Source organism: Schistocerca nitens, chromosome 6 (assembly GCF_023898315.1).
Source record: "Schistocerca nitens isolate TAMUIC-IGC-003100 chromosome 6, iqSchNite1.1, whole genome shotgun sequence".
In the NCBI taxonomy this organism is placed as follows: Eukaryota; Metazoa; Arthropoda; class Insecta; order Orthoptera; family Acrididae; genus Schistocerca; species Schistocerca nitens.
In genome coordinates, this window is record NC_064619.1 from 324,036,930 (window position 1) to 324,109,018 (window position 72,089).

Genomic DNA, 72,089 nt, shown 5'->3' on the forward strand with positions numbered 1-72,089 from the left:
TACCAATCAATTCCTCGCCGACAATGGACAGCGTTCAGCGCGCACCCAGGTGTCTCCTGTGTTCCAGTGGCTAGACCAGCTAGTGTTCCTGTCCACGACGTTCATTATACGTACATGACTCCTCACAGAATCAATATACTGGGTAGCTCATTACATTCAACCGGTATTAACACTGAACCTATATCCATCCACGCAAATCCTCTGCGGATCATCGTGATAAGCATGGTGTAAGAGCTGACATAATTTCCGCTCGAGAAATTTGGGGTTCTGGACAGGTCTTTGGCATGTTCCTCGGTTTCTAGAAAGCGTACGATACAGTTTTTACCTTCACCTAACGAATAAAACGCCAGCGTACGAAATATCACACCAGTTTGGTGATTGCGAAATACTGTTACATAAAAATTTAAAACGCTTAAAAATTTTAGGGGAATTAAAGAAGGCCATCAGAAGATCCACGTTTGGTGCAGGGATATTGGTGGTTGGCCATCAAAATAAAGAAATGTAGTGTACTGTGCATAAAAAGACAGAAAGATTATTGTTGAAATATTATACTATTGCAGAAGAATCGTTGGGAACAGTCACATCCATAAAATATTTGGAAGAATGAGTACGGCCTTCCGTACTCATTCTTCCAAATATTTTATGGATGTGACTTTTTAAACTGATTCTTCTGCAATGGTATAATATTTCCACAATAATTTCAGTATTTGAACTGTCACACAAAATTAATAGCGCCTAATATAAATTCCACACTGATTCTTCATTGGAACAGTCTCAGAAAGTTTAGTCCATTCATTTGGGTAGTTGTTTAAATGTGTGTGAGTTCCTAAGGGACCAACCTGCTGAGGCCGTCGGTCCCTAGACTTACACACTACTTAAACTAACTTAAACTATTTCATGCTAAGAACAACACACACACACACACACACACACACACCAATTCCTGAGTGTGGACTCGAACCTCAGGTGGGAGGGGCTGCGCAATCCGTGACATGGCGCCTCAGACCACGCGGCCACTCCGAGCGGCTTTGGAAAGTTACTATATGTATGTGAGTGGTATCTGTTCCGTTGGATATGTCCTATGGAACAGACACCTTTTAGTAACACAGCAGAACTATATACAGCGTGCTAAAATAAAAGACGCTCTGTTTCATATAAACATCATACAGGCAATTCACTTGTTTATTGCAAAAGGAGAACACAGAGAAGTATATTATTATTTTTATAAAAATCAACGTATTGAACACTGAATACGGCAATAGTTTACAGGAGATGCTGAAAATGTTCAGCACGTCTCAACTTCTTTCTGAAAACTTTTACCAATTGATTTGGTGTGATTTTCGCAGTCGCATTAGGAATATTTGTGTTTCCAAATATTGAGTTGCATACGTGTTGTTACTACACTACTGGCCATTATAATTGCTACACCAAGAAGAAATGCAGATGATTATCGGGTATTCATTGGACAAATATATTATACTAGAACTGAGTTGTCATTACATTTTCACGCAATTTGGGTGCTTAGATCATGAGAGAGCACTACCCAGAACAACCACCTCTGGCCGTAATAGCGGCCTTGACAAGCCCGGACATTGAGTGACTGGCGTATTGTGACGAGCCAGTTGCTCGGCCACAATTGACCAGACGTTTTCAATTGCTGAGAGATCTGGAGAATGTGCTGGCCAGGGCAGCAGTCAAACATTTTCTGTATCCAGAAAGGCCCGTTCAGGACCTGCAACATGCGGTCGTGCATTATCCTGCTGAAATGTAGGGTTTCGCAGGGATCGAATGAAGGGTAGAGCCACGGATCGTAACACATCTGAAATGTAACGTCAACTGTTCAAAGTGCCGTCAATGCGGACAAGAGGTGACCGAAACATGTAACCAATGGCACCCCATACCATTACGCCAGATGATACGCCAGTATGGCGATGACGAATACACGCTTCCAATGTGCGTTCTTCGCGATGTCGCCAAACACGGATGCGACCATCATGATGCTGTAAACAGAACCTGGAATCATCCGAAAAAATGACGTTTTGCCATTCGTGCACCCAGATTGGTCGATGAGTACACCATCGCATTCGCTCCTGTCTGTGATGCAGCGTCCAGGGAAACCGCATCCATGGTCTCCGTGCTGATAGTCCATGCTGCTCCATACGTCGACGAACTGTTCGTGAATATGGTTGTTGTCTTGAAAACGTCCCCATCTGTTGACTCAGGGATGGAGACGTGGCTGCGAGATCCGTATCAGCCATGTGGATAAGATGCCTGTCATCTCGACTGCTTGTGATACGAGGCCGTTGGGATCCAGCACGTCGTTCCATATTACCATCCTGAACCCACCGATTCCATATTCTGCTAAGAGTTATTGGATTTCGACTAACGCGAGCAGCAATGTGGCGATACGTTAAACCGCAATCGCAATAGTCTACAATCTGACCTTTATCAAAGTCGGAAACGTGATGGTATGCATTTCTCCTCCTTACATTAGGCATCACAACAACGTTGCACCAGGCAACATCGGTCAACAGCTGTTTGTGTATGAGAAATAGGTTGGAAACTTTCTTCATGTCAGCACGTTGTGAATGCTCTGAAAAGTTAATCATTTGCATATCACAGCATCTTCTTCCTGTCGGTTAAATTTCGCTTCTGTAGCACGTCATCTTCGTGGTGTAGCAATTTTGACGGCCAGTAGTGTATATACTTTACCATTTAAATTCCTCCACAGTTAAAAATCACAGCTAGGCAGATCGGGCGATCTGGGAAGCCATAAACAAACGTAAATCGTGCGTTCTTCTCTGAAAGCTTCGTGGGCGAATGAGACAGAAAACCGTGAAGTATGCGCCGTAGCGCCATCTTAGTAGAAAAACGCGTACTCACGTTCTTTCTTCGTTAGCTCTTGCTATGAATGGATGCAACAGGTCCGTCACATATACTTCATATTTCACGGTATTGGCAAAGAAAAAGGCGGCTACAACCCATTGGCCTGAAACTGCACACAAAACGCCTACTTTCATGTCATGCGGAGGCACCTCAAAGTGTTTCCTGGGATTGTCTGTTGACAAACAGCGTGTATTTCGAAAGTTCACGTACACGCAAAGCTGAAACTATGTAACCGTGCGGTCTGCGGCATCTTGTCACGGTCCGCGCGACTCCTCCCGTCGGACGTTCGAGTCTTCCATCGGGCGTGGGTGCGTGTGTCGTCCTCAGCGTAAGTTAGTTTAAGTTAGATTAAGTAGCGTGTAGGCTTAGGGATCGATGATCTCAGCCGTTTGTTCTTACCACGAATTTCCGAAACCGTGAAAGTAGAGATTTGTCTCCAGATAACCATCAGCGATATACGTGAGTAATCATTCGCAATAAAGTTGTCGTCGTGTGTAAATCGTAGGGTTTAATGCTTCCATCACTCTTACTTTGTATACTCGCGTATGTAACAGCTCAAAGTGGTCTGGCATAACGATAGTTTGATGTTTAGTTGTGAGGATATACGTCTTGTTGATATCCGTGGACTGCTTATCATAGCCTCAATTGTTACGTTTGGCGTTAGCTACTAAACCTGTGGATCTAAGTGTAGAGATCAATTTCTGCAAGAGCGGCTATCTCAGGACATTTTATTGTAAACCTTTCATTTAAAGTTTTAAATGATTTACATCCACAGAGGGTTTCAACAGTAAACACTCTTTGTTCGACTGAATGAGACATTCTGCAGATCTTTATTCACAACAAGCTTCAAACTAACTATTAACAGCGCTGCATTCATCACTAAATCGCCGATCTATCGTTAAGAAATAACATTCAGATTGCTTCAGATATCACATTTAGTATAACATGTGGCATCATTTATCTTGGCATCCCCGTTTATGTCCGAGGTTTTTAAGAGACACTAACTCAGCCGCAGTTGGTCTTTGATTCAAATTGAACGGCGACAAGTGAAAATTTGTGCCGGACTGACACTGAAATCGTTAATCTCGCCTTACGTGAGAGGCTACCTTAACCGCCTTAGCCACCTGAACGCGATTTCTAGCCGACCGACACGCATCAAAAAAAGTTTTGCATCACCCCGGTTCCCTGAACTCCGAAGACAGACGTTGACTGTGGATATTGCATCAAAGAAACAGTCCTTTGGACTGTTCAGGTATGTCACTAAACCCGCCAAAAGATGTAACCAACCACGCATGAGCAGCGCCTATTAGACTGATGGGGTCCAACAGCCGATCAGTTCCACTCATTCCACCAGAAAGGAGGTACACAGTTTGTGATGTCTGTAGTTCAATAATGCCCAGAAACTTAATGCCGCGGTTAGAGGGCGTCCACATTGTTACTTTGTGCCAGGAAGGACTCTCAACAAGGGAAGTGTCCAAGCGTCTCGGAGTGAACCAAAGAGATGTTGATCGGACATAGAGGAGATACAGGTAGACAGGAAATGTCGATGACATGCCTCGCTCAGGCCGCCCAAGGGCTACTACTGCAGTGGATGACCGCTACCTACGGATTATGGCTCGGGGGAACCCTGACAGCAACCCCACCATGTTGAATAAAGCTTTTCATGTAGCCACAGGACGTCGTGTACGACTCAGACTGTTCAAAATGGGCTGCATGATGCGAAACTTCACTCCCGACATCCACGGCGAGGTCCATATTTGCAACTACGATATCGTTCAGCGCGGTACAAATGTGCCCAAACATGCCGCATGGACCGCTCAGGACTGGTATGACATTCTCTACACCGATGAGTGTCGCTTATGCATTCACCAGACAATCGTCGGAGACGTGTTTGGAGTCAACCCGGTGAGGCTGATCGCCATAGACGCACTGTCCAGTGTCTGCAGCAAGTTTTGGGGTGGTATTATGTTGGGCAGACGTACGCCGATGGTGGCCATGGAAGGCGCCGTAACGACTTTACGATACGTGAATGCTATCCTCAGACCGATAGTGCAACCATACCGGCAACATATTGGAGAGGCTTTCGTCTTCATGGACGACAAATCGCTCCCCTATCGTGTACATCTTGTGAATGAATTCCTTCAGGATAACATCGTTCGACTAGAGTGGCCAGCATGTTCTCCAGACATGAACCCTATCGACCATGCCAGGAATAGACTGAAAAGGGCTGTTTATGGACGAAGTGACCCACCATCCGCTCTGAAGGATCTACGCCGAATCACCTTTGAGGAGTGGGACCATCTAGATCAACAGTGCCTTGATGAACTTGTGGATAGTATGCCACGACGAATACAGGCATGCATCAATGCAAGAGGACGTGCTACTAGCTATTGGAGGTACCAATTTGTACAGCAGTCTGAACCATCACCTCTGGAGTTATCTCTGTATGGTGGTATAACATGCAATGTGTCGTTTTTATGAGCTATAAGAAGGTTGGAAATGATGTTCATTTTTAACTCTGTTCCATTTTTCTGTACAGGTTCCGGAACTCTCGGACCCGTGGTGATGCAAATTATTTTTGTGTACATTGTCAACTTGTCACACAATAGTAGCGTCAATTTTCCACATGTCCGACAGGCTAGACACCAGACACATATATTAATTCTCTGTATGTCCTTATTTCCAGGCATGGTTGCGGGACTCGGCCGTTCGATGTAGGATTTAAAAATCAAACTTCTTCCTGCCGCCTAGTTTCCGAACTTATTTCATTTAACTATCAGTTTCGCCAGTTTACAACGCCATCTTCAGGTCCCTAACCTTTCTGAAATCTTTAGCACGTCGGTCAGAGGCCAGAAGAGTCCGTAGTAAATCACTGAAACTGGTAGCCAAAAAAATTAAGTTCGGCAACTACACGGCTGAAAGGAAACTAATTTTTATACCACGTATATTAATGTCTATGAGCACTGATAGTTCACTGTAATTGCAGTGTGGATTCACACTAGTCCGAACTCTTGCGGCAGCCAGCCAAAAGCTACGAGAAAAGTAGTTACTGGACTGTGGACGTTACTAGCATATCACAAGTTGAGAATTCCGATGAGCTGGGAAGCATGTCCGGGTGGCCGAGGCAGTTTCCATGAAGGCGACACGAGTGTTATTCAGTTTTATACGTTCATACAATATCGCTTTATTTTTCCCATGCACCAACGTCATCAGTGTGCTATCTTTTTGGGTTATGCCTTATTCAAAATGGTTCAAATGGCTCTGAGCACTATGGGACTTAACTTCTGAGGTCATCTGTCCCCTAGAACTTAGAACTACTTAAACCTAACTAACCTAGGGACGTCACACACATCCATGCCTGAGCACGATTCGAACCTGAGACCGTAGCGGTCGCGCTGTTCCAGTCTGTAGTGCCTAGAACCGCTCGGCCGCTCCGGCCGGATAGTGCCTTATTCGATCGCCCCCCCCCCCACCGCCTCCACACCCCCTACAGCTTGGGTGTACCAGGTATGAGAAGGTGATTTCAATGTGAGTGTGTAATACCAGTACTCGCTCCAGTCCACCATCGAAACGAAATATTCTTCGCGAAGACGTGTCCGGAACACGCCTGACAGCCTTGGGATTTTAAGAGCATCTACCCACAAGTTGGTGGGCGCGGATGCCATTTTGTTTGTTCTGCCAGGAGGGTACTTTTATTTCCATTTGTATTTTGTCTGTTATCGATGCATCGTTATTTTCACCTGTAGGGCGTCCTATATGATGTAAATCCTTTATGATTTAAACAACAAGAAAAAGCGAAAAAGGGGGCATGATTTCTGCGTTGAAAAAAAGTGGTATTGAAAAAGTATACTTACTTACGTTTTCAAGATTTTTTTTTACTTTTTGCAGAATACCGTCTTTCATTTTCGAACAACAGAATTTTTTACTACCTGAAACATTTTACTCATGTAGTAGACGTTTAGGTTTTGTTCTCTACAAGGAAGATAGTATTTTAAAAATTGGCGTGTAAGAAAAACAACATTTCTGCGAGGCTCTGGAGAGGTTTGAGCTATTTACGTAAAAAATATTAATAAAACAAAAAAGATTGAGGCGGTTAAGGTGGCGGCTGTTGCAAAGTGGAAAATCTGTGTGCGAGTCTGAGTCTGCCACAAAATTTCATTCGAAACGTGTGAATTTATTTCAGTGCCCATTGCGGCCGACTTCTTCGTTTCTCTCAAAAATCTTGCATTAAGATAGTAGCCTAGGACCACTCGTTCGACCAATAATTGGATAGTTCACATTAGTTTGGGCTCTGTACGAGGTGGGATTGTTAGACGAAATACAGAAAATCCACTCAAGAACAGGATATAACAGATAAAGTTACTAAACGTAAAACCTTCACGGAGATGCTTTTAGAACTCCAGTTGCAGACGCTTAAGGACAGGCGCCGTACATTTAGGTGTGGTAAAAGTACTTAAAGAGTCAGCCGATATATTACTTCCTTCTACATACACTACTGGCCATTAAAATTTCTACACCAAGAAGAAATGCAGTTGATAAACGAGTATTCATTGGGCAAATATATTATACTAGAACTGACACGTGATTACATTTTCACGCAATTTGGGTGCATAGATCATGAGAAATAAGTACCCAGAACAACCACCTCTGGCCGTAATAACGGCATTGATACGCCTGGGCATTGAGTCAAACTGAGCTTGCATGGCGTGCACAGGTACAGTTGCCCATGCAGCTTCAACACGATACCACAGTTGAGCAAGAGTAGTGACTGTTGTATTGTGACGAGCCAGTTGCTCGGCCACAATTGACCAGACGTTATTAATTGGTGTGAGATCTGGAGAATGTGCTGGCCATGGCAGCAGTCGAACATTTTCTGCATCCAGAAAGGCCCGTACAGGACGTGTAACATGCGGTCGTACATTATCCTGCTGAAATGTAGGGTTTCGCAGGGATCGAATGAAGGGTAGAGCCACGGGTCGTAACACATCTGAAATGTGAAGTCCACTGTTCAAAGTGCCGTCAATGCGAACAAGAGATGACCGAGAAGTGTAACCGATGGCACCCCATACCATCACGCCGGGTGATACGCCAGTATGGCGATGACGAATACACGCTTCCAATGTGCGTTCACCACGATGTCGCCAAACACGGATGCGACCATCATGATGCTGTAAACAGAACCTGGATTCGTCCGAAAAAATGGCGTTTTAGTCATTCGTGCACCCAGGTTCGTCGTTGAGTACACCATCGCAGGCGCTCCTGTCTGTGATGCTGCGTCCAGGGTAACCGCAGCCATGGTCTCCGAGCTGATAGTCCATGCTGCTGCAAACGGCATCGAACCCATTCGTGCAGATAGTTGTTGTCTTGCAAACGTCCCCATCTGTTGACTAAGGGATCGAGACGTGGCTGCACGATCCGTTACAGCCATGTGGATCAGATGCCTGACATCTCGACTGCTAGTGATACAAGGGCGTTCCGTATCACCCTCCTGAACCCACCGATTCCATATTCTTCTAACAGTCATTGGATCTCGACCAACGCGAGCAGCAATGTCGCGATACGATAAACCGCAATCGCGACAGACTACAATTCGACCTTTATCAAAGTCGGAAACGTGATGGTACGCATTTCTCCTCCTTACACGAGGCATCACAACAACGTTTCACCAGGCAAAATCGGTCAACTGCTGTTTGTGTACGAGGAATCGGTTGGAAACTTTCCTCATGTCAGCCATTGTAGGTGACGCCACCGGCGCCAACCTTGTGTTAATGCTCTGAAAAGCTAATCATTTGCATATCACAGCATCATTCTCCTATCGGTTAAATTTCGCGTCTGTAGCACGTCATCTTCGTGGTGTAGCAATTTCAATGGCCAGTTGTGTATATATATCGTTGAAAGACCATTAAGGTAAAATTTGTTTCGAGGTCACACATAACCTTACCAAAAATCTTTCTTTCCGCCTACTATTTGCCACTAGAATTGGAAAGGAGTGCCAAGGTGGGGGAGGACCAACCGCTGGACACCAAAAGGTGGCTAGTTAGGTCTAATTGAAGTAGAAAACTCATTCTAGTGAAATTCCTGTTATCAATACTGTAACTATTTTCTTTTTGTGTCCTACGCACATTGAGATCAGTACGTTTAAAAACTGAATTCAAACATAATCTTTACAGATATCTGGTTCGATGTAAGAAAGTGTCTGAGATCCTGATTATGTGAATAAACTTGCAAATTATATAGAATAAGAAATAATATAAATTTTCTTAATTACATCGTGCTGGGTACAGTGGGATAGCAACTCATTTTTAGATTGTGATGCAAATAGAGACAGACAGAGTTGAAATTAAAATGAATATTTATTTAATCAGTGACTGGTTTCCGGCCTCGCCCATTCTCAAACCTACCACCTTTCACCAAGTAAAATGACAGCAAAAATACTAGCAAAAAGTTTGCGTGCGTATGGTTATGGTCCAATCACATACGTATGTACTTACTCCCTTTACTGCTATTTTCAAGGACATTTTACTTGGCAAACATTGGTTGGTTTTAGAATGGGTGCATCCCGAAACCAGTCACTGATTAAATAAACATTCATTTAGTTGCAACTCTGGCTACCTCATTTTGCATCACTATAAAATAAATAGTAATTCTTCTGAAACTGACAGAAGAGCTGTGCGAGTACGTAAGAACAGTAAATGAATTCAAATGTGCGATGTATAGTAGGATCATAGGTCCTCAGCATTGACGCGGATTTGAAGTACAATTTTGGAACATACACTGCGTCCGAACATTTTGAATTACTTCGATGAAAACTATCTGTTGACAGATACTTAGCACAGTTTCAGAAATCATGGATCTTCTATAACACTATTAGCTCTTTATACTCGTGAATTAATGGTGCTATCGACAAGACATCTCATATTTATTTGGCACTGAAAGATTTCCAGAAGGGTTCCGGTACCGCTTTTCACAAATGGCTTTTAATCAATTTCCATGCCTATGGAGTATGATGTCACTTCGCAGTAACTGATGGGGAGGCTACGAGTCAAACAAGAGAGATATCGGGCGTTCCCCAAGGAAGTGTTATGGGCCCTCTGCTGCTTCCGATTTGAATACAAATTTATGAGGCAGTCTGAGCATCCGTCTTAGATTGTTCACACGTGACGCCCTCATTTACCGTCTGTTAATTCATCAGAAGATAGAAACCCATTTCAAAACGATTTATACAAGATATCCGTAGGATATTCAAAAATGGTTGAAATGGCACTGAGCACTATGGGACTTAACTTCTGAGGTCATCATTCCCCTACAACTCAGAACTACTTAAAACTAACTAACCAATTCCTTCACACACATCCATGCCCGAGGCAGGATTCGAACCCGCGACCGTAGCGGTCTCGCGGTTCCAGACAGTAGTGCCTAGAGCCGCTCGGCCACTCCGGCCGGCTCCGTAGGGTGTGAAAAGTATCACTTGACCCCTAAATAATGAAAAGTGTGTGGTCATCGACAAGTGCAGGAAAAGGATTCTATTAAATATCGATTACACAGTAAGTCACACAGATCTACGGACTATCAATTGAATTAAATACCTACGGAATACAGTTACGAACAAGTTGAAATGGAACAATCACGTAGATTATGTAGCGCGGAAACTAAAGCAAAGACTGCGCTATATTGGCAGAACACTGCGACGATACAGCAAATCTAGTTTGGAGACTCCCAGCAATATACTTGTCCATCGTCTTCTGGAATATTGTTGTTACCAGATAAGATTGGCGGAGGACATGACCACCGTTGAAAGAAAGCTAGCTGGTCTTGTATAATCGCGAAATATGGGAGCGTCAGGGATGTTAACAACTCTTATGCAGTGAAGAACTGTATAGACTGCATACCATAATTTTATTTTAAGAAAAAGGTGACCGCTGTCAGTCACTGCATACGATAATTTCATTTTAATGAAATGTGACCGGTTTCGATAAGAGTTTGTTTATCTTCAGACCGTTAGTCCGTGCTGACTGCTGGAGACGCTGGCACAGAACATGAACCACTCTACGATGGCATAAACAACAATTGCTGTTGGGGTGGCAATAACTAAAACGAAGGCGTTTTTCGATGCTGCGATATCTTTTCACAAAATTTCAAATTCCAACTTCCTCCTATCAATGCAAAAATATTTCGCTGACGGGCACCTACAGAGATTTGAGTGTTCGTTTCTCTGCTGTGTGATTCTAGAGTGTAACAAAAATGAAATACTGCGAAATTAGTTCGCTGAACCCTCGGGCAGGCGTTTAAATGTGGATTTCTGAGTAATCATGCAGATATGCATGTATATGTAAATAATGGACTCTCATGAAACTTCCTGACAGATTAAAGCCATGTGCCGCTCAGTGATTCGAACTCGGGAACTTTGCCGTTCGCGATTAAGTGCTCTACCGACTGAACTACCGATGTACAACTCCGGACCCGTGGTCACAGCGTTGTTTCTGGCAGTACCTCGTCTCCTTCTTTCCAAACTTCACAGAAGCTCTCCTGCGTACCTTGCAGAATAAGCCCTCGTGGGAGAAAGGATATTGTGGAGGCATGAGTTAGCCACAACCTTGGGGATAATTCCAGAAAGAAATTTTCGCTGTGTAACTGACTGCGTGCTGATATGAAACGTCCTGCAATATTGAAACTGTGTGCCGCACTTAGACTCCACACAGCTTTCACAAGTTTCATATCAGCGCATACTCCACTGCAGAATGAAAATTTCATTCGGAATCATCCGCGATGCTGTGGTTAACCAGTATTCCTTCTTCCAGGAGTGCTACTTCTGCAAGTTTCGCAGGAGAGCTTCTGTGAAATTTGGGTAGTAGGAGATGAGGTGCTGGTGCCGTGCTTCGGTAATTCAGTCGATAGAGCACTAGCCCGCGGAAGGCAAAGGTCACGAGTAGGAGTCTTGGGGAAGCATACGGTTTAAATCTACCAGGAAGCTTCAAATCAGCGCACATTCCGCTGCACAGTGATAATTTCATTCTGAAGGATTGACAGTTTGACGCAGAAAGTGCAGTACGTATCTTTCTTTTTGTTCTTTTGCCGGCGGAAGGATGTCGCTTGTTTCTCACTACCCATAAAAAGGAAAGTAATTTACATGACTTTAGGTCAATAGCAGGTAAGTGCCAAAGAGTCATAGATCGGATCAGGGAACTATATTTATTCCAGTTGTGGTTCTCACTATGTACCTGATAATGATTGAAATCTAGAGGTCGTAAGGTCTGGACCAACACATAAGATCCAAAACTGAATAGAAATCGCTAACCGTCTGGAATGAAGACCAGTCACCAATGTTGGCGATACGAATGGGTTCGTTGTTCAGTACTTGTCACTGCGAAACAACATATCCCTTTGAGCTACTGGCATTTTTTTATCTGACGCAGGCAGCTATCTATCTGTCTCCGCTGAGGAATTCGCTTTAATTAAAGAAAAAATCGGAGTTCCAGTGTAATATCGTCGGAAGAGATGAATGAAGCCTTTCGTCTTTGAGTTTAATTACACGGATCTTTGACCGACGCGGAAATTACACAACACGTCGCGTCTGCTGTGCTCTTCTGCGAATCAAATCTCAAGAATAATTTGGTCGGTAAATCAGCACAAGCGTCCGAAAACATTTTGGAGCGGTCTGAGTGCTGTTTAAAGTCTTGAAGAGACGATCACATTAATTGGAACAGACCGAGCTGTATTTTACAAGTCCTTCTTAAAACTTGATGTTAATTTACTGTTATGAAAATGCCTGGACAGTGCCAATCGCAGCCAAATTGTGGTACAACGCTCATGTGAATGGAATGCAACATTTCATTTTACCGGATTATGTTGAGAACACGCGAAAGAGGAATTATTAGCGACAGCATATGCTCCTTGTAGAGAAAGTGTATGAGGATATTGAAAGGGTAATGCAGTATGTAAAGGGGGACGAAAATCTAATAGCCGTGGGCGACTGGAATGCAGTTGTAGGGGAAGGAGTAGAAGAAAAGGTTACAGGAGAATATGGGCTTGGGACGAGGAATGAAAGAGGAGAAAGACTAATAGAATTCTGTAACAAGTTTCAGCTAGTAATAGCGAATACCCTGTTCAGACAAAGATTCCCAAATCAGATACTGGATTGTAAGGCGTACCCAGGAGCAGATATAGACTCATATCACAATATAGTAGTGATGAAGAGTAGGCTGAAGTTCAAGACATTAGTCAGGAAGAATCAATACGCAAAGAAGTGGGATACGAAAGTACTAAGGAATGACGAAATACGTTTGAAGTTCTCTAACGCTATAGATACAGCAATAAGGAATAGCGCAGTAGGCAGTACAGTTGAAGAGGAATGGACATCTCTAAAAAGGGCCATCACAGAAGTTGGGAAGGAAAACATAGGTACAAAGAAGGAGCTGTGAAGAAACCATGGGTAACAGAAGAAATACTGCAGTTGATTGATGAAAGGAGGAAGTACAAACATGTTCCGGGAAAATCAGGAATACAGAAATTCAAGTCGCTGAGGAATGAAATAAATAGGAAGTGCAGGGAAGCTAAGACGAAATGGCTGCAGGAAAAATGAGAAGACATCGAAAAAGATATGATTGTCGGAAGGACAGACTCAGCATACAGGAAAGTCAAAACAACCTTTGGTGACATTAAAAGCAACGGTGGTTACATTAAGAGTGCAACGGGAATTCCACTGTTAAATGCAGAGGAGAGAGCAGATAGGTGGAAAGATTACATTGAAAGCCTCTATGAGGGTGAAGATTTCTCTGATGTGATAGAAGAAGAAACAGGAGTCGATTTAGAAGAGATAGGGGATCCAGTATTAGAATCGGAATTTAAAAGACCTTTGAAGGACTTACGGTCAAATAAGGCAGAAGGGATAGATAACATTCCATCAGAATTTCTAAAATCATTTGGGGAAGTGGCAACAAAACGACTATTCACGTTGGTGTGTAGAATATATGAGTCTGGCGACATACCATCTGACTTTCGGAAAAGCATCATCCACACAATTCCGAAGACGGCAAGAGCTGGCAAGTGCGAGAATTATCGCACAATCAGCTTAACAGCTCATGCATCGAAACTGCTTACAAGAATAATATACAGAAGAATGGAAAAGAAAATTGAGAATGCGCTAGGTGACAATCAGTTTGGCTTTAGGAAAAGTAAAGGGACGAGAGAGGCAATTCTGACGTTACGGCTAATAATGGAAGTAAGGCTAAACAAAAATCAGGACACTTTCATAGGATTTGTCGACCTGGAAAAAGCGTTCGACAATATAAAATGGTGCAAGCTGTTCGAGATTCTGAAAAAAGTAGGGGTAAGCTATAGGGAGAGACGGGTCATATACAATATGTGCAATAACCAAGAGGGAATAATAAGAGTGGACGATCAAGAACGAAGTGCTCGTATTAAGAAGAGTGTAAGAAAGGCTGTAGCCTTTCGCCCCTACTCTTCAATCTGTACATCGAGGAAGCAATGATGCAAATAAAAGAAAGGTTCAGGAGTGGAATTAAAATACAAGGTGAAAGGATATCAATGATATGATTCGCTGATGACATTGCTATCCTGAGTGAAAGTGAAGAAGAATTAAATGATCTGCTGAACGGAATGAACAGTCTAATGAGTACACAGTATGGTTTGAGAGTAAATCGGAGAAAGACGAAGGTAATGAGAAGTAGTGGAAATGCGAACAGCGAGAAACTTAACATCAGGATTGATGGTCACGAGGTCAATGGAGTTAAGGAATTCTGCTACCTAGGCAGTAAAATAACCAATGACGGACGGATACCGGCCTTAATTTGAGGAAGAAATTTCTGAGGGTGTACGTCTGGAGTACAGCATTGTATGGTAGTAAAACATGGACTGTGGGAAAACCGGAACAGAAGAGAATCGAAGCATTTGAGATGTGGTGCTATAGACAAATGTTGAAAATTAGGTAGACTGATAAGGTAAGGAATGAGGAGGTTCTACGCAGAATCGGAGAGGAAAGGAATACGTGAAAAACACTGATAAGGAGAAGGGACAGGATGGTAGGACATCTGCTAAGACATGAGGGAATGACTTCCATGGTACTAGAGGGAGCTGTAGAGGGCAAAAACTGTAGAGGAAGACAGAGATTGGAATACGTCAAGCAAATAATTGAGGACGTAGGTTGCAAGTGCTACTCTGAGATGAAAAGGTTAGCACAGGAAAGGAATTCGTGGCGGGCCGCATCAAACCAGTCAGTAGACTGATGACAAGAAAAACGCTCCCTGTATGTTCCAAAACCGCGCGTAAAAAGGGGGACTCCTCCGGGGTTTATAGCTATGGGTCTATTAGTGTTAGAAAAAGTATGAATATTACACACTTCCTCCTTCTTAGGAAAATGAAGCAGATTGTTTGGCTCTACTGCATTATATTGATGTGTTCTCAGTAGATGAACTTAATTGATTGAGAATCTCAATAATATCTTTCTTCCAGTTCAAGCTTTTTCAGTATGTACACCAATAATTTGGAGCTTTGATCCTACGACAGTATTTGTTGTACAGAATGGAATACAGTGCGTTTTTTTTTTTTAATTTTGGGAGAATTCATCTCAGGAGTATCACTTAATAATACTTTGAAGAACTTTATGAACAGTTTCTTCAGTTGTTTTCTATACAATGGGATTTACTGTAACATTAGCATTGTCTGCGTGAAGGGAAGCTCATTCACATATACGTTGTGTCCCAAAACAGCACCGATGAACTAAGGGACAGGTTCCTTCTCAAAAAAAAGAGAAAATTTTAAACTGGGGCTCTAAAATTCATATCTTAAGAACTATGAGCACTTGTTCAATAGACGTGGTCGCGAGGAGTGGCCGCGAGGTTTCAGGCGCCATGTTACGGATTGTGCGGCCGCTCCCGCTGGAGGTTCGAGTCCTCCCTCAGGCATTGGTGTGCGAGTGTCGTCCTTAGAGTAAGTTTAAGTAGTGTGTAAGTATAGGGACCGATGACCTTAACTGTTTGGTCGCTTCGAAATTCACACATTTGAACAATTTTTGAATAGACTGTATCCCACTAGCGAAGATGAACTCTTAATTTATACATTTTGGGCCCTATTTTTAATGGACATTTTGATCAGTACTTCCTCTTCTCAAAATGTGGAAATCGAAGACCTTGCAGCAGAAGAGATCTATCATGACATCAAAGATTTCACAATATCAAAGATGAACAGTCTCTCATACCTCTTAAGAGCCAATGTTTACTAGACTTTTTAGTTATTCCTGTACAGGGTACCTGTCCCAAACTTAGTGTATTTTCTTTTTTTGGGCTCCCTGTATAAGAAACAGGAGTGGACCCAAAATTGAACGCTGTGGGTCCCCCTCTCCCGTTTCCCCCAGTCACTAAGATTTTCTTGACGTCTAATATTGTTTGAATTATTTAGCTCAAATTTTCGCACTCTATTTGCTAAGTAAGATACAAACCAGTCGTATATAAAGCTATCAGTTCCATACAACTTGAGATTTTCTAAGAGTGTGACATGATTTACACAGTAAAATGCCTTTGAAAGTTCACAAAAAATATCAACTGGCGATATTTTATTATTTTAGGCTTTTAATAATTGGTGACTGAATGTATAATAGCTTTCACAGTTGACTAATCCTTCTGAATTCCAGACTGTGGTGTTTCTACTTAAATGAAAGACTCGTCTTCAGTACATTACTTCTCGAATACATTGGAAAAAGATTTCAGTAGGACATTGGTCGATATTTATATAAGGCTTTATTTTCACCTTTCATATAGAGGAGCTTACCAATATTGAATATTTTAACCTGAAAAAATTCCCAGCGCTAGTGATTCATCGTGTATATCACTATTGACATTCTTCATTAAGTTAGAACTACTTACCATAATTCTGTCTGAATTTCCGCCAAAATACTAGTTTCAGTTTCTTTATAATTTATATAATTCTTTTTATATCAGTGAAGGACGTTGGCGCTACTTCCATTTGTTTAAAGTTTTACGAGATGGTATTTTTAATGCACACAACTGAACGACTTCATTCTCATTTTGCTGCTACATTTATAAACTGAAATACTCGCAACTTGCTGTTTATCAGACACAACATTGTCATTTAGTTTAACTGTTATGGTATCTTGTACATTGACTGGCTGTCCTGTCTCTCGTTTGACAATATCCCATGTAATTTTATCCTTATTATCTTCACTATTAATTTATGTCAGGAGGTACATGCTTGATATTTTAATGTCTTTCTTTAAAATATTACATTGTCTTTTGTAATATGGAATTAATGTTTGATCTTGACTTATTCTGGCCTTTACATGAATTTTCCTCTTCCTGTAACAAGAGATTTTAATTGCCTTAGTTATTCATTGCCTACTGGTTCTTCAATGGATTTTCCGGACAAATTTTTCAGAAGATAAGTTTCAAATATTGACTCTTATTTACTGTTAAATAAATCGAATTTTACATTAGTATGTCATGCTGTCTACTGGGTGTGAGTAGTACGTGGACCACTACCGTCGAACAACTTGCAAGGAAGGCATCTCGTAGTAAATAAAGTTACGACTGAGTGAGCATTCATGATTTGCGCTAAACCCCGGTACTGGACAGCCGTTACCACAATTTCCCACACACGCAACACTCCCGCCAGAATTAGCCAGCCGGTAACATCACTGATGAAACTGTACCATTTGAGAGTGAATATGTCTTTGACGTCCTTACGTTCGAATCTCTGAAAGTATCCCTCGCATAGACTGAATCTGTCACTGTACTATTTACTGGTACTAACATTTTTTCGCATCTGTAGGATGTCACTAACTCCTTGCGTGCTTGTAAATAGGTACACATATACAGACAGACAAGTAACTCACATATATTTTTTTTCATAAGAATAAATAACAGTCAACCAGTTGCGAAAGATAAAGTAATCTTTACCTAGGTTTCAATAGTTATAAAACTATCTTCTTCAGAAGATGGCCTGGAGACAATGAACATCATTAGTATCTTAAAGGTATGAAACGTGAGTCAAGAATAAAATGTAACATATATTAGGAGAGTCTTGTATTATAACATGTGAGAAGAACTGCTGATACTTACAGTGTTAAATTGACATGGAGTATTATATCTTAGTCGTTTTTACAACCATCTACGTAACTCAGTTAATATATATAAAACATAGCCCTGAGTACAGGGTTAGTCAGACACACAAATAAGAACATAGTGGCTAAAGAGCGTACGGCCGACTGAGTAAAATCGGCCGGCGTAGTAGCACTGCAGCCAGGGCAGGTGTCGCTCAAGTCGCGAACTATGTGCCGAATGGCGTACTGAAATAACATGTAAAATATCAAATTAAATGCATCCTTAGATAGAGTATCAAAAATAATGGAAATCAATTACCACTCCCGTTATGACATTGTGGGAGTTATAGGAGCAATATCATAGAGACGATCATCAAAAAGACATGTGGCGCTTCCGCCGTGAATAACATGCAGTGGCCTGTACGGCCAGAATATAAAAGTTGTATTATCATAATAGTGAAGCGCATAAGTAGTATATAAGTCAGAAAAATTGTAAGAAAAACAGTGATGGCTCTTAAATTATAATTACGAAACCTGGGTGACAGTCCTGTTAATACACATTTAAGAAAAGAGAAAATTTACATGAGGGCCAATGTAGTGGCAACCATACTTCGTGAGATAGACACATTATATAACTGGTAGTGAGCTAGAGGAGTAGAAAGTGCATTATAGCTTCCTGAGGAAACAGACTACCGAGGTTACTAGTGATAATGTTATATATTAAACAGTACGGGTTTAAAGCCTTCAAAAAATTGTCTACAGGCGAGGTTCAACTGATCATTCAGTATATTGCCGTCTTTAAGCTCTAGATGTTTGAAAATAAATAACTCTTCCCACAGATCTAGTCTACGTCCTTTGGCTTGTCTGTGTAGGATAACCGTGTCTTCTAATTGTTTAGGCGTATGGCCGACGATCAAGAGGTGCTCAGCAAAAGTAGAGTTGCGAATATTCGTTCCTTTTTTACCTAATAAATGTTCTTTATATCGTGTTTTCACGGCTCTGCCTGTTTGACCAATGTAGTATGAGGGGCAGTTGTTACAGGTTAGTTTGTAAATACCTGAATTAGAAAACCAATCCCTGGCGATCTCTATTGACTGTACAAGATTTCTTTTTAAACTGTTACCTGTAGAGAAAGAGACGTTACAGTTATATTTTTTATTTAGAAGACGTTTGATCCTATAAGATATGTTACCTAAGAAGGGGATGGAAATAAATTTTTTAGTTTCTAAGACATCTGTGGGGAGGTTATTTCTCAAGGTCGAACAATTTTTGGAAATTTTCTTATTGAGCAGGTAATCGATCATATTCGGGTTGTACCCATTATTGACCGCAATAGTTTTAATGACATTCAATTCCTTTTTTTGGGCCTCAGGCGATAAAGGAGTGGTTACCATTCGATGAATGGCGGAATGAAAAAATGCCAGTTTATGAGCTTTTGGATGAGTTGAGTCAGCAGGAATGATATTATCTGAAAAAGTTTCTTTACGGAAGATATTGAAATGGAAGGTGTTATCTTGTATAAAAATTGTTAAATCTAGAAAATTTAGTTCGCGTTTATCATTTTGAACCTCTTTAGTGAAGGAAATTTTTTCATGAAAACCGTTGAAAGTGTTAAAGAGATGCTCTAGCTCAAGATCAGTGCCATCAAAAGCAATGAAAATGTCGTCAACATAACGTGCATAATAGCGGATTTTTTGGCGTAATTCTGAATTAGAATTGAAGAACGTTGTTTCAAGGGCGTTGATGAAAATTTCTGCTAGAATACCGGCAAGGGGGCTACCCATTGCTAGACCATCCGGTTGTATATACATTTTCCCATTAAATGTGAAATAATTGTATTTTAAAACGACCCTAAGCAAACTAATGAGTTCCGCAATCTGTGTTTCACTTAATTTTTTATGCTTTAGAAGATTCTCTTTTATAAGGTCTATGGTTTCATCCACCGGAACATTTGTGTAAAGACTGACGATGTCAAAGGACACCAGTCTAGTGTCAGATGTACAATGTACCGGCTGAATATTGTTAATTAATTCCTTACTGTTTTTTATAGAAAAATTATTTTCAAATATGAAAGCATCTTTAATTTTATAATGAAGGCGTCTTGCAAGTGTATGATGTGGACTGCCTATACCATTCACTATGGGGCGGATAGGGTGGTTTCGTTTATGCAGTTTAAACTGGCTTCTCAGTACGGGTGGTTTCGGGTTCATATTTATAAGCTCTTTCTTTTGAAACTTATTAAACAGGCTGACGGAATTAGTTAAAGTACGCCGGATTTCATCCTGCAGCTCAGCAGTAGGATCTACAGTAACCTCGGTGATATCGTTTTCCTCAAAAAACTTTACAGTCTTTTCTATGTATTCATTTTTATACGACACGACAGTAGTGTTCCCTTTGTCACTCTTAGTGATTAAGGCCTCGTGCTCTCTAAGTTTGTGATTAATGCTTTTTACAATACTATATTCATCTGATTGCACATTAGGGGATAATTTAATTTCTTTTTCTATTATGTTGTTACATTCGTAGGCACATTTGACTTGCTCTGTTTTCTCTAATTTCAGAGATTCTAAACCGATTTTTAGATCTACAATAAGATTACAAACAGTATGATGTTTATCGAGTTTAGTAGGCAAATTATATTTAAGGCCTTTACGCAACAAGTCATTTTCGGCCTGCGTAAAAGAAATATTGGTTTTATTTAATACTCTATCATAAAATAGGCGCTTAACACTATTGTCTGCTATATTAGCACTTTCACTTGTGGTCCTGTTACTAAATTTCAAATGCTTTTTTTCATGTCTAGCTTTGATTATTTCTTTACGATTAAAGATCCATTCATTAATACTATTCCATAAGTGATCAATTTGAAAGTTACAAAGATCTTTAAAAGCTTTAGTTAAAAACAGGTGTATACAGTATGCTTCACTATTAAGAACATCTTTTTTCTTATACAAATTTATTGTGCTCTCCGAAATAGTTAAATGCACTAGCTTCTTTTTAATAGAAGGAACTCTGTTACACTGTTTAAAGTTTACGTACGCCTTCACATAATCAGGAATAATGTCTTTCTCTAGGCACTGGTGATTAAAGTCAATAGCCATACTTGCTTTTACAATTTTTAATTTGATGTTCATATACCTGGATGCAGCTTTTGATACCTTGGCAGGCAGGAATTTCAGTATTTTAAACATAGCTGCGCTACAGCAACAGTTCCACGTCATAAGAATAAATAACAGCCAACCAGTTGCGAAAGATAAAGTAATCTTTACCTAGGTTTCAATAGTTATAAAACTATCTTCTTCAGAAGATGGCAGTGTTAAATTGACATGGAATATTATATCTTAGTCGTTTTTACAACCATCTACGTAACTCAGTTAATATATATAAAACATAGCCCTGAGTACAGGGTTAGTCAGACACACAAATAAGAACATAGTGGCTAAAGAGCGTACGGCCGACTGAGTAAAATCGGCCGGCGTAGTAGCACTGCAGCCAGGGCAGGTGTCGCTCAAGTCGCGACTGCCCTGGCTGCAGTGCTACTACGCCGGCCGATTTTACTCAGTCGGCCGTACGCTCTTTAGCCACTATGTTCTTATTTGTGTGTCTGACTAACCCTGTACTCAGGGCTATGTTTTATATATATTAACTGAGTTACGTAGATGGTTGTAAAAACGACTAAGATATAATACTCCATGTCAATTTAACACTGCCATCTTCTGAAGAAGATAGTTTTATAACTATTGAAACCTAGGTAAAGATTACTTTATCTTTCGCAACTGGTTGGCTGTTATTTATTCTTATGACGTGGAACTGTTGCTGTAGCGCAGCTATGTTTAAAATACTGAAATTCCTGCCTGCCAAGGTATCAAAAGCTGCATCCAGGTATATGAACATCAAATTAAAAATTGTAAAAGCAAGTATGGCTATTGACTTTAATCACCAGTGCCTAGAGAAAGACATTATTCCTGATTATGTGAAGGCGTACGTAAACTTTAAACAGTGTAACAGAGTTCCTTCTATTAAAAAGAAGCTAGTGCATTTAACTATTTCGGAGAGCACAATAAATTTGTATAAGAAAAAAGATGTTCTTAATAGTGAAGCATACTGTATACACCTGTTTTTAACTAAAGCTTTTAAAGATCTTTGTAACTTTCAAATTGATCACTTATGGAATAGTATTAATGAATGGCTCTTTAATCGTAAAGAAATAATCAAAGCTAGACATGAAAAAAAGCTTTTGAAATTTAGTAACAGGACCACAAGTGAAAGTGCTAATATAGCAGACAATAGTGTTAAGCGCCTATTTTATGATAGAGTATTAAATAAAACCAATATTTCTTTTACGCAGGCCGAAAATGACTTGTTGCGTAAAGGCCTTAAATATAATTTGCCTACTAAACTCGATAAACATCATACTGTTTGTAATCTTATTGTAGATCTAAAAATCGGTTTAGAATCTCTGAAATTAGAGAAAACAGAGCAAGTCAAATGTGCCTACGAATGTAACAACATAATAGAAAAAGAAATTAAATTATCCCCTAATGTGCAATCAGATGAATATAGTATTGTAAAAAGCATTAATCACAAACTTAGAGAGCACGAGGCCTTAATCACTAAGAGTGACAAAGGGAACACTACTGTCGTGTCGTATAAAAATGAATACATAGAAAAGACTGTAAAGTTTTTTGAGGAAAACGATATCACCGAGGTTACTGTAGATCCTACTGCTGAGCTGCAGGATGAAATCCGGCGTACTTTAACTAATTCCGTCAGCCTGTTTAATAAGTTTCAAAAGAAAGAGCTTATAAATATGAACCCGAAACCACCCGTACTGAGAAGCCAGTTTAAACTGCATAAACGAAACCACCCTATCCGCCCCATAGTGAATGGTATAGGCAGTCCACATCATACACTTGCAAGACGCCTTCATTATAAAATTAAAGATGCTTTCATATTTGAAAATAATTTTTCTATAAAAAACAGTAAGGAATTAATTAACAATATTCAGCCGGTACATTGTACATCTGACACTAGACTGGTGTCCTTTGACATCGTCAGTCTTTACACAAATGTTCCGGTGGATGAAACCATAGACCTTATAAAAGAGAATCTTCTAAAGCATAAAAAATTAAGTGAAACACAGATTGCGGAACTCATTAGTTTGCTTAGGGTCGTTTTAAAATACAATTATTTCACATTTAATGGGAAAATGTATATACAACCGGATGGTCTAGCAATGGGTAGCCCCCTTGCCGGTATTCTAGCAGAAATTTTCATCAACGCCCTTGAAACAACGTTCTTCAATTCTAATTCAGAATTACGCCAAAAAATCCGCTATTATGCACGTTATGTTGACGACATTTTCATTGCTTTTGATGGCACTGATCTTGAGCTAGAGCATCTCTTTAACACTTTCAACGGTTTTCATGAAAAAATTTCCTTCACTAAAGAGGTTCAAAATGATAAACGCGAACTAAATTTTCTAGATTTAACAATTTTTATACAAGATAACACCTTCCATTTCAATATCTTCCGTAAAGAAACTTTTTCAGATAATATCATTCCTGCTGACTCAACTCATCCAAAAGCTCATAAACTGGCATTTTTTCATTCCGCCATTCATCGAATGGTAACCACTCCTTTATCGCCTGAGGCCCAAAAAAAGGAATTGAATGTCATTAAAACTATTGCGGTCAATAATGGGTACAACCCGAATATGATCGATTACCTGCTCAATAAGAAAATTTCCAAAAATTGTTCGACCTTGAGAAATAACCTCCCCACAGATGTCTTAGAAACTAAAAAATTTATTTCCATCCCCTTCTTAGGTAACATATCTTATAGGATCAAACGTCTTCTAAATAAAAAATATAACTGTAACGTCTCTTTCTCTACAGGTAACAGTTTAAAAAGAAATCTTGTACAGTCAATAGAGATCGCCAGGGATTGGTTTTCTAATTCAGGTATTTACAAACTAACCTGTAACAACTGCCCCTCATACTACATTGGTCAAACAGGCAGAGCCGTGAAAACACGATATAAAGAACATTTATTAGGTAAAAAAGGAACGAATATTCGCAACTCTACTTTTGCTGAGCACCTCTTGATCGTCGGCCATACGCCTAAACAATTAGAAGACACGGTTATCCTACACAGACAAGCCAAAGGACGTACACTAGATCTGTGGGAAGAGTTATTTATTTTCAAACATCTAGAGCTTAAAGACGGCAATATACTGAATGATCAGTTGAACCTCGCCTGTAGACAATTTTTTGAAGGCTTTAAACCCGTACTGTTTAATATATAACATTATCACTAGTAACCTCGGTAGTCTGTTTCCTCAGGAAGCTATAATGCACTTTCTACTCCTCTAGCTCACTACCAGTTATATAATGTGTCTATCTCACGATGTATGGTTGCCACTACATTGGCCCTCATGTAAATTTTCTCTTTTCTTAAATGTGTATTAACAGGACTGTCACCCAGGTTTCGTAATTATAATTTAAGAGCCATCACTGTTTTTCTTACAATTTTTCTGACTTATATACTACTTATGCGCTTCACTATTATGATAATACAACTTTTATATTCTGGCCGTACAGGCCACTGCATGTTATTCACGGCGGAAGCGCCACATGTCTTTTTGATGATCGTCTCTATGATATTGCTCCTATAACTCCCACAATGTCATAATGGGAGTGGTAATTGATTTCCATTATTTTTGATACTCTATCTAAGGATGCATTTAATTTGATATTTTACATGTTATTTCAGTACGCCATTCGGCACATAGTTCGCGACTTGAGCGACACCTGCCCTGGCTGCAGTGCTACTACGCCGGCCGATTTTACTCAGTCGGCCGTACGCTCTTTAGCCACTATGTTCTTATTTGTGTGTCTGACTAACCCTGTACTCAGGGCTATGTTTTATATATATTAACTGAGTTACGTAGATGGTTGTAAAAACGACTAAGATATAATACTCCATGTCAATTTAACACTGTAAGTATCAGCAGTTCTTCTCACATGTTATAATACAAGACTCTCCTAATATATGTTACATTTTATTCTTGACTCACGTTTCATACCTTTAAGATACTAATGATGTTCATTGTCTCCAGGCCATCTTCTGAAGAAGATAGTTTTATAACTATTGAAACCTAGGTAAAGATTACTTTATCTTTCGCAACTGGTTGGCTGTTATTTATTCTTATGACGTGGAACTGTTGCCGTAGCGCAGCTATGTTTAAAATACTCACATATATTTCAAACATATGTTTATTATCACATACATTTGATATCTCTCACACATATTTTTACCAGTATTTCATCCGTATTTCTTGCAACTTTCCCTCCACATTTTCACCCGAATTCTGAGGATACCTGTAGTTCTGCCAACAACTGATCGACCTTTCATCATACAACGATTGTCACTGTCAACTGTCTGACCCTCCGTTGTTTTACACCATGTGACTCTGTAGAGATAGTGTGCAGCGTAGCATGATATTTCGCCCCGAAACACGACATGGTACATGCACTGAACAACGCAAATCAGACACAAAGTGTGTTTCATGCTTTTAAAGTATTCTGAGGCAACTAATTACATGAAAGAAATTCCAGCGTTATTTTCCGACGTTTCCGCATGTCAACCTTTTTCTTTGTCACCCCCACAGATAAAGTGCATCTGGATATCCTATTCCCACGTTATTGTTATCCATGGATATTTCACATTTGATTAAAATTGCTTCAGGGCTCCCTGTGTCATTTTGTTACGTCACGCATTTTCACCGCAAACGCTCAGTCCTATCGGTGCCACAGCTGTCTCAGTAAACTTTTGCAGACAGCAAGTGATTCGTGTAGCAATTTTGGTGGGAATTCTCTCAGGTGTTAGAGGACTATGCTAATATGTGACACGTTTGGCACGTCCGCAGCGGTGGTGTTGGTTGATGTATCTTACCTCCAGAAAATTTTTATATAAATAATCATACAAATAATGAGTCGCGTAAATATAACAATATAAATTTCTCCTGGAGATCCTGAGTTAAGTGCCCATGTCATCCCCTTTTCTTCCCCACCTTTATCGGTATGGGTAGGTCTTACCTCAAAGTAACATTCACGGGCATAGACGCACCTCACCAGAGTGCACCGTAATCGGATGAACGGTACAGGAAAGCAAAGTAGATGAACCAGTGAATATTCATTTTGATGTGACAGATGACAATCTCTTCAGATTTTACGAGTTGTTCACACACTACTTACATAAAGGCGAGCAGGAAATTTGGCTATTTGCTCAGGTGCTATGTGAAAATCATTGATGACTCTACGTCCTCTTTCTGCCATATCAACATTTTGGCAATGCGGCTGTAAGTGGTACAGCTCTGTTTCAGCAAGTGCGGTGCTGTATCTCAGATATCGCTTGTTCCTGGTGTTACATCAAATAAATGCTACTCATAGTTAATAGATCAAGTTTAACGAGGCTATAGGGTATTTTTAGTGGTGTACGATGTTTCCACGCCTCGAAATTGGCTGTAGTTGTACCTAAGAGGCGAGAATGCAATCTCGCTTACTCCTTGGATTTATTCCTGTAAATTTCCTGAACATGTTACGCTCTCTGCAGCGGTCAGTGTACGTGAAAGATTGACCGACTTCAATTAGTTCAATACAGTTTTAAATTGTAGGTCGTGTGGAACGTAGAGTGTAAGTAGCCAGTTGAGAGGAAATCAACGACATTTTGATCACAAAATGTGTATTTACATTACGTAATTAAGAGGGAAGGGCGTCTACTTGAGGCATTACTATCTGTGACAGATATTAGACTGTTACATGTGTGTGTGTCTTTCTTGTTTAGTTAGCAGAAGAATCCATCCTCCGAAGCAAATTAGCTGCTAATATTGTTTAACAATTCTCATCTTCAGTACCTTATATGAAAAACACTTTTATAACTACAGTTTCAACCAGCTTTACTTCTGTAAAGTCGTTTTCGCGGTGTTTAAGCAGACCAGGTAAAGTACTTTTTATCTCCGCGGGTTTTGCTCGGCGGCGCCAACTTCTCCGCCGTTTTACCCTCTCCTTTGCTCGCGGGTCAGTCAAAGCCACGCTATCTCTGCTCAGTACAAGTTTTTGCTAAAACTTCCGGGTGAATGGACGCTCACCTCGAAGAAGAGTCCTGTAAACAGGAGGTAGTCACGTACTCTCTTCTTTGGTCATAGACCCTAAGGTTTGTTTGATGTAGTTCTATATTCATATCACGTCTCAACTTTTTTTCATTACTTCATAACAGCTGCTTCTTCCCATATAATCACATATCCACCGTTTGTAGACCTTCTCTTGTCTGGTATTGCCTGTGCGATTTTTTCCTGTCTCTATTCACTGAACGACAGTAAAGACTTGCGCCCAAACATTCTATCCCCTCGATTCATTATATTCTTTTATACAGAGATTTCCCCATTCAGTCACTGTAGAACGTCTTTCTTACTCGATCTGTCCATCTGATTTTCAACAGTATCCATTTTTCAATGGTTTTTAATCATTTACTTTGTTTCTTCAACAACGTTCTCGTCTTCCAGTCATGCAGAAGTGTACTCCAAACAAAACAAGTTCTTATTCTTTTCTAGTCCCAAAGTTTACACTTTTTTTTTTACAACTGTATTGTTTTTCTTCTGTCAAGTGCATGATTTTTTACAGTAGAGCTGGTGTCGACCACACTCTATCACTTTCATATCTATGTAGGTGCTTAAGCAACTAGTCGTGTTTATACCGGAACTACACATTACAATACTGTAGCTCCGGTACAGACACGACAGGGTACTTCCTCAACTAAAGCTACATGAAGATGATCGAGTGTACTCGAAATTAGAAATAGTGTTAACAATTTGAAACTCACTCAGATAAACTAAAGATGTAAAAATTGTTACAAATATCAGCGTAGTTGCTGAATTCCGTCACGACGAAAATGTTGGCTATAGTTTATACTTCATTTGCTAGAGACTGTTGCTTTTTACAGCCAGCTCTTTTAATTGGTCGAGTTCTTGCAACTATTTCTTACCTCCATCATTTTTCGCTGTCCATAAGTATGTTAGCACTTAAAAATGCACTAATTCGTGGAATATGTAGGTGCAGATGTAAAAGTTGACACAGATGTCTGAAATGACGTGGGGTTTTATTGAAAACAAAAGCGATTCCAAAAACTAGCCAACAGATGGCGCTGGATAGCAATAAGGGCAGTGATGGCGCATGAGAATCGGTATAACCTGGCCGATCAACACCGGCTGGAGGGTTCGACTTCTACGCTGGATGGCGCTCAACTCGATATTGCTACGTGTGCTTAAGATCGCTTTCGCATATCATTTGGTGAGGATCGCGTATTAAGGCACCAAGTCCGTCGTGGTTGTCCTCGAAGGTCCCCAGACCTCAATTGTGTGATTATTCGTTGAGGGGTTACCTGAAATCGCAAGTCAAACTCATTCGTCTGACGTTATTAGGTTCAAAAAATGGTTCAAATGGCTCTGAGCACTATGGGACTCAACTGCTGTGGTCATAAGTCCCCTAGAACTTAGAACTACTTAAACCTAACTAACTTAAGGACATCACAAACATCCATGCCCGAGGCAGGATTCGAACCTGCGACCGTAGCGGTCGCACGTTTCCGGACTGCGCGCCTAGAACCGTGAGACCACCGCGGCCGGCGTCGTTATTAGGTGTGCTAAATGACGGCAATTTCTCAACATACCTGCTGATATCCTGTACAGTGCTGTCCACAACACGGTCTCTCGACTGTAGGTATTCTTGATGAATGACGGCATTAAGTATATGTTATCCTCGACTCTGCTACAAATCGACTGTGATACTAATTATTGATTTTGTGTCATATGAAGTGTCATCTGTTGCTCATTTTGTGCACTTGTTCTTGTTTCAATAAACACCACGTCAGCATCTGTGTACTTTTTTACCTCTCTACCTACATATTCCGTGAAGTATTGAGTTTTGAAATGTTAACAGACTTTTGGGTCATTTTGTACTTTCAAGATGCGGCGGAAGGGTTGTTTCAGTGGATATGCGAAGGGCGAAAGGTATTGCTATCTTATGATACGTCTGTACCTCTATTTTCTTGTTTTTCAAATTTTAGTGCCTCCGTACAATACCGATGTCGGGACAAAGGGTTTAGCACAAAATGTACAACTGTGCAGTACGAACAGTGTGAAATGCGTGGCTGAGATGATTTCCTTGCACCATATACGAATGTTACTTCCTTTTTCTTTTACGGACTGGCTATTGGAGGTATCACTGCATGTATTACTTCTAAATCTTATTTTTCTACTTTAATCTTCGTGTTTTTTACGGGATAGGGACCTGGGGAACTGAAGCAAATATTTTCAATTTCTGCCCGGCAAAGTAATGTTTGAAGGTTTCTAAGCAGAGGCTCTCGAAGAGTACAGGGTATTTTTTTTTTGTATACTCGCCGGTTATGATTCTTTTTGTATTTCTAAGCCATTCTCTTACCAGTTGAACAATCGCGCTATCTCTGTATATGGCTGATGTCCTCTGTTAGTTTGTACTGACATAGTCGCCATAAGTCAGCAGTAATCAAGTATTGGCCACACAAGTGTTTCACACACAATCTCTTACGTAGACGAACTATAGTTTCCCAGCGACCTACCAAATAAGGAAACATGCCAACAGTTATTCCTACAAATGAGAACATGACGTTTCAACTTTATGTTACTACAAATATCTATCTGAAAATGTTTGTGCAAATTGACTGAATATATTTGTGTCCCATTGTATTGTTGACTTCCATCCAGTCACTCGCTGATCAGTCTGGTGTAGAAAAAGAAGAAAGCAATAGAAAAGCTGAAGTATTACATTTCGCGATTAAGAAATCGTTCACGCAGGAGAATAGTACAAACATAACGTCTTTTGACCATCGCACAGACTCCCATATGGAGGACACAGTAACAAGCATCCCTGGCGTATAGAAGCAAGTAAAGGAGTTGATAACAAGGAAATCAACATGTCCTGATGGAATCCCAGCACAGTTTCAGAAAGTGTACTCTACGGCATTGGTCTAATACTTAGCTTGTCCCGTGCAATGTTCCTGGTGACTGGAAGAAATCGAAGGTTATTTTTGAATATAAGAAGTGTAAAACAACGGACTAGCAAAATTACCGACCAATATACTCAACATCGGTTTGCTACAGAATTCTAGACTTATTCTCAGTCAGAATATAATAAGCATCGTTGAGACGAAAAAGCTATAGTCCACAAATCAGCATGATTTTAGAAGGCGTCGCTCAAATTTAACTCAGGTTGCCCCTTTTCTCACATGATGTCCTAGGAACTATGGATGATGGGAAATAGGCAGAATCCATATTCCTAGATTTCCGAATACATTCCTCTGCACTGAGAGCAATTCGTTTGTCTTTTCATTGTGCTGGTACTTTCTGTATCTATTACTGAAACTTTTGCGAGACAGAATCATCTCACAGATGAAATCATATTTCTAAGACGACAGAGTGCGACTGCTAACCTTGTACAACTCCCAAATAATGGCCACCATTTCTTCCGATACATCAATGACGGCTCCAGATTTTTACCACGACCAGCTGTTATCTTATAAAGGAATGACATAAGCAATGTAGTAACCACGGAAAATTCCTGTGGTAGTTGGTGTTAGAGCTGCGCAATCAGCTGATAGTTATACCTGCTTAGAGGAAGTCTCTCTAACAACAGAATCACCTTCAGAGGAGGTTAGGTATCCAAGCAGAGAAGGAATTAGCCTATTTCATCAAAATATGTAAAGTTACTGAATTGCTTATAGGTATTGACTCTCACATTATTGGTATATCGGAGCTTCACTTAAATAATTTGACAACTCAGAGTCTTTACCAGAGTACAGATTAGCTGGCTGTTTTTCAAGGAGTTCATTGCGGGTTGGAGGAGTGGCCATGTACATAAAAATAAGTATTCCATTTGAGTCCATAGACGTATCACAGCACTGTACTGAACAAATACTCGAATGTTATGCAGGGGCAGTTGAATTTAGTGAAACTAAACGTCTAATTGTTGTTGTTTGTAGATCCCCTAACTCTGACTTCAGAACATTTCTGCACAAGCAAGAGAGGTTTCTTGATTCGATTTATAGGAAGTACCAGAAATTATATGCGATGACTTCAATATTAATTTTGTATATAATGGTGCAAGAAAAGGCATGTTGGTAGATCTCCTAAATTCATATGATCTGATGCAGAGTGTCTTCTCTTTTTCATCTGGGGTGCAGGGAACAGTAGCACAGTCATAAACAATATTTTTATTCATTCTTCATTACTAGATGGGCATTCTGTTAGCAAAAGCGTGAATGGCCTTTCATCATGATGCACAAATTTTAAAACTAAAAGGCTTTTGTACTCAAACGAACGTCACATATGATTACCAATTATGCAAGAAAGTTAATCCACCAGCCATATACAGTTTTTTAAATTTCCACAAGGAACAAGAGTGGCAGGACGTTTATAAAGCCGATAACATAGATGATAAATATAATGCTTTCTTTATCACATTTCTCATGCTCTTTGAGAGTTGCTTTACATTAGAACGTTCTAATCGGGATACTAGCAGGAAAAGGCAGCCCTGGTGGCTGACTAGTGCGCTAAGGATATCATGTAGAACAAAGCGGGAATTATATGAAAAAGTTAGAAGTAGTCACAATCAAGCTACAGTAGCCCATTACAAACAGTGCTGTAAGTGTTTGAAAATGTCATTAGGAAGGCAAAGAGTATTTGGTGTGCAAATAGAATAGCTATTTCACAGGATACAATTAAAATCATATGGTCAGTTGTGAAGACGTTTCTGGACAGCAGTACTAGGTCGACAATATAAAGTCAGTTCGCAGTAAAAATTTTCTGTTACTGATAAATCAGTTATATGTACAGTATTTAACAATCATTATCTGAGCATTGCTAGTGAATTAAATAAAAAATTAGTTTCTATAGGGAAACATATAGCACTCTGGGCAAATGCTTTTCCGAGACTGATGTCTGAAATACTCCTCTGTGATACAGACAAGGGGGAGTTGAGTCAATAATTAAATCACTGAAGACTTTTCTTTTGGTCATCAGTTTTCTGACTAATTTGATGCGGACCGCCACGAATCCTCTCCTGTGCTAACCTCTTCATCTCAGAGTAGCACTTGCAACCTACGTCCCCAATTATTTTCTGGATGAATTCCAAACTCTGTCTTCGTCTACAGTTTTTGCCCTCTATAGCTCCCTCTAGTTCCATGGAAGTCATTCCATCATGTCTTTACAGATTCCTATAATACTATCCCTTCTCCTTATCAGTGTTTTCCACATATTCCTTTCCTCTCAGATTTGCGTAGAACCTCCTCATTCCTTACCTTAACAGTCCACCTAATTTTCAACCTTCGTTTGTAAGACCACATCTCAAAAGTTTCGATTCTCTTCTGTTCTAGTTTTCGCACAGTCCATGTTTTACTACCATACAATTCTGTACTCCAGACGTACATTCTCAGAAATTTCTTCCTCAACTTAAGGCCGATATTTGATATTAGTAAACTTCTCTTGGCGAGGAATGCATTTTTTGCCATTGCTAGTCTGCTTTTGATGTCCTCCTTGCTCCGTCGGTCATTGGTTATTATACTACCTAAGTAGAAGAATTCCTCAACTTCATCGACTTCGTGACCATCAATCCTGATACGTTTCTCGCTGTTCTCATTTCTACCACTTCTCTTTACCTTCGCCTTTCTTAGATTTACTCTCAACTCACACACAGTGTTTATTAGGCTGTTCATTCCGCTCAGCAGATCATGTCATTATTCTTCACTTTCACTCAGGGTGTCACAGATATCCTTCCATTTCAATTTTAATTCTACTCCTGAACCTTTCTTTCATCTCCATCATAGCTTCCTCGATGTAGAGATTGAACAATACGGGCGAACGTCGGCATCCTTGCCTTACACCCTTTTCAATACGAGCACTTCGTTCTTGGTCGTCCACTCTTGTTATTCCCTCTTGGCTGTTACACAAATTGTATATGATCCGTCTCTCCCTATAGCTCACCCTCACCTTTTTATAAATTTCGAACATCTTGCACCATTTTACATTGTCGAACGCATTACCCAGGACGAGCGTGTCTTGATTTTTCTATAGTCTTGCTTCTATTATTAACCGTAACGTAGAACTGCCTCTCTCGTACCTTTACCTTTCCTAAAGCCAAACTGATTGTCATCTAGCGCAACCTCAATTTTTCTTTTCCTTTATTCTGTATATTATTCTTGTAAGCAGCTTGGATGCATGAGCTATTGACCTGATTGTGCGATAATTCTCGCACTTGTCATCTCTTGCCGTCTTAGGAATTGTATGGATGATGCTTTTACGAAAGTCAGATGGTATGTCGCTAGACTCATATATTCTACACACCAACGTGAATAGTCCTTTTGATGCCACTTCTCCCAATGATTTTAGAAATTCCGATGGAATGTCATCTATCCATTCTGCCTTATTTTACCTAAAGTTCTCCAAAGCTTTTTTTAATTCTAATTTTAATACTGGATCCCCTATGTCTCCTAAACGATACCTGTTTCGTCTTCTACAACATCAGAGAAATCTTCCCCCTTTCAGTATATTCTTTCAACCTATCCGCTCTCTCCTCTGCAAATAAAAGTGGAATTACAGTTGCACTCTTAATATTACCACCCTTGCTTTTAATGTCACCGACGGTTGTCTTGACTTTCCTGTATACTGAGTCTGTCCTTCTAACAATCATTTCTTTTTCGATGTCTTCGCATTTTTTCTGCAGCCATTTGTTCTTAACTTCCCTGCACTTCCTATTTATTTCATTCTTCAGCGACTTGTGTTTCTGTACTCCTGAGTTTCCCGGAATATTTTGTACTTCCTTCTTTCATCAATCAGCTGAAATATTTCCTCTGGTACCCATGGTTTCTTCGCAGTTACCTTCTTTGTACATATGTTTTCCTTCAGAACTTCTGTGATGGACCTTTTTAAAGACGTCCATTCCCCTGCAACTTTACTGCCTACTGAGCTATTCCTTATTGCCGTATCTATAGCCTCAGAGAACTTCAAACTTAACTCGTTATTTCTTAGCATTTCCGTAGCTCACTTCTTTGCGTATCGATTCTTCCTGACAAATATGTTAATCTTCAGCCTACTCTTCATCACTACTATATTGTGATCTGGGTCCATACCTGCTCCTGGGTACGCCTTACAATCCACTATCTGATTTCGGAATCTCTGTCCGATCATGATGTAATATAACTGGAATCTTCACGTATCTGCCGGCCTTTTCCAAGTATACATTCTCCTCTTGTGATTCTCGAACAGAGTATTCGCTATTACTAGCGGAAACTTGTTACAGAACTCAATTAGTCTTTCTAGTCTCTCATTTGTTGTTCCAAGCCCATATTCTCCTGTAACCTTTTGTTCTGTTCCTTCCTCTACAACTGTATTCCAGTCCCCCACGACTATTAGATTTTCATCTGCCTTTACATACCGTATTACCTTTCCAATATCCTCATACACTTTCTCTATCTCTTCATATTCAGCTTGCGACGTCACCATGTATACCTCAACCATTGTTGACGGTGTTGATTTGCTGTCATTTCTGATAAGAACAGCCCTGTCATTGAACTGTTCACAGTAACACACTCTCTGTCCTACTTTCCTATTCATATCGAATCCTACTCGTATTATACCACTTTCTGCGGCTGTTGATATTACCCTGTACTTATCTGACCAGAAACCCTTGTCTTGTTTCCACTTTACTTCACCGACCCTATGCATTACCTTTTTCAGAATTTCCGTTTTTCCTACCACTTTCAAGCTTCTGACATTCCATGCCCCGACTCGTAGAACGTTATCCTTTCGTTGATTATTCAATCTTTTCCTCATGATAACCTCCCCCTTGGCAGTGCCCTACCGGAGGTCCGAATGGGGGACTATTCCGGACTCTTTTGTGAATGGAGAGATCACCATTACAGTTCTTCAACTACAGGCCACATGTCCTGTGGATACAGGTTAAGGGTCCTTAATGCAGTGGGACCCATCACCTTCTGCATCCTCATGCCGTTGGTCACTGCTCATTCTTCCGCCTTTCGGGGCAGTTTCCCACCCCTAGGACAAGAGAGTGCCCTGAACCTCTCCGCTCCTCAGCCCTCTTTGAAAAGGCCTTTGGAGGAATGAGGGTAACGGGGTTATTCCGGAATTCTTCGGCGACCAATGCTGTTTAGTAATCATAATTTAAGCAGCAGCGGGATTCGAACCCGGCACCTAAAACGTTACGCTTATGAATCAAAGACGATACCTCGTTGTTTCTTTTTTTGTTGATCTCATTTTGTTCTATATCGTTCGTTAAATTTGTTCGTGGCGGATGTCGGATGACACTCGTTCAGGTTGTTCGTTGATCCATTCACTCAGTTTTTTATTACAGAGGGTAGCTAAACTCTGACAGAACACGCTGAGCTACCGCACCGGCGTCCCATAGACCACGGGTGCGTAAACCAATCGAAGATTAAGGTCACTCATGGTTATGATGGAGTGCCTAGCAGAATATTAAAGTGCTGTGCTGCACATGTCAGCCCCGTATTTAGCCATATTTTTAATTTTTCCTTTACAAATGGTCAGTTCCATCAACGATTAAGGTATTCAGTAGTAAAGCCGCTTTATAAAAAGGGAAAAAGGCATAATGTGGACAATTTTAGACCTACACTCCTGGAAATTTAAATAAGAACACCGTGAATTCATTGTCCCAGGAAGGGGAAACTTTATTGACACATTCCTGGGGTCAGATACATCACATGATCACACTGACAGAACCACAGGCACATAGACACAGGCAACAGAGCATGCACAATGTCGGCACTAGTACAGTGTATATCCACCTTTCGCAGCAATGCAGGCTGCTATTCTCCCATGGAGACGATCGTAGAGATGCTGGATGTAGTCCTGTGGAACGGCTTGCCATGCCATTTCCACCTGGCGCCTCAGTTGGACCAGCGTTCGTGCTGGACGTGCAGACCGCGTGAGACGACGCTTCATCCAGTCCCAAAATGCTCAATGGGGGACAGATCCGGAGATCTTGCTAGCCAGGGTAGTTGACTTACACCTTCTAGAGCACGTTGGGTGGCACGGGATACATGCGGACGTGCATTGTCCTGTTGGAACAGCAAGTTCCCTTGCCGGTCTAGGAATGGTAGAACGATGGGTTCGATGACGGTTTGGATGTACCGTGCACTATTCAGTGTCCCCTCGACGATCACCAGTGGTGTACGGCCAGTGTAGGAGATCGCTCCCCACACCATGATGCCGGGTGTTGGCCCTGTGTGCCTCGGTCGTATGCAGTCCTGATTGTGGCGCTCACCTGCACGGCGCCAAACACGCATACGACCATCACTGGCACCAAGGCAGAAGCGACTCTCATCGCTGAAGACGACACGTCTCCATTCGTGCCTCCATTCACGCATGTCGCGACACCACTGGAGGCGGGCTGCACGATGTTGGGGCGTGAGCGGAAGACGGCCTAACGGTGTGCGGGACCGTAGCCCAGCTTCATGGAGACGGTTGCGAATGGTCCTCGCCGATACCCCAGGAGCAACAGTGTCCCTAATTTGCTGGGAAGTGGCGGTGCGGTCCCCTACGGCACTGCGTAGGATCCTACGGTCTTGGCATGCATCCGTGCGTCGCTGCGGTCCGGTCCTAGGTCGACGGGCACGTGCACCTTCCGCCGACCACTGGCGACAACACCGATGTATTGTGGAGACCTCACGCCCCACGTGTTGAGCAATTCGGCGGTACGTCCACCCGGCCTCCCGCATGCCCACTATACGCCCTCGCTCAAAGTCCGTCAACTGCACATACGGTTCACGTCCACGCTGTCGCGGCATGCTACCAGTGTTAAAGACTGCGATGGAGCTCCGTATGCCACGGCAAACTGGCTGACACTGACGGCGGCGGTGCACAAATGCTGCGCAGCTAGCGCCATTCGACGGCCAACACCGCGGTTCCTGGTGTGTCCGCTGTGCCGTGCGTGTGATCATTGCTTGTACAGCCCTCTCGCAGTGTCCGGAGCAAGTATGGTGGGTCTGACACACCGGTGTCAATGTGTTCTTTTTTCCATTTCCAGGAGTGTATTTCTATGCCGTCAGTGTTTGCTAAAGTTATTGAAAAGGCTGTATATGTAAGGATAATTCATCATTTTATATCACACAATTTGTTATCAAGTGTACAGTTCGGCTTTAGAAGTCGTTTAACAACTGAAAATCTTATATTCTTATTTTTCTGTGAGGTACTGAATGGGTTAAACAAAAGGTTTCACACGATAGGCATATTTTTTGATTTGATCACAAAATTTAGCTCCAGAAGTTGGATCATTATGGGATACGGGGAGTAGCTTACAATTGGTTCACTTTTTACTTCACCAACAGACAGCAAAAGGTCATTATTCACAGCGTTGAGAATGGCTCTGATATGGGATCTGAGTGGGGTATAGTTAAGCGGAAAGGAATTAATGATACTTAACTGACAATAGGCATTGATATACGTCAACAGGGAAGTTAAAGATTTGTGCCGCTCCAGCAGTTGAACCTGAATCTTCTGCTCTGTAGGCAGATGCTCTGACCACTAAGGAGAGGCTATCCAATGATCCCTTCAATGCAGATGCACATCACCCTCGAACTCTTGTGGAAACCTGCGAAGCGCCGAGAGTAATAAGGACAATGGGAAAGGACTCTTACGTTGGCAGTGCATGTGAATAAGATGAGAATTTAGGCCTGACGGGATGCGTGCTAGTGTAATCCGTGCACTTGCGATGCCCTGTACGGATGGTTTAGTGGTCAGAGCATCAGCCTAATGAGTAGGAGACCCGGATTCGATTCCCAGTTCGAGTACAAACTTACAACTTTGCCCATTGACGCGTATCAGTTACTATTAGCAGCTAAATGTCATTAATTCCTTTGTGTCTTGATATGGTTTTCTGTCTGTACCTTTCTTAATACCTTTCTTAACACTAGATCTTTCATAATCTTCCCCTACGTTTTAGGAAAACAACTGTGGTACGCATTACCTTATAACCTGTGTCATATCCAGTATCACTCTACATCACGAGGAGATTAAAGCTTCATGTGTTATAATTAGTTTTGCCTACCTCTCGCGTTGTTCCTTCCGTTCAAAAATGAATAAGCACCTCTGTCACACTGTTAATGTTATCCTTGCCCCTCTCACTGCTGTCTATCTCTATACCTTCACCTCACCTGCTAATTTGACTCTATTTCTCCTTTCTCATCCTCTGATTAGTCACTTTCTTCTTCACATTTGATTCCTTATGTAATGCTGCCGTGCATTTGACAAGAGTACAACGAGGGAATTATTTAATAATATTTTAATAAGAATGACATTTCTTAATTTCCACACAATTATTACTCTACCTATTATTACTGTTACTGCTATTAGTGTTATTTTCATTATGTAGTTCTCCTGTACTACTCATATTGTGGTCTAGACTGCTACACGACTGTTTTCCCAAACTGTCCCATAACGTCTGTAATACCCATAAGAAAGAGTCAAACCAAATCGGAATTAATTAATGACTACTGGATAATGCCAAAAAATACTTAACCACTTCGATTACAATTTCTTGTATATAATGGAGTGCTCAACTAAATGAAAAGTCACTGTGGAACCAACTCGGACTCCGCAGAGAACGAAGGAAGCGCAGGTGGACGATATACACAGCAGAGTCTCAGCCTGCAGCCTACCCCCCCCCCCCCCCCCCCCCCACACCAATCCACGCAATTCACTGAGTAATCACTCACCCCGTGACAAGGGACCCACCAGGCTGGTATCAGAGTCAGGCTAAGGTATTTTTCCGAATGAGGCTGCCAGGGAACCACATGTCCAAAGTCATACCATACAGACTACACTTCCAGTATGTGCAGGGACAACAGAGAGTGTTTTCAGTGCGCTGTATAATCACGGGGTGTGTGCCGATTAATGGCAGACTCCCAGAAGAACTACCAGTGTGAAGAGACACAGCGGGCTGTCAAAATTCGCAGGAAAACACGAACTGTGAATCTAATATCTTAGAAAGTTTAATGGGAACAGTAAGTTTAGGGCGTCTTTGAAGATCGTGGGATGCCAAATCCTCGCCCAGGTGCCGCAAAACCAAATAGTTGAAGCAATGTAAAAGCGGCTACCATTGGCTTGCGTATATACTTTAAAAGTGGGAGTAAGGAGTTCGACTGTACTTAAAGAGTTCCTTCCAGATTTGCCACTGCATAAAAGTAGTCAGAGGGAGGGAGAAAGTCAGACAAGTTTTGTTGCACAAAGACAAATGTGTTCCATAACTGGTTAACCATCTGAAACTCGAGTAGGGGAGGGAGACCAGCATCTTGTAAGACAACTTCTTACTGGTCAGCATTAACAAGATGTTATTCACACATTCATAAATTAGACGGTGCCGAAAAATGGAGAGCACACGGTTTTCCTTAACAGAAGTGCGCTGCAGAAAGTTACTTTTCCTTAGTCTGGAGACATCAGGGGCAGAACAACAGGGGCAGACATCTTCCCAGGAGTGCATGTTGATGGACAGACTTAACTTCTGGACGATTTATCCAAGTTCGTTTAGGATGAGAGGCTCTCATTCAGCTTTCGCGAACTTAAATGAACAAAATAAGGTGTTGTTGGTTCAGAGTCAGTGATTTAGCAGCAACGACAGCTTCCATTTGCAACTTGCGAGCATCCAGCCACAATAGTGATGTGAACTGTACGAAAGACGAATCACTTGTAACGACATTCAGAAATTCCAGGCTTCAGCCTAAAGCCTTGTTTGCAGGTAGAGATTCAACCTTTCGTTGTTGTTGTTGTTGTTGTTGTCTTCAGTCCTGAGACTGGTTTGATGCAGCTCTCCATGCTACTCTATCCTGTGCAAGCTTCTTCATCTCCCAGTACTTACTGCAACATACATCCTTCTGAATCTGCTTAGTGTATTCATCTCTTGGTCTCCCTCTACGATTTTTACCCTCCGCGCTGCCCTCCAACGCTATATTTGTGATCCCTTAATGCCTCAGAACATGACCTACCAACCGGTCCCTTCTTCTTGTCAAGTTGTGCCACAAACTCCCCTTCTCCCCAATTCTATTCAATACCTCCTCATTAGTTATGTGATCTACCCACCTAATCTTCAGCATCCTTCTGTAGCACCACATTTCGAAAGCTTCTATTCTCTTCTTGTCCAAACTATTTTTCGTCCATGTTTCACTTCCATACATCGCTACACTCCATACTTTCAGAAATGACTTCCTCACATTTAAATCAATACTCGATGTAAACAAATTTCTCTTCTTCAGAAACGGTTTCCTTGCCATTGCCAGTCTACATTTTATATCCTCTCTACTTCCACCATCATCAGTTATTTTGCTCCCGAAGTAGCAAAACACCTTTACTACTTTAAGTGCCTCATTTCTTAATCTAATTCCCTCAGCATCACCCGACTTAATTCGACTACATTCCATTATCCTCGTTTTGCTTTTGTTGATGTTCATCTTATATCCTCCTTTCAAGACACTGTCCATTCCGTTCAACAGCTCTTCCAAGTCCTTTGCTGTCTCTGACAGAATTACAATGTCATCATCGAACCTCAATGATTACATTTCTTCTCCATGGACTTTAATACCTACTGCGAATTTTTCTTTTGTTTCCTCTACTGCTTGCTCAATATACAGATTGAATAACATCGGGGAGAGGCTACAACCCTGTCTCACTCCCTTCCCAACTACTGCTTCCCTTTCATGTCCCTCGACTCTTATAACTGCCATCTGGTTTCTGTACTAATTGTAAATAGCCTTTCACTCCCTGTATTTTACCCCTGCCACCTTTAGAATTTAAAGAGAGTATTCCAGTCAACGTTGTCAAAAGCTTTCTCTAAGTCTACAAATGCTAGAAATGAAGGTTTGCCTTTCCTTAATCTGTTTACTAAGACAAGTCGTAGGGTCAGTATTGCCTCACGTGTTCCAACATTTCTGCGGAATCCAAACTGTTCTTCGCCGAGGTCGGCTTCTACCAGTTTTTCCATTCGTCTGGAAAGAATTCGCCTCAGTATTTTGCAACTGTGACTTAATAAACTGATAGTTCTGTAATTTTCACATCTGTCAACACCTGCTTTCTTTGGGATTGGAATTTTTATATTCTTCTTGAAGTCCGAGGGTATTTCGCCTGTCTCATACATCTTTCTCACCAGATAGTAGAGTTTTGTCAGGACTGGCTCTCCCAAGGCCGTCAGTAGTTTTAATGGAATGTTGTCCACTCCCGGGGCCTTGTTTCTACTCAGGTCTTTCAGTGCTCTGTCAAACTCTTCACGCAGTATCGTATCTCCCATTTCATCTTCACCTACATCTTCTTCCATTTCCGTAATACTGTCCTCAAGTACATCACCCTTGTATAGACCCTCTATATACTCCTTTCACCTTTCTGCCTTCCCTTCTTTGCTTAGAACTGGGTTTCCATCTGAGCTCTTGATATTCATGCAAGTGGTTCTCTTTTCTCTAAAGGTCTCTTTAATTTCCTGTAGGCAGTATCTATCTTACCCCTAGTGAGATAAGCCTCTACATCCTTACGTTTGTCCTCTAGCCATCTTGCTTAGCCATTTTGCACTTCCTGTCGGTCTCATTTTTGACACGTTTGTATTCCTTTTTGCCTGCTTCATTTACTGCGTTTTTATATTTTCTCGTTTCATCAATTAAATTCAATATTTCTTCTGTTACCCAAGGATTTCTATTAGCCCTCGTCTTTTTACCTACTTGATCCTCTGCTGCCTTCACTACTTCATCCCTCAGAGCTACCCATTCTTCTTCTACTGTATTTCTTTCCCCCATTCCTGTCAATTGTTCCCTTACGCTCTCCCTGAAACTCTGTACAACCTCTGGTTCTTTCAGTTTATCCAGGTCCCATCTCCTTAAATTCCCACCTTTTTCCAGTTTCTTCAGTTTTAATCTACAGTTCATGTTGTCAGAGTCCACATCTGCCCCTGGAAAATTCTTACAATTTAAAACCTGGTTCCTAAATCTCTGTCTTACCATTATATAATCTAACTGATTTCTTCTAGTATCTCCAGGATTCTTCCATGTATACAACCTTCTTTTATGATTCTTGAACCAAGTGTTAGCTATGATTAAATTATGCTCTGTGCAAAATTCTACCAGACGGATTCCTCTTTCATTTCTCTCCCCCAATCCATATTCACCCACTATGTTTCCTTCTCTCCCTTTTCCTACTCTCGAATTCCAGTCACCCATGACTATTAAATTTTCGTCTCCCTTCACTACCTGAATAATTTCTTTTATCTCATCATACATTTCATCATATGTCTCCAAGTTCGTTTGTTATGAGAGGCTCTCATTTGGCTTTCGCGAACTTAAATGAACAAAATGAGGTGTTGTTGGTACAGAGCCAGTGATTTAGCAGCAACGAGAGCTTCCACTAGCAGCTTGCGAGCATCCAGCCACAGTAGTGATGTGAACTGTACGAAAGACGAATCACTTGTAACGACATTCAGATATTCTAGGCATCAGCCTAAAGCCTTGTTTGCAGGTAGAGATTCAATCTGTTCTGTAATATGGCGATAGACGCGAACACACATTCTTTTCTATATCTATGAAATAAGCTTCGGCCGTCATGGTACGACTCATGCGAATGAAAATTTTTTGTCCAGATACATTTTCATGTAAGTCAAAATCCCGAACCCTTGTCCAGCTGATTATTTTCATACAGTGTTAAACCTACTATTTATTGTGAATTCAACTTCGTAAAAGTGTAATAAACTGTGTTTATTGACGTCCCTGTCTAATCTCGTAGTCAGATGAATTCCTGTGTCATTATTTTGATAGCTGGTCATTTACTTATGTCAGATATACTGGGCCAATTTGAGATATGCAATTACTGATCATGATCCAAGCACTTCATCCATAAGTTATACGGTAGAATGTAGCCTTTCAAGTCTTGCTCAGAGTGTCTGTCAGATGTGAAAGAAGGTCTGAAGTCTCTCACCTTACCAGGTTGTATATATATAAATAAATAAATAAATAAAGGAATAAAATGCGAATATACAGATTGAAAAATGAGTGCCACAGCTGAAGATCGACCGAGTGACGTGGCCCAGTGATTAGCATACTGGACGCGTATTCGCGACGAAAACGGTTCAGGCAAATGTCAGGAATGTTTTCCCAATCCTTCCCTAATCCGATGGCACCGAAAACCACGCAGTTTGGTCCCCTGCTCCAAACAAACCAGCCAAACAACTTGGAGGTCAGCATGCGATTCCTCATCCAGATTCAAGACAAAAGCTTATTTCAAGATGTTCAACATGGCTGAAACAGCAACTGTTGAAATTCTTCACGGTAAATGATGACAGCCAAAACAGTTGCAGGATAAAGGTTAATTACAATTCTTGACCACGGTTTCGGTATTTATAAATATACCTTCATCAGAAGTAAAATACCTAAAATTACATCCTGCGATGGAGATTAATAAAACAATTGTGCCAAAGGCGTCGTCAGTAGCTAAAACATCATCTCCATTTAACTACTGACGACGCCTTTGGTACAATTGTTTTATTGATCTCCATTGCAGGATTTAATTTTCGGTATTTTACTTCTGATGAAGGTATATTTATATACACCGAAACCGTGGTCAAGAATTTTAATAAATCTTTATCCTGCTACTGTTTTGGCTGTCATCATTTACCGTGGCAAAAGCTTATCAAGCAAAATAATATCACGCACTTTTTGAAAACCGATGTATGAAAACGAGGAGGTGGCAACACTGTCACAGCGTACAGCACATCGGAATGTATAGCACCCTATAGTACTGGATCAGCCGTCGTAGCACACGAGTAGCCTCCTAGGACATGGAGCACACATCCACCACGTAGCTATGGTTCGAATCGTCGTCACGTTCCTTTTTTATTTTTTTTTAGACGTCCATTGCCTAGTTGTTGCCGTTTATAAGCAGGATTAGTTTTGTCATATGACAAGAGCCGATCACACGAGAGTGGGGTACGTTAAAATTCATGAATGTGCGTACTAACCCTACAGTGGCCAGCCATCACTGTTCCTGTAAGGTTCATGTCGTGCACTTTGCCTACGGCGTACACAAATGACTAATACGTCGATATGCTTTTAGTGCTGGCCACATCCGATAGCCTGGATGCTGCTGCTGCTGCTGCTGCTCGTGTGTATGGTGCACGGTACCACCTGGTGTAACACCTTGGGGAAAAGGGTATTCTTCGTGCACAAGTAATGGACAGACGTCGTCCATGAGCTAGACGTACTCCACAAACAAGGGACGCGATTCGTGGACCAATTCACGCGTCACCTCAGCGAAGTACATGTGATAAAGCCAGGCTGTTCCAGATAGCTCAAGGACTGGTTGTCTAAATGTTGCGCGATGAAGAACTGCATCCATATCATTACACGTTAACCTTACATCAGAGACCACATTCGACGAGTGCTGTTCCGTGAACGGCTTTTGCAGCAAATGGAAAACAAGGAACATTTTATAAATAAGGTGATATGGACTGACGAATTTAGCTTCACTCGTAAAGGTATTTTCAGTCTGCACAACAGCCATTACTGATCGGAACGCAAGCCACGTGTCACTCTTGAACGTGGCTTTCAGGCACGCTTTGGTATAGAGCTATGGGCTGGAATCGTTGCAGGAGTTTTTTTGGGCTCTATTATCTGAGAAGATGCACCATTGTATCACACGTTTGTTTGCAATACTTAGCCTAAGCATTAAAAAACGTTCCACTTGGAGTTCAGCGAAAGCTACGATTTCAGCAGTAGGTCTAACTATTCGAATGAAGCAACGGATGGGTCGTTTAAGTCGAATATTCTCTCCCTGCACCTCCAGCCCTTAGCCCACTAGATTTTTCTCTGTGGGAACTTCCAAAACGAATAAGTTCATTGTACACTGAAGAAACTGGCATAGCTGCCTAATATCGTGTGGGGCGCCTGCGAGCACCCATAAGTGCTGCAACCCGGAGTGGCATGGACTCTACTAATGTGTGAAGTAGTGCTGGAGGGAACTGACATCACGAATCCTGAAGGGATGTCCATAAATCCGCAAAAGTACGAATGGATGGAAATCGTTTCTGAACAGCACGTTGCAAGGCATCCTATATACAGTATGATCAATAATGTTTATGTCTAAGGAGTCTGGTGGCCAGCGGAAATGTTCAAACTCAGAAGAGTGTTCCTGGAGCCATTCTGCAGCCATTCTGGACGTGTGGGATGTAGCATTTTCTCTCTGGAAATGCCCAAGCCTGACGGGATGCACAATGGACATATTATGGATGGAGGTGACCAGACAGGATGCTTACGTACGCGTCACCTGTCAGAGTCGTATCTGCATGTGTCAGGTGTCGGACATCACTCCAACCGCACGCGGCTCACACCTTTACAGAGCCTCCATCAGTATCAACAGTGCCCTGCTAACGTGCGGGGGCTGTGGGTTCATGAGGCTGTCTCCATACTCGTACACGTCCATCCACTCGATACAATTTGAAACAGACTCGTCCGACCTGGTAACATGTTGCCTGTCATCAACAGTCCAATGTCGGTTTTGACCGGCACAGGCTTTACGTCGCGTAGTCATCAAGGGTACATGAGTGGGCCTTCGGTTCCGCAAGCCCATATCGATGATGTTTCGTTGAATGGTTCGCACGTATTGAAATCTGCAGCAGTTGACGGAAGGGTTACACTTCTGTCACGTTGAATGATTCTCGTGAGTCATCGCTGGTCCCGTTCTTGCAGGTCGATGTCGGATATTTGATTTTTTACTGGATTCCTGAACTTCATAACCTGCCATTGTAGCGGCAGTAACCGATCTAACAACTGATCCAGACAGTTGTAGTCTTATATAGGCGTTGCCGATCGCCGCGCCGTATTCTGCCTGTTTACATATCTCTCTATCTGAATACGAATGCCTTTACCAGTTTCTTTTCGCTTCAGTGTATTTTGCCCATGGATAAGAAGTATCGTAGAGTTTGATCGTGGTTTCCCACAGCAACATCGTCAAATACAAACACTGTGTTTGGCTTTATTTATTTATTTACTTTTTCTGGCGGGGATTTCACTGCTTTCACTTAATTTCATGCATTTCGCCTCGGCAGTGGTGGACGCAGGTGTCCAGCAAAGTATGATACAGTGTGCACGACCTGTTTGCAGATGCAGGGTTTTCGCTTTGAACATCTTCCCTGAAATGAACGTTGCTCGCCGCGCGGGATTAGCCGAGAGGTCTTAGGCGCTGCAGTCATGGACTGTGCGGCTGATCCCCGGGGAGGTGCGAGTCCTACCTCGGGCATGGGTGTGTGTTTGTCCCTAGGATAATTTAGGTTAAATAGTGTGTAAGCTTAGGGACTGGTGACCTTAGCAGTAAAGTCCCATAAGATTTCACACACATTTGAACATTTTTTTGAACGTTACTCGTAGATGTATGTACCGGTACTATGAATATAAGACTGGGTTTCGAAGCTAGGTGGTTGTTTCCGTTTGTAAAAAGCTTGTGTTATGTTTTATTGATTAAACAAAGATAACGGAAACAGAAAGAAATACAGAAGGTACGGGACTGTGGAGAAGTAAATCGGATACAGCTTGATGCTTTAACGGAAAAATAGCTAGAGCGACGGTAAATCGATGACCGGCGAGTCTGCATATCCGTTCGCCACGGCTTAGCCTCGCCTTACTACGCTAATGGCACTGCTGCAGCGCAGCGCAGAGTTCATGTTACATCTTCTTGGCCACGCTGCAGACCAGTTATCGAGTAGCCAGAGCTTCGTTTTTTCTTCTTTTTTTTATAATTCGCACTTCTAATAAGCCTATTGGTGGGACGAGTGTATGCTCCATACCCTTTTGTCTTGAAATATGCTAAGCAATCACATGCCGACCGCCAATCGCAGCATGTTTTCTTCATGCTGTATACAGTTGTATAATCAAACAATAATCACGCAGGCCTGCTGTGAGCGTGGTTTCGCCTCCATCTGCAGCGTCGCCTGCGAGAAATAACGAAGGGCGCGCGATGGGCGGGCAACTGTCAGAGGCCGACGGCGATAGCACCGCGCTGTGCCGAGCTGCGGAGCACTTCTTCTTTTGTGCTGACGGCACCGAGAGCCGGGTCTTTTATCTCGCTAACAACGGCGCACTCTGTAAAACCTTTGATCAATTTTCCGCACGTGCATCGCAGCGCTTCCTGTGGGATCCGGAATAGAAGACAATACTCCTAGTGAACCCTGCATTCCAGAAAAGAACACTTTCAGACTTTCAGGCAGGCGAAGCGAAATCCAGCATCAGAAGAGTTGAGCGCTTTCATTTTTGTTTAAGTGTACGGCAGTGTCTGTCTAGCTCTTAATGAAAAATTGTATTGGTATTGCACCTGGCTTGAGGTTTCCCTGGCGTCTTCTATACTCTACTTCACACGGAATACACTACTGGCCACTAAATTGATACACCACGAAGATGATGTGCTAGAGTCGCGAAATTTAACCGACGGAAAGACGATGCTGTGATATGCAAATGATTAGCTTTTCAGAGCATTCACACAAGGTTGGCGCTGGTGGCGACACCTACAACGTGCTGACATGAGAAAAGTTTCCAACCGATTACTCATACACAAACAGCATTTGACCGGCGTTGCCTGGTGAAACATTGTTGTGATACCTCGTGTAAGGAGGAGAAATGCGTACCTTTGATAAAGGTCGAATTTTAGCCTATCGCGATTGCAGTTTATCGAACCGCGACATTGCTGCTCGCGTTGGTCGAGATCCAATAACTGTTAGTAGAATATGGAATCGGTGGGTTCAGGAGGGTAATACGGAACGCCGTGCTGGATCGCAACGGCCTCGTATCAGTAGCAGTCGAGATGACAGGCATCTTATCCGCATGGCTGTAACGGATCCCTGAGTCAACAGATGGGGAAGTTTGCAAGACAACAACCATCTGCACGAACAGTTCGACGACGTTTGCAGCAGCATGGACTATCAGCTCGGAGACCATGGCTGTTGACGCTGGATCACAGACAGGAGCGCCTGCGATGGTGTACTCAACGACGAACCTGGCTGCACGAATGGCAAAACGTAATTTTTTCTGATGAATCTAGGTTCTGTTTACAGCATCATGATGGTTGCATACGTGTTTGGCAACATCGCGGTGAACGCACATTGGATGCGTGTATTCGTCATCGCCATACTGGCGTATCATCCGGCGTCATTGGGGTGCCATTGGTTACATGTTTCAGTCACCTCTTGTTCGCATTGACGGCACTTTAAACAGTGGACGTTGCTTTTCAGATGTGTTACGACCCGTGCCTCTACCCTTCATTCGATCCCTGCGAAAACCATACATTTTACCAGGATAATGCACGACCGCATGTTGTAGGTCCTGTACGAGCCTTTCTGGATACAGAAAATGTTCGACTGCTGCCCTGGCCAGCACATTCTCCAGATCTCTCACCAAATGAAAACGTCTGGTCAATGGTGGCCGAGCAACTGGCTCGTCACAATACGCCAGTCACTACACTTAATGAACTGTGGTATCATGTTGAAGCTGCATGGGCAGTTGTACCTGTAAACGCCATCCAAGCCTTGTTTGACTCGATGCCAAGGCGTATCAAGGCCGTTATTACGGCCAGAGGCGGTTGTTCTGGGTACTGATTTCTCAGGATCTATGCACCCAAATTGCGTGAAAGTGTAATCACATGGCAGTTCTAGTATAATATATTTGTCCAATGAATTCCCGTTATCATCTGCATTTGTTCTTGGTGTATCAATTCTAATGGCCCGTAGTGTATTTATGATGCGAACTGTGCTTTAGTTTTTAAAGCATAATTGCGATAAAATAGCAAACATTTCGTAAAAATACCGTGTAAATCAATCGCATTCACACGTACTATAAATTTATATGTACGAATGTGTGTATGTGTGTGTATGTACGTTCCACATTTCCTCCTGAACCATTGGACCAATGTGAACCAAACTTGGTTCACACATCCCTTACTGTCACGTAATGTTCGTTGCGGGTGTAAGACAAGGGATTTCAAATTGATTCCGTATTTCTGGATTTCCGGAAGGCTTTGAACACTGTACCACACAGGCGGCTTGTTGGAATACTGATTGCTTATAGAATATCGTCTGTTACGTGACTGGATTTGTGATTTCCTGTCATAGAGGTCACAGTTTGTAGTACATCTACATCTACGTTTATACTCCGCAAGCCACCCAACGGTGTTTGGCAGAGGGCACTTTACGTGCCACTGTCATTACCTCCCTTTCCTGTTCCAGTCGCGTATGGTTTGCAGGAAGAACGACTGCCCGAAAGCGTCCGTGCACGCTCGAATCTCTCTAATTTTATATTCGTGATCACCTCGCGGTGTATAAGTAAGGGGACGCAATATATTCGATACGTCATCCAGAAACGCACCCTCTCGAAACCTGGACAGCAAGCTACACCGCGATGTAGAGCGCCTCTCTTGCAGAGTCTGCCACTTGAGTTTGCTTAACATCTCCGTACACTATCACGCTTGCCAATTAACCCTGTGACGAAACGCACCGCTCTTCTTTGGATCTTCTCTATCTCCTCCGTCAACCCGACATGGTGCGGATCCCACACTGATGAGCAATACTCAAGTATAGGTCGAACGAGTCTATTCTATGCCACCTCCTTCGTTGATGGTCTACATTTTCTGAGGACTCTCCCAATGAATCTCAACCTGCTACCCGCCTTACCAACAATTAATTTTGTATGATCATTCCACTTCAAATCGTTCCGAACGCATACTCCCAGATATTTTACAGAAGTAACTGCTACCAGTGTTTGTTCCGCTATCATATAATCATACAATAAAGGGCCCTTCTTTCTATGTATTCGCAATACATTACATTTTTCTATTTTAATGGTCAGTTGCCACTCCCTGCACCAAGTGCCTATCCGCTGCAGGTCTTCCTGCATTTCGCTGCAATTTTCTAATGCTGCAACTTCTCTGTATACTACAGCATCATCGGCAAAAAGCCGCATGGAACTTCCGACACTATCTACTAGGTCATTTATATATATTGTGAAAAGCAGTGGTCCCATATCACTCCCCTGCGGCATGCCAGAGGTTACTTTAACGTCTGTAGACGTCTCTCCATTGAGAACAACATGCTGTGTTCTGTTTGCTGAACACTCTTCAATCCAGCCACACAGCTGGTCTGATATTCCGTAGGCTCTTACTTTGTTTATCAGGCGACAGTGCGGAACTGTATCCAATGCCTTCCTTATGTCAAGGAAAATGGCATCTACCTGGGAGCTTGTATCTAATATTTTCTGAGTCTCATGAACAAATAAAGCGAGTTGGGTTTCACACGATCGCTGTTTCCGGAATCCATGTTAATTCCTACAGAGTAGATTCTGGGTTTCAAGAAACGACATGATACGCGAGCAAAAAACACGTTCTAAAATTCTACAACAGGTCGACGTCAGAGATATAGGTCTATAGTTTTGCGCATCTGCTCGACGACCCTTCTTGAAGACTGGGACTTCGTTTGCCCTTTTCCAATCATTAGGAAGCTTTGGTATACCGTCCGGTACAGTGGAATTTTGTCTCTTGAGTGATTTCAGTTGCTTTTCTATTCCTTGGAAACTTATTTCGATGTCAGCCATTTTTTCGTTTGTGCGAGAATTTAGAGAAGGAACTGGAGTGCGGTCTTCCTCTGTGAAACAGGTTTGGAAGAAGGTGTTTTGTATTACAGCTTTACACCTGTCATCCTCTGTTTCAATGCCATCAACATCCCGGAGTGTCTGGATATGCTGTTTCGAGGCACTTACTGATTTAACGTAAGACCTGAACTTCCTAGTAATTGACGGAAAGAAATCGATTAAAACAGAACTGATTTCTTGCGTTTCCCAAGGTACTGTTCCTGACCTTTTCCAGTTCCTTACATATATAAACAATTTAGGAGACAATCTGTGCAGCAGTCTTACGTTGTTTACGCATGATGCTGTCGTTTATTGTTTAGGAAAGTCATCAGAAGATCAAAACTAATTGCGAAACGATTTAGAAAAGATATCTTTATGGTGCAAAAACTGGCAGCTCAATGTAAATAACGATAATTGTGAGGGAATTCACATGAGTGCTACAAGGAATCCGTTACACTTCGGTTACACGATGAATTAGTCAAATCTAAAGACCGTAAATTCAACTAAATACCTAGGAATTACAATTACGAAGAAGTTAAATTGGAAGGAACACAGAAAATGTTGTGGGGAAGGCTAACCAAAGACTGCGTTCTATTGACAGAGCACTTAGAAAATGTAACAGATCTGCTAAAGAGACCGCTAACACTACGCTTGTCCGTCCTTTTTTAGAATACTGCTGCGCGGACTGGTATTCTTACCAGATAGGACTGAAGGAGTACATCGAGAAAGCTCAAAGATGGCAGCACGTTTGTATTATCACGAAATAGGGAAGAGAGTGTCACTGAAACGGATACAGGATTTGAGGTGGACATGATTAAAATTTTTCGTTATTCCGGAATCTTTTTAATCACCAGCTTTCTCGTCCGAATGCGAAAATATTTTGTTGACGCCGGCCTACATAAGGAGAAACGATCACCTAAATAAAATTAAGGAAATCGGACCTTGCATGGAAAAATATGTGTTTGTTTTTTCCACACGCTTTACGAGATTGGAAAAATAGAGAATTTTTGTAAAGGTAATTAGATGAACCCTCTGCCAGGCACTTACATGTGATTTACAGAGAGTCCTTTTAGATATAGATGTACATGTAGATGTAGATTACCTACCACAGGTCAGGAGATATGTTCTCATAAACAATGAGATACCTCATAAGCTGCTGCAACATGCAAGACGTTTAATGTTAACTGAATTTTTCGTCGGTTCTTTGTAGAACAAAATTATAATAAATGAAAAGCACTAGTTTACTTTTGTTTTGTAGTATTACAATAAAATCAATACTGTAGAACAAAAAATTGCGCTTATCATTTATCATGACGCTTAAATCTGTTATTTCTGTGCTGCTAACTGTATTTGCGATAAATTTCACAGCAGTATCCATATAAGCCGCCAAATGCGTCTACAAAATTATATCATGGCACCAACCATATTTCAGGAGATATGACGTTATAAACAACGACGCTTGTCGCATTGTGTATAACGTTTAATGCTATTACTTCTTTGCTACTAACTCTATTTGCTACATATTTTGCAGACAATATCCACATATGCCAGTGAAAGTACTTACAAAATTATATCATCATATGGCACATATATCATGAGACATGGCGTCATGAACACCGAAATGCGTGAAAAAATGTCGCATCATGCCTGAAGTAAAATATTGGAAATTTGTGGTAAGGAATTATGGGACGAAAGTGCGGAGGTCATCGGTCCCTAAACCTACGCACTACTTAATCTAAATTGAACTAACTTACGCTAAAGACAACACGTACACCCATGCCCGAGGGAGGACTCGAACCTCCGACGGGGGAAGCCACGTGGACCGTGACAAGACGCACATATATGAAGTATTAATAAATTAATTCTTAGTAAGACACTCGTACACCTGATTCGACTTAAGGAAATCCCTGACACCTGGTAGCGCTTTTGAAAGCTTTGAATAGCGAAGCGAAAGCGGTTGTAGAGGAAAACAATAGCTGTTTAAAGAGCTATAACGAGACGTTGCCATAGAGACGTTTATAAAATCGCGTTGTAGACAAGCGAACCAGCTGCGCATGGTATACAGAAAAAGTGCGGGGTATCGTAGTCATACAGTTGTAAATTATGGGATGTCTTTGTACGACTCTTTCATAGTATCAAAGGTGTTTTAACGGAAACACTGAAATGGAATTATTTCGGTATTACTCTACAAAAACAATTAATTTTTTGTTCTCTTTCCCAATTGTAAATTGGTCAACTGAATATCAGACAAAGCTGGGTTTGTGAGCTAGTACTCAATAAAATTAGCATTTTTAAAATTTTCCACGTGTTGTGGGAGCGATGGAATATAAACTTAATGAAGACTGTGTAACAATATCTTACCAAAACACTGATTAAAATTTATAATTGATTATACACTCCTGGAAATTGAAATAAGAACACCGTGAATTCATTGTCCCAGGAAGGGGAAACTTTATTGACACATTCCTGGGGTCAGATACATCACATGATCACACTGACAGAACCACAGGCACATAGACACAGGCAACAGAGCATGCACAATGTCGGCAATGCAGGCTGCTATTCTCCCATGGAGACGATCGTAGAGATGCTGGATGTAGTCCTGTGGAACGGCTTGCCATGCCATTTCCACCTGGCGCCTCAGTTGGACCAGCGTTCGTGCTGGACGTGCAGACCGCGTGAGACGACGCTTCATCTAGTCCCAAACATGCTCAATGGGGGACAGATCCGGAGATCTTGCTGGCCAGGGTAGTTGACTTACACCTTCTAGAGCACGTTGGGTGGCACGGGATACATGCGGACGTGCATTGTCCTGTTGGAACAGCAAGTTCCCTTGCCGGTCTAGGAATGGTAGAACGATGGGTTCGATGACGGTTTGGATGTACCGTGCACTATTCAGTGTCCCCTCGACGATCACCAGTGGTGTACGGCCGGTGTAGGAGATCGCTCCCCACACCATGATGCCGGGTGTTGGCCCTGTGTGCCTCGGTCGTATGCAGTCCTGATTGTGGCGCTCACCTGCACGGCGCCAAACACGCATACGACCATCATTGGCACCAAGGCAGAAGAGACTCTCATCGCTGAAGACGACACGTCTCCATTCGTCCCTCCATTCACGCCTGTCGCGTCACCACTGGAGGCGGGCTGCACGATGTTGGGGCGTGAGCGGAAGACGGCCTAACGGTGTGCTGGACCGTAGCCCAGCTTCATGGAGACGGTTGCGAATGGTCCTCGCCGATACCCCAGGAGCAACAGTGTCCCTAATTTGCTGGGAAGTGGCGGTGCGGTCCCCTACGGCACTGCGTAGGATCCTACGGTCTTGGCGTGCATCCGTGCGTCGCTGCGGTCCGGTCCCAGGTCGACGGGCACGTGCACCTTCCGCCGACCACTGGCGACAACATCGATGTACTGTGGAGACCTCACGCCCCACGTGTTGAGCAATTCGGCGGTACGTCCACCCGGCCTCCCGCATGCCCACTATACGCCCTCGCTCAAAGTCCGTCAACTGCACATACGGTTCACGTCCACGCTGTCGCGGCATGCTACCAGTGTTAAAGACTGCGATGGAGCTCCGTATGCCACGGCAAACTGGCTGACACTGACGGCGGCGGTGCACAAATGCTGCGCAGCTAGCGCCATTCGACGGCCAACACCGCGGTTCCTGGTGTGTCCGCTGTGCCGTGCGTGTGATCATTGCTTGTACAGCCCTCTCGCAGTGTCCGGAGCAAGTATGGTGGGTCTGACACACCGGTGTCAATGTGTTCTTTTTTCCATTTCCAGGAGTGTATTATCATGAAATTAGGTGCTTACCTAAAAGTAAATGACGTAAGACAACTTTTAGGTCCAAATTTCGGATCAGATCACTATTTTATGATCTCCAAAGAAAACTAAGGCAATAAAGAAAAGCAACTGATTCAGACTCAATATTATTTGGACGGCCTAAGAGAGTTTTCTACCAGGTACCTTTATCAGTCCCGACCCTCAAGTACGTTGTGTAATGAGAAGAAAGTAAAGAAACAATCTACCAGGGCGCTAAGAAGGCCTTAGGGGAAGAACATCTCCATGTATTAAAGGTAAAGTTGAACTCTGGTGTGACAACGACACGATACAGAAATTCGTGGAGGGGAGAAAAACCATCATATGTGAAATGGCTGAGTACCATATTAGATAAGGATCCCATAACATATCACGGAAGGAGATTATTGCCCTTCAAAAGATGATCATAACAAAGAAAGCGTATTGGCAAAAAATACGTGACGAAGCAGAAAATTTTGGACCCGATATAAGAGCCAATAAAACCTGCCAAACACTTAAAGCGACGAGGGCTAGTGCCAGCACAATATGTTTGGATCGTTGGGTGTAATATTATCAAGAATTGCAGAGACGATAGAGTTGAATATGAAAGCTAGAGAATACTGGTGCAGGAAAGAGGGGTTTCTAACGGGGTGCCAGAATAAATCGTGAAGCAGTACGTGCAGTCAAACAAATGACTGGTAAAGATTCAGGATCAGGCAGTTTAAGTATTGGTCCTATAAACCGTGCACTCACAGTTATTTGTCAGATGTTCTTAAACGTTTAAAAGGCCATCAGATCCCCTGTTAATGGAAAGAAGCACTTATTTCTTCTACATACAAGAAAGTGAGCAGGTAGAAGGAAAAATTACAGGATTAGAGTGATGTCTTTAGTTGCCAGATTACTCGTAGAGATTTAAGGAAGTAGATAGAGGAACAAATGCTAGAGGCGGAAAGGCAAAGCAGATTTAGATCTGTACGCTCCTGTATTGATGGAATATTTATCTTACCAATTTTAATGCAGATGAAAATGGCTAAAAATCTAAATACCCATTTAATATATGTAGATCTACATAAAGCAAGTTTCGGAAGAGCTTCTTGAAGAATATTATTTGTATGACTACCGTATTAGTTGAGGGAGAGTTTAATGCTGAATGCACCAGTTCTATAAAGATGGGTAAAGACGTATTCCTGAGTTTAGAATCACAAAAGGACACAGAGAAGGAAGTACATTAGATCTTACTTTGTTCAAAATCTATTTAAAGGAAGCTTTACGGGAATGGAAACGTTAATATTGCGGCTTGGGAATACCAGTTGGGACACAAAGAACATTGCGTGCATTATTTTTTGAGCACGACCAAGTGATCATTGCAACAAAGGTCGAAAAGTTGAATATACAATCCTATGTCCTGGAAACCCGGAGAACAGTATGAGCAACGGGTTCTTTCTACAAATCTTGTCAAACCTGAATATCTTGTCATGGAAGAAAATGAGGCAATGGGCTTGGAGAGGTTGGTTCAAATGGCTCTGAGCACTATGCGACTTAACTTCTGAGGTCATCAGTCGCCTAGAACTTAGAACTAATCAAACCTAACTAACCTAAGGACATCATACACATCCATGCCCGAGGCAGGATCGAACCTTCGACCGTAGCGGTCGCTCGGTTCCAGACTGTAGCGCCTAGAACCGCACGGGCACTAAGGCCGGCTTGGAGAGTTTGGCAAGATGAAAGGAAAGCTTTTAATTACCTTGGAATAGTATTAACTGATAGAGCAAAGAGTACAGAAGAAACGAAAAATAAAGTTAGACAGTTCATGAAGTTAATTCGACTGTTAAATTTCGACCTGTGAAATAAAAAACTAACAATCAGAACTGATTTCCAGCAAAGGCGTCCTTATATTCAAACTTTAATATCTCGTAAAGTAAGATCAATTTACTAGTGCAGAAAACGATATGTACGTTGTGAAGGGTGTAAACTTTTACGCAGAAGCTATACAGAAATTTCGAATTAGTTTGGAAAACTGCTAACAGATAGCGCTCTAGTAGCAATGCGTAAAAACTATAAACAGTGTGCCGCAGCTCAGAGTGATCATTTCCACGGCTGAAACGTGGAAGGAGGTTAGCATACCGAAAAAATGAGGTTGGAATCATGTACTCCACTGAACAACACATTTTTCTGGTACTAGAATACCACAGGTAACATCACAGTCTTACGGCTGCAAGACCAAGATTTCATACACGATTTAATGTTCAGAAAAAAAAGTGTACTGGGAGAGGAGGGAGGTGCCCCGCGGCTGGTGTAATAGGGTACAGCACTTTCCAAACTAGTCTGTGAGACATTACCCAGACTACGTCGGCCTATTCTGCTACAGTTTCTGCACTAACCAGTCGGTAGCCAGTTTTCCGGCACCGCAGAGCGGTTGCTGAGAGGAGCAGTTTGCACTTCCGAACCACCGCTGGATTTTACATTCTCTGCTGTTCGTGACACATCCCCTGGTCACGGCAGAATCCATTGCAGTACGCTACGGCACCTCACGAGGCGAAACACTTTGTAATGACATTTGGGGTCAGGTCACTTTCCCGACTCGCGGCGTGAGGTAATTTTAGCTCCTCTTTCAAAACCTGGGAAGCCTGTACATCCCCTAGTAGTTATCGTAGTGTTGCCCTCACTAGCTTGCTTGGGAAACACCTTGGAACGGATGGCCAACCGCAACCGTGTGGATCTTTGAACGCAAGCAACTCATTAGTCGCTTTCAGTGAGGGTTCAGGAGGTACCGCTTCACCTTTGATAACGTGGCCCTCCTGGAGGCGGCTATACATCAGGCTCTCCTGCACCGGCATCATATTATAGGTGTATTATTGAACATCTAGATGTCCTACGAAACTACGTGGAGGCATTTTAGCCTCGAGCAGCTTCACGAATGGGGTTTTCGTGGATGTGTTCCCATTTTTATACGGTCCTTTCTCTCGCCACTTTATTTTCGTAACGAGTCAAAGACGTCCTGTCTGATCGCTTTGAGCAGAAGAACGCTGTCTCTCAAGGTAGTGTTTTAAGTATGACTGTCTTTGACATAGCTATTAATAGCATTACGTCAATAATGAGATGTCTTGTCCCGAGTTCTTTGTTTGTAAATGACTTCCCTGTGTTTTGCTCTTCTTAAAGCATACCAACGACAACATTTCAGTTGCAACTAATTCTTCGAGATTTGGATGAACGGGCTCAGAGATTGATTTCAAGCTTTCAAAGGAAAACTGTCTGCGTGTGTTTCTTTTAACCGTTCTCGTTGCATTTAAACTTACCTGAGTTCAGAATGAGGGGCAACGTTCTTGATTTTAAGGACACGATGAGGTTTCTGGGCCTGATATTTTACTGTAAACTTACATGGCTTTCCACGTATTAAGGAACTGAAAAATCGGTTCAAAATGGCTCTGAGCACTATGGGACTTAACATCTGAGGTCATCAGTGCCCTACAACGTAGAACTACTTAAACCTAACTAACCTAAGGACATCACACACATCCATGCCCGAGGCAGGATTCGAACATGCGAGAAAAATCGGTTCCTTAAAGCTGTAAGTATTTTAAAATGACTTCGCTTCAGTACTTAGGAAGCAGACAGTACTTGTCTGCTCCGGTTTTGCAGAGCCGGTATGCGATGTCGGCTAGATTATGGACGCACTGCGTATGGGTCTGCAAAACTTTATTATTTAAAAACATTCCAAGTGATGCACCTTTCGGGTATTCAGCTGGTCAGTCGGGCATTGAGAACAAGCCCCATACCAGATGTCATCAGAGGCTGGTGAACCGCCACTTCACATCCGGTGACGGCTACTTACGGTGCGCCCCATACATACCTGCTTGCTATACCGTTGATCGGCCTCCAATGGAAAGGCTTTTTCGTAACTGGCAAACGGCAGTGTGGCCCTATGGGATTCGCGGGCAGGATTCCGTTTTAGAGATGCGTCTTGCTGATCTTAATGTTTTACATCGCGGTTGGAGCAGATTCCCATCTTGGCTCCCTTAGTACCTTATAATCGTTACTGAAACTGTACCCAGCTGAGAAGTTGACCCAGCTGACATATAACCGAATACACTTGCTCCAACGGCAGAGAAAGCAGGTGTCATTGTGGTAGGTGCCAAGGCTCTTGGGGATACAGGGCAATGAACAGGCCGATAGCACTGCCAATGAGGCTTGCAGAGGACAGGATGCGGCACAGTGTCCCAAACCCTTGCAGGCTGTCGTTTCCGCACTACGTAGGTAGTTATTGCAGTTGTTGGATGAGAAATGGCTGGCGGTAAAGGACAATAATCTGCGTTTGGCGAAGTCAGCTATTCGGCCGTAGCTTTTCTCCTGCCGGCTGCTCAGGCGACATGAAGCTACCCTCACACGTCTTCGAATTACACATGGCTTTTCACTACGGCGAAAGGATCCCCCGTTTTGTGATGCTTGTGGCGTGCAAATAACCGTACCCCATATTTTAACACGGTGCATTTTACACCGTAATGTTAGGACCGAAATAAATACCGGTGGGGATCTGCCATCTGCCTTAGCTGATGATGAGGCGAGTGAGACCTAAGTTTTGAAGATTTAAGATGTGTCTGGACCCTGACCTAAGCTTTTAGGCTGGACGTTTTATTGTGTTGCAGAGCGGCTAGCTCAACCTTTTTTATTCTTGTAGTCAGCCAGCCTTGTCCATCTGCTATAATGTTTTAACCTGTTCTACCACTTCCTTCCTGTTTAGTTAATGTATTAATAATGGCCTAATACTTCGTTTAGTGCTTCCGTGTGGGTACACACACAGTTTTGCACATATTTTTACTTTAGGTTAGTGCTGTTTTACGTTCCTGTTTAGTGTATTTTACCAACACTCGTCTCAAATTGTTTCCGCGCAGACGCTAAAGAGCTTGCTGTGGTGCCCCCATACTAACGTATCCATACTCCACATCCCCCCCCCCCCAAAAAAAAAACAAAAAAAATTCTTTGACAAAACCATTCGCCAGCTCTTCTCCAAATTCCAACGGGCGGACAGCGCGGCTGATGATCTTGCGGGGAATCCTGGCCTCAAATAAACTATGGTTACTCCTGAAAATGTCGCCACTGTTTCTGAAATCCAAGGAAATGCGTTCCAAATGCGTTCCAAATGCGTTCCAAAATGCATGAAACCTGAGACAGAACGTCAACATGTTTCCAGTCAAAATCCAAAGCCATCTGGACATACCTGTACGAGCTGTGTGACACAGAGCTGACTTTCGGGTCCCTACTGTCGTAATGAGTGACAATGAAGGATTTGATACTGGCTGCATCTGGTTCAAAGATAAAGCAAACTTCCATCTGAATGGAGTCATAAATAAACAGAACTGGCAATTTTTGTGTTCCGAAAATTCCCATTTGTGTTAAGCGAAGTCACTGTAGTCTTCCTAAGTTACTGTTTTGCCTGAGGTATGCAGCAGAGGAATGGCAGTCCTTTCTTTACTGGGAGAAACTATAGCTAGTGAACTTTAGGTAGCAGTTTTGAACAGCTTCCCGCCACACTACTAGTGCTGGAGGATCGACCAGGCACCGAGGGTTTCATGCAATCTGCGGCCAGACCACACTGCACCGAGCAGGTGTTTCGCTTTCTTGAGGGATCGTTCGGGAACAGGGTCATTGCGCTGGATGATTGCAAATTTACAGACCCCAGGAGGGACTGACTTCCATATTCGCCCCGTATCTGGCTCATTGTGACTCCTTTCCTAGCGCACGTTGAAGGACACTTCCGGAACCATCCTACCACGCTGGAGCAAGTGGAATCGGAGAGCTGTGTGGCATCTGAAACCATTTCTTCTGAGACACTACCGCTTGCGAAGGCAAAGTTCAATGTTCCTTTTGCGCCACCTCCGTACTGAAAGTGACTGACATTTGGAAAAGTTTGTGATGTTACTGCCAAGACTGCTGGCAGAGGACGAGTTTAATACTGCACGCTGATTATGTACGAGCTGCACAGCGAACGGCGCAGTGTCTTAACAGCTTACCGACTTCTAAATTTCTGTATAACTTCTGCATTAAATTATTACAGCTTTCACAACAAATATAGCTTTTGTTACTCTCATGTATCGATAATAGTTCTCGAGATATTTAACTTTGAAATCGGGACTCTTTCGCCGGACTTTCTTACCTTACAAATGCAGAAAGAATTGCACGTATGGATCAGAATCCTGGGGAATTAACAAATGAGATAAACGGAGGCTTCCCACATTAGAAACGAAGTAATGGAGGAGGAGCGGAGTATCAAGACTGCATCATATAAGATATGAGGAAATGCAGAGGCAAATGAAAGTTGAAAATATTATTATGGAAACGATAAAATATGGTACCCTAATTTTCTTTATAGATGGAGTTCTGATTTTTTCACTCCAGTTTTTATTTATTTTGTGAAGATAACTTCGGTTTTAAGAATGACAGGTATTTTTTAACGCATCGAAAATAGCGGGAAACAAAGCTAGAGTACCATAAATCATGAGAGCTAGTAACAAAATGTGTGTCAGTTTTAAAGCTACCGACACAGAAACATAGCATCGTGCACGGCTGAATAAACAAAATCTTACTGAAGAGAGTACAAAAGTTGGAAAAATAAGTTGGGGAAAAGTGAAAAAAACCAAGAGTGTCTTGCTTAAGGCGGAATAGCTCTCCAATTGTTCTGAGAAAGCATCAAAAAAAGGGAGAGTATTAACCTCATAAAGGTGAAGATGTAGATAGTATTCAGTCTACCTTTTAATATTTTGTTGTAGACTGACTCTTGTTAGCAACAACTGCAATCTTTGATGAAACTTGTCACCTTTTCGCCTCGTTCCTTATAACATGGACATGACACTACCCTGTCGCATCGAAAACGTCACGTATGTATAATGGATTGTGCGTCCTCTAGCTCTTATCTTTGTACTGTGATCAGGAACTTTGGTGACCGTAACACCTGCACAATTCTTGCAGATAGGTGAACGAGCGACGTGTCTCATGGTAGGGTTAGGTTTGCTGCAGTTAAGGCGCAGAGTTTTGTGACATTCTTGTCTATATCGTAGTTCTGCTCGACCGTGCGGTTGTCGTTTGCCGCTCGACGTGTTGTTTCTAATTTGCGTTACTGCAACTGTTGGTGAGATCACTTCATGTTTCTGTACTAAGCAACGCACTGCAACTGCAATGCACACCATTCATTTCTGTAAAGGATGGTCCAATGGACTGCTGTGTTATAAATAAGTCTACAAATACCAGTGACCATATGCTGGCACTTATTTAGATTGTACCGAAGGTGGGATTCTTCCTAAACGATCGGTCAGATAGTATGAAGATGGCATAATGTAACACTGGAATCAGTAATACAAATAAAATAAAACTGGAAATTTAGACAGCTGAAGCAGCTTTGATTTGACATTTTATATTGAGCAGCCGAGCTCCCGCAACCGCCTTGTATGAAGATGGAGTTGAAGACGTTATTTCCTGATGTCGTGGGTACGAATGGTACACATTGGGTCTAAGCACTATGGGACTTAACATCTGAGGTCATCAGTCCCCTAGACTTAGAACTACTTAAACCTAACGTAGCTAAGGATAACACACACATCCTGACCGAGGCAGGATTCGAACCTGCGACCGTGGCAACAGCGTGGTTCCGGAATGAAGCGCCTAGAACGGCTCGGCCACAGCGGCCGGCTGGTACAGATTAGTTGTAATTAATCTTTCGCCACTTGAGCCAGCGTACACGGAAAACTATTTACTGTTTGCGTAAACAGCTTCATACGAATGATGTTCAGTCTGCGTGCTGAAGGATTTGCTTCGTTATTAGTGTTCGTGTGACGACTTGCCGTAAGGCTCCGGTAGTGGTAAGGCGGTGAAGGGTGGAAACTCAAGCATTAGTGTGGATTACGATTACAGACAGTCACCATGGGTCTGAACAAGGTGAGCAGAGCTTTTACTCGTAAACAGAGCAGATTTATCATAACAACAGAAGTAGGGAAGCTGCTCTTCGTGAGATCGGCTTAGTAAAGGAATACGGAGTGGTTCTCTTTACGTACCGGTGTTGAAGAGGATGATTCAGAGAATCGAATTAACTGGTGATTTGCGAGGTGCTCCTGGAAGAGGCCGCCGGTCAATTAGGCTACAGATTGTAGAAGAAGCTATTGCCGCCATGGCGGAGAATGCTGTACACAATTTGCAGTCTTAAAGCAACGTACGAACTGTGTCAAGACAGCTGAACATTCCGTGATCCGCCATTCGAAAAGTGCTACAAACAATTGTAAAAGGACATCTGTGGCGGTCGTGGACACAGATTGTCGCCACACTGAGCAAAGTTTGTAACCTGCAACTTTAACACGCTACGGAATTGTAAAATGTTAACCTCTCACGTGGAAACTAAAATACCCTTCTTTCAGTGGGTGATTCGTTATTTCTCTTCTGCGTTCATTACAAATGATTCCACGAAGCGTCAGGTACCCTCCTATGAGATGAAATTTTAATTATAACCACCTCTCAAAGTGGTAATTAATATTTCGTGCTGTGTTCATATCTTAACGCGTTGCAAGTTTATGCTTCGTTTTTTAGCTGACTGACAACCAGTTGTTATTCAACAAGGTGCTCCACCATTAAAATCAGCCAAGTCTGTGCTAAATACGTACATACAGGCGTTTACAGAAAGATGGATGAACAAAGAAGACACGAGTCTCTTATCGCCTACATCAACCGCAATGAAGCACTCCAGGTTATGCCTGAAAGAATTTTGCTAAAACTAAGTACTCTAAACGCCTATGACTAATGATTTGAAGAAACGAATCACTGAAACTAACGCCACGCTTCATGCAGCGATGTTATGCCTAGTGTGTACGGAACTGCAAAGCATATCAGGAGGTCATGCTGGAAAGTAAATCCTCCGAATTTCTTATTTGGAAACTCTTAAAACTTTTCAGATAAAACACACGTTATTATTATTGTAACCCGCCCGGCTAACCGTGCGGTCTAATGCACTGTTTCCCGAGCGGGAAGGCGTGGCGGTCCCCAGCACGATTTCGTCCGGTGTGCCGGCCAGTCTGTGGATGGTTTTTAAGGCGGTTATCCATCTGCCTCGGTGAATGCGGGCTGGTTCCCCTTATTGCGCCTCAGTTACCCTATGTCGGCAACTGCTGCGCAAACAAGTTCTCCACGTACGCGTACACCATAATTATTCTTCCACGCAAACATTGGGGTTACACTCGTCTGGAATGAGACGTTCCCTAAGGGGGGGGGGGGGGGGGGGAAGGAGGGGGAGGGGGTGTCCACTGGGGGCGTCAGGGTCCGCAGCTCGTGGTCTAGTGGCTAGCGTTTCTATCTCTGTCCCGGGTTAGATTCCCGGCCGGGTTGGGGATTTTCTCTTCCCGAGGACTGGATGTTTGTGTTGTCCTCATCATTTCATCATCATTCGTGAAAGTGTCTAGATTGGACCATGTACAGATTGGATATTTGTACGGGCGCTGATGACCGCGCAGTTGAGCGCCCGACAAATCGTACATCATGATCAACAACAACGTCAGAAGATTCACCAAAGCTGCAATCAAACAAATTGTCTGTTCCGAATGGAAGGAAAGGGGTACCATACAGAAACAAAGACTGTTGCTTATCATATTAATATTGCTAATTTACACTTCTTTTTTTTTTTCTTTGGTCATCAGTGTCCTGACTGGTTTGATGCGGTCCGCCACAAATTCCTCTCCTGTGCCAACGTCTTCATCTCACAGTAGCACTTACAACCTACGCCCTGAATTATTTGCTGCATGTATTCCAGACTCTGTCTTCCTCTACTATTTTTGCCCTCTACAGCTCTCTCTAGTACCATGGAAGTCATTCCCTTATGTCTTAACATCCTGTCCATTCTCCATATCAGTGTTTTCCACATATTCCTTTCCTCTCCGATTCTGCTCAGAACCGCCTCATTCCTTATTTTAGCACAAAACAAAAAGAAAAAAAATATTATTTCTGAGGAACTGAAAATGCTGTCTATAAATTAAATAAAGGTGAAAGGAGATAGCCTATCAATACCAACAAATATATTCACACTAATTGATTTCATTCCCTAAGAAACACACGAATTCTCTGCAGTCTGGTTCTATAAACTTGTATCAAACTTTAAGTTTACTGTCGTAATTTGTCTGCGTGAAACTATTCATTCTTTTCTAGAAGCTTCTAGTGTTTCGCAAAATTTACTTGGGATTGGCTGTTTGACTGCTCGTTCCTTCATGGCACGTTGTTAAGCAGTTTCATCACAGTCGTGGTGTTTATTTCTCTAGGAGGGCATATTAATGGTGATGCAGCTCTGTTCCAGACCTACTATCGCCTCATTACGCTTTTTAACTGAGGAAGTCTCATTTCAACAGACGCGAGAGATCTTCGCCTCGCTCGGTTGTCACGAATTATTCAGCATTCCTGCAAATATTTCTTTCCGTAATTAAGTCTCAGAGGGACCACTCGGCGACGACTTAAATGGCAGACACGTTCCCTGCTGCTGCTCTGTGGAGAATTAAGCATTACGTTTATGACCACTCTCTCACAGTTGACAACGAAGAGAGATTCTTAACATATTATAAAAAATTTTACGAGTTGTTTTAAAGTAAAATAAGAAAATTGCAAGTGCCACGGCTACGCCATCTGCCAACGGTGACAAATGCTTACTTGGACTTTATGTGCCTCAATTTTAAATTCAACACTTCCCTTTGCGTTACCACAAGAGGTAGCCTTCATTTCTTAAGCAATAAGAATTTGCAGTTATACGTAGGAAGTTTTGAGAAGGATATTAAAAACACACGTGAGCTTTTAGGGAGAAAAGTCAACTGTCAAATGTCTTGAATTCTGAAGAGGAAAGAGAATTTGCTTCTGAAGGTGGTGTTTAATATTCCAACCACTAGCTTTATTACGTATTAACATTCTTACAAGTAAGTATTGATGTACACGTTAATGCATTTCGTCAAAATTTTTGGCGCAGGCAGCATTAATAAGTAGTTCTATATCATCTGGTGTACTCGACTTTTCCTTGTAAACAGCGCATTTCAACTTCCCAAGGAGAAAACGCCCTCCGGAGTCAAATTTTGTGAATGGGTTGACCAAGGTACAGGTCCCGTTCTGTTTTGAAAACAGGCTGCTGTACGCCGCTAACTCGGACAATCATCATGCTGATACCATGCATTCCTTCTGGTATGCAATAATATACCTTTTAATGTCTGTGAAAGTTGGCTTTTATTAGAACACGCTCAGTGCGTTGGTTGCTCACTATTCCACATTACATATTTACACTTCATGGACGATGACTTTATATCTGAACATGTCTATGGGGATTTTTTGTGGAACAGCAGTGCATGTTTCGAAAGTTTACCCGGTCATGATTTGCAAATACTACTTCTTCACCAAACAAGATACATGATAAATGTGGTGAACATTTTTAACAAAGCCAATGTAGCTATTAACTTTAACACGATCTTAGAAATTGTTTCTTTACAACTCTTTATGGAGAGAGAGCCATGATACGGATGGAACAACTGACGATGAAGAACGTGTATTACACATCCTTGACACATGCCAGCATCATGTTCGTTTCCGTAGGAACTAATGCGCGTATCCTCAGCGACTGCGTCTAGAATGTTAATTTAACCCCTTCCCCCGTCACTCAGTGGTGCTGTTACCTTTTCTAGCTGTTACACATTAAGTTTCGGGTAACCGGTTGAAGAGGTTCACAAATAACTGTCTAGATGGGTGACATCCAGACGGATATTGTTCCATTTACACAGCACAAAAACGAACAGCATTCTTCCTACTTTCTACGAACACAAATAACGTGTCAAATGTCTTTGCTTTGGTAAATAAGATCCTCCAAAGCGTACTGTAGTGGACTGACAAGGCAGCCAGTCCACAGAGACGGGTAGCCGAAAGGGCACACGTACACACACGCCGACTGGCGCGAAGTCTGGAACAGGATACGTGATGAATGTGATAAAGAAAAGAACGTAGCTACTAGAACACTTAACTTTTATATCGTCCTTTGGTATACAGCATTCTTGATGATACAAGTGAGACTCTTTAGATTCATGAAGTAACTAATGGCGCCTTGCTAGGTCGTAGCCATGGACTTAGCTGAAGGCTATTCTAACTGTCTCTCGGCAAATGAGAGAAAGGCTTCGTCAGTGTAGTCGCTAGCGAAGTCGTCGTACAACTGGGGCGAGTGCTTGTACGTCTCTCGAGACCTGCCTTGTGGTGGCGCTCGGTCTGCGATCCTGACAGTGGCGACACGCGGGTCCGACATGTACTAATGGACCGCGGTCGATTTAAAGCTACCACGTAGGAAGTGTGGTGTCTGGCGGTGACACCACACGTACTATATCTTGAATTAATACAAAATAACTGTGAGAAACAAACCTCTGAATATCATATAGTAACACATTAAAATTGGTATTGAATGCACTTTGCCTCCCAGATGAAACTGTATTTCTAATAATTTTCTGTACTCTTTTATGCGTATACCATAAATCACAATCTTTTATATATCATAAATCACAACTGACTGTGATATATGTTAGAATATCTTTAGAGTAATTTATTAAAACGATTCTAATTTTAAAAAAGTTAGGCAAGGTATGTCGTAGTGTTTCACAGTGCCTACATTCTGAGCAGAAGGACACGTGGCATTACCATTGTGGCGTCTCTTGTGATCCGATCAGAATTTTTTTGATAGATCCTACAGGCGATACGACAGAAAGGAGGAAGTGTCTCCATCCCTTACATGGACAGTGTACCTCCTTTTTCAACTTGTGACCTCTACAGACAAAGGTTTTTATTCAAGATCGTTCAAATCATAAGTTCAAATTCCGCAAAAGCCTGCAAAACCTCCACAGACTGCTACCATACACTGTACTTAATAGGTTTTCCAGTCTCACATTTCTACATAATGTAGAACTGAGAATCATCATATATTAAATTTCACTCATCACTGAGCCCTGCTTCAGATCTACCGCTCACTCATCAACAACTTTTACAGCAGGTGCATTTTTGTGAAAAAGCTTGAGATTCTTCTCTTATAATCCATGAGATAATTCATGTAATTTTCATGTCTCACTTCCATAAATCGTATGTAACAATCACCTGTTTAATTTTGCACTCTGCGTGTTAATCACTAACAAGAAAATGTTTTTGCTTAAGAAACTGCCCTCAAGGTATCCGATAACCCCACTATTTTGCTGCGGAATCAACGGCATCTAATTTCTGCCATCATTTCCTATTCATATCTGGGATGAAGTGGTAGGCACACATCTCATCCAGGCTAACAAATGGCTCTACCGATGCATCTACATTCTTTCTTTTTAAAAAGGAAAATGAAATAGTGAGAAATCAGTTTTCTTATTTTGTTCCTGACAGTATTAACAAAATGTGGTACCGATCAGGAATAAATCCTTCTCTGAGTAATTTCTCCTCTAGAAAGTAATATGGATGTCATTCTTCTGATGCTGATAAGAGGTTATTTATTTCATATTATTGAGATCGGCGGTCATCCTATATTCCGAATTGCTCTTTGTTGTTCTATGATTGCTGTTGAATAAGCTTCACTACCTTGATTATCTCCAAGAGGTGTAGAGGAGAGTTTGAGTTCAGCTATCCATTTACTAAGGATTCAGAATTAAGTAGCAAGCTCCATAATGATCATCACCAACTTCAGATAGATTTCCATTTTAGACAAATCGCCAAAACATTAAAATGTCATACGAACAAAACAGTTCAGCAGGTAAAGTCGACACTTGATTTGGTAAAGTCGAAACTTAATTTAAGTTGGTGCAAAAATATTTATACGTTTTCAGACAAATGTAGTCGAAGTGAAAGATATGAGGTAACCTTTAAGAAAAGTGGTCTAACCGGATGGCGTTAGGCTGACTGGTTAGGGAAGCAGGATTAGTATGATTCCAAGAAGTAGAGGTTTCATATTGTTTCGTTTTATTGTGGTAGAACGCATCATGTCAGTTTCTGGAAAACTGTTGTATTTAGCATGTGATATCACGGGCTGTTTCAGTGACAAAAGACGATATTATAATTCTGAATAACGCAAATTGATGTTTAAAGGCCTTATCTACATGATTATATTTGAAGAAATCCACAGTACGTTAAAATCTACGCGTATGCGGGCCAGCCATTACCGTTTGGATGGAAGATCATGTCTTTGTTGTGTACGTGAGAGAAGGAATCGTTTGCTGACAGAAATATTTGGCGAAACTACCCACATGATCGTATCGATTAAGTGAGCTATGAAGGTATCGATAAATTAATGGTTGTGCGAGTGATTCAAAATTGACGGCACTTTAAGAGTTATATTTTATTTTTTCAGTTTTTTCCCATGGTTTCCTACAGGATCTAACAATTCTGTGATAACAGAAGGAAGTAAAAGAAATTTCTTATATCTGGAAACCTGTTGTAAAAGTTCATTGACATTATGGTAGTTACGTCTTCAGTGAAGAACTGTTGCTAGTATTACACCATATAAAAAAGGACACCTTTGGGAACCTTGTTACCTGCGGCTCAATATTCAGTTGTTCTGTAGCAACGTCCTGACGCTCGTTATTTGTCTAGTGAGACAAAGCAACCACACAAATTACAGAACTGATCTGGTTTTCTAACATCCAGGCGGTAGGTGAACGTTCCGAAATACCGCTGTACAAGATACTCGATTGAGCACAGATATAGCTTACAACAAAGCTAGAACACATTGAGCAACTATAACAGTGGTGCTTTATTCATAGAGACCCCACTGCTTTGTGTCTACAGTTTTCTGAGTGGTTTGAGGCAGTCTGCCACGACAGACCCTCCTCAGATTCTTTTCCAAAGCAGCACTTAACTCCCAGTATCATCACTATTTTATTGAATATATTCCACTCTTGTTCTTCTCGTAAAATTCCTACACTTTTAGGCTCTCTCTAGTACCAGTGACGTTATTTCTTGGCGTCTAAAGATGTCCTGTATTGCTGTTACCTATTTTACATTGTGTTTTCTACATTCTCTTCTACGCATTTCTACAAAAAACCTCCCCATTAATAATATAGTCACTATACTTAATTTTTTGTATCTTTCTCTAAAAACATATGTCAGATGCTCATATTCTCTTCTTTAACGATTTGAAGAGAAAGCGGTAAAAATTTTTTTTATTATTCGTACTGACAGTCGAATGTGCAGTGAACACTACAAAAATTTCTTTTAAAAAACTTCGAAACAAGAGTTTCGGTATGTAATCATTCAGTGGGGAATTTATTTCTCTCTTGTGTACGAGATTAGATACTTTAGATGGTGTGATAGTTTTAAAACTATGTGGGTACTACTTTCAAGCATTCCCGGTCATACGTTTTTTACAGTGTGGGCATTCACAGCTTTTTTGATGCGTGTTAAAAAAATTATTTAAAGTTTTTTATTAAAACAGTCATGATAAAATTCCTTAAAGAAGTATTTTAATGTACATACAAGTCAGTTTGGATTTATGATGCATATCAAAGAACAGAGAACTATTAAAAATTCTCTTCTGTGAGACAAAAACGATTACAGTAATGATACCAGTCTATAGAACAACTAAAACATACTTTTGTCGTAGTCACTTTGCTAGTATAATCATCATTATTAAATGCATAGCTGATGAATGAACATGTAATAGCTGTTCAGTGATGACACAGCAATCTGTAAATATTTCATAATTATCATGGTATCTATCGTTGGCCAAATGGAGGCAGTGAAGTAAATGTATGACTCGGTGACAAAAACAGTCGCTGTCGTTTTTACCGTTTTTACTATGCCATGATACATTTCGAAGTCACAGTTCGATTATCAGGCATTCAGCACTTAACTAATCACATCAATTACTATTTCAACAAGCCAGAAACGCATATGTAGAGAGCAAATGAAGAAGTAATATAAATTCTAATTTAGCTTTTCGTCGTCATGGAAGATTTAGACAAAAGTTGAAGGCCTAAATCTAGATTGATAGAGGGTAGAAGTACGTTACGTGTGAACTTCAGATACATGGTAGATGTTTTTGCATGGCCTATTAGAAAAAAATGTGTTGTATATGCCTCGACTATTCGGAACTGCTTCAGTGCTTCAGAATTCAAGAATGAAAGGAACAAAACTCCGCCAACCTGAATAAATGTTCACCTAGAGCGTAGATATTTACATGCAATAGCTGCAAATAATAGTAACGAGAGACATAGAATGTTGGCGCTATTGTGGATATATTCCATTCGTCATTGGAAAGAATGGGTTCTCGTTAAAATGCACGTGTTACGTGAAATAGCTAGTAAAGAATCTCATTACCTTTTTTATATTTCACGTTGGTTCCGAATTTCAGACCGTTGGTTGCCCGAGATCCAGGTCTCTGGGGACGGCAGAACAACCCGAAACTCCCTTTTACGCAACCCGAAATGAAAGATGACATTTAAAATGTCAGCTCTCCCGGGATCGTTACTCGCTCTGGTTTTCTCTTCGTAACTGTGAAGAACTTTTTTTTTTGCGCTTACTTTTTCAAAGGAATAAAGCTCCTTCGAGAGAAAAAAGGCCTTAACTCAGTGAAATTCAATGACATATTTCTCTAAAAGAGAACATCCTTTCAACAGGCCTCTATCGCTGCCATATTACACATATTTTAGCCAAGTCTGTTTATTTACTTGTACAGTACTATGCATCCCTCTGTAGAGGAAGGAGCGGGTTATTGATTATATGATGAAATCGATGTTACAAGTATTAGATGGATATGTACGTGCCACTACGTTTTATACGCTGTATGTCTTTTTATATTTAGATCTCGAGCATAGAAAAGGGTATACATAGGGTCTGAGTAGGGTAAGGTCAAATGGGGGGTGCTTCAGGGATCTGAGATAGGGCCACTCGTGTTCCTTATTTATATTAGTGATATGCCCTCTAGTATTATGGGTAACTCTAAAATATTTGTGTTTGCTGATGTTGTGTGTAACATTGGCACGGTTTCAAATAGCGCAGTTCATGACATATGTTCATGGCTTGCAGAAAATAAACTAAGTTAGAGTAAGACTCAGTTTTTACTGTTTCTAACGCACGATTCGTCCGCCACTCGTGGTCTAGCGGTAGCGGTCTCACCTCCCGACAACGGGGCCCCGGGTTCGTTTCCGGCGGGGTCTGGAATTTTCACCTGCCCCGAGATGATTGGGTGTTGCAGTGTCGTCTTCATCATTATCATTCATCCCATTACGTTTGGAGGAAGGCAACGGCAAGCCACCTCCATTAGAACCTTGCCTAGTACGGCGGTGCGTGTCTCCCGCATCGTTCCCATACTTTCTGTCAAGAAGCATGGAACTTCATTTCCAATTCCAACGCACAATTCAACAAAACCCAACGTTTTAATTTCACAGAAATGGCATACGATTATTGAAACTGAACAGTTAAAATTTCTAGGTGTTCAGATAGATAGTAAACTGTCGTGGGAAGCCCGCGTTAAGGATCTTGTTCAAAGACTTAATGCTGCAATTTTTAGTATTCGGACGGTATCTGGAGTGAGTGATCGTTCGACGCGAAAATTAATCTACCCTGCTTATTTTCATTCTCTTACGCC